General features: G+C 45.3%; 2 protein-coding genes across 2 annotated transcripts; one reads left to right on the top strand and one right to left on the bottom strand.

The window, feature by feature from the left end:
- The first annotated feature begins 39,733 nt into the window (after nt 1-39,733).
- LOC123059492 (ecotropic viral integration site 5 protein homolog) lies at nt 39,734-47,277 on the top strand. Its single transcript, XM_044482055.1, has 18 exons — nt 39,734-40,053; nt 40,754-40,823; nt 40,892-41,392; nt 41,480-41,668; nt 41,765-41,878; nt 42,159-42,217; nt 42,331-42,397; nt 42,506-42,557; nt 42,666-42,758; nt 43,258-43,341; nt 43,463-43,878; nt 44,030-44,091; nt 44,417-44,486; nt 44,822-44,902; nt 44,985-45,086; nt 45,784-45,917; nt 46,395-46,488; nt 46,829-47,277. Exons 1-18 carry the CDS (start codon nt 40,010-40,012, stop codon nt 47,072-47,074), a joined length of 2,478 nt encoding a protein of 825 aa, XP_044337990.1. The 5' UTR covers nt 39,734-40,009; the 3' UTR covers nt 47,075-47,277.
- Nucleotides 47,278-47,786: 509 nt separating this feature from the next.
- On the bottom strand, nt 47,787-48,511 carry LOC123059504 (mavicyanin). Its single transcript, XM_044482061.1, has one exon. The coding sequence runs from the start codon at nt 48,412-48,414 to the stop codon at nt 47,908-47,910; it is 507 nt and encodes a 168-aa protein (XP_044337996.1). The 5' UTR covers nt 48,415-48,511; the 3' UTR covers nt 47,787-47,907.
- Nucleotides 48,512-72,089: the final 23,578 nt, after the last annotated feature.

Below are 72,089 nucleotides of genomic sequence, written 5' to 3'. Positions count from 1 at the left end.
CAATGAGGAAAAAATCATAAGAAAGCTTTCGGGACGAGACTCCGCCGCCACGAGGCGGAACCTTGGCGGAACCAATCTAGGGCTCTGGCGGAGCTATTCTGCAGGGGAAACTTCCCTCCGGGAGGGGGAAATCATCGCCATCGTCATCACCAACGATCCTCTCATCGGGAGGGGGGCAATTTCCATCAACATGTTCACCAGCCCCATCTCCTCTCAAACCCTAGTTCATCTCTTGTATCCAATTCTTGTCTCCAAGTATGGGATTGGTACATGTGGGTTGCTAGTAGTGTTAATTACTCCTTGTAGTTGATGCTAGTTGGTTTATTTGGTGGAAGGTCATATGTTCAGATCATATATGCATATTAATACTCCTCTGATTATGAACATGAATATGCTTTGTGAGTAGTTACGTTTGTTCCTGAGGACATGGGAGAAGTCTTGCTATTAGTAGTCATGTGAATTTGGTATTCGTTCGATATTTTGATGAGATGTATGTTGTCTCTCCTCTAGTGGTGTTATGTGAACGTCGACTACATGACACTTCACCATTATTTGGGCCTATAGGAAGGCATTGGGAAGTAATAAGTAGATGAAGGGTTGCTAGAGTGACAGAAGCTTAAACCCTATTTTATGCGTTGCTTCGTAAGGGGCTGATTTGGATCCATACGTTTCATGCTATGGTTAGATTTACCTTAATACTTTTGTTGTAGTTGTGGATGCTTGCAATAGAGGTTAATCATAAGTGGGATGCTTGTCCAAGTAAGGACAATGCCCAAGCACCGGTCCACCCACATACCAAATTATCAAAGTACCGAACGCGAATCATATGAATGTGATGAAAACTAGCTTGACGATAATTCCCATGTGTCCTCAGGAGCGCTTTTCTCTATATAAGAATTTGTCCAGGCTTGTCCTTTGCTACAAAAAGGATTGGGCCACCTTGCTGCACTTTATTTACTTTTGTTACTTGTTGCTCGTTACCAATTATCTTATCACAAAACTATCTGTTACCTATAATTTCAGTGCTTGCAGAGAATACCTTGCTGAAAACCGCTTATCATTTCCTTCTGCTCCTTGTAGGGTTTGACACTCTTACTTATCGAAAGGACTATGATAGATCCCCTATACTTGTGGGTCATCAAGACTCTTTTCTGGCACCTTTGCCGGGGAGTGAAGCGCCTTTGGTAGGTGGAATTTGGTAAGGAAAAAATTTATATAGTGTGCTGAAATTTACTGTCACTTGTTACTATGGAAAGTAATCTTCTGAGGGGCTTGTTCAGGGTATCTTCACCCCGACCAGTAGAGCAAAGAGTTGCTCCTCAACCTATTGAACCTACTGAAAATGAAAATGTCTACTTTGAGATTCCTTCGGGTATGATAGAAAAACTGCTAGCTAATCCTTTTGCAGGAGACGGAATAATGCATCCTGATGAGCACCTAATATATGTGGATGAAGTTTGTGGATTATTTAAGCTTGAAGGTGTTCCCGATGATGTTATTAAGAAGAAGGTCTTCCCTTTATCTTTGAAGGGGGATGCATTGACATGGTATAGGCTATGTGATGATATGGGATCATGGAACTACAAACGATTGAAATTGGAATTTCATCAGAAGTTTTATCCTATGCATCTTCTTCATCGTGATCGCAATTATATATATAATTTTTGGCCTCGCGAAGGAGAAAGCATCGCTTAAGCTTGGGTGAGGCTTAAGTCAATGTTATATTCATGCCCCAATCATGAGCTCTCAAGAGAAATGATTATTCAAAATTTTTATGCTCGTCTTTCTGATAACAATCGCACCATGCTCGATACTTCTTGTGCTGGCTCTTTTATGATGAAGACTATTGAATTCAAATAGGATTTATTGGAAAGAATTAAACGCAACTCTGAAGATTGGGACCTCGACGAAGGTAAGGAGTCAGGTATGACACCTAAGTTTGATTGTGTAAAATCTTTTATGGATACTGATGTTTTCCGTAAATTTAGCACTAAATATGGACTTGACTCTGAAATAGTAGCTTCTTTCTGTGAATCTTTTGCTACTCATGTTGATCTCCCTAGGGAGAAGTGGTTTAAATATCATCCTCCCATAGAAGTAAAAGTAGCTGCACCTATTAAAGTTGAAGAAAAGGCTGTCACTTATAATGATCCTATTGTTCCTACTACTTATGTTGAGAAACCACCTTTTCCCGTTAGGATAAAAGATCATGCTAAATCTTCAAGTGTGGTTCATAAAAGCAATATTAGAACCTATACACCTCCTAAGCAAGTTAAAGTTGAACCTAATATTGCTATTGTTAAAGATCTCTTGTCTAATAATATTGATGGGCATGTTATTCATTTCTGTGATGAGACTGCTAGAATTGCTAAACATTGTGCTAAAGATAAACATAGACCCGTGGTAGGCATGCCTGTTATTTCTGTTAAAATAGGAGATCATTGTTATCATGGCTTATGTGATATGGGTGTCAGTGCTAGTGCTATACCTCATGACTTATACAAAGAAATTATGCATGATATTGCACCTGCTGAGATAGAAGATATTGTTGTCACAATGAAACTTGCCAATAGAGATACTATTTCACCAACTGGAATTGTTAGAGATGCTGAAGTCTTGTGTGGGAAAACTAAATATCCTGCTGATTTTCTTGTTCTTGGTTCCCCACAAGATAGCTTTTGTCCCATTATATTTGGTAGACCCTTCTTGAACAGAGTTAATGCTAGGATAGATTGCGAAAAGGATGTTGTTACTATTGGTTTAGGTGATATGTCTCATGAGTTTAATTTCTCTAAATTTCATAGACAACACCGTGAAGAGGAATTGCCTAGTAAAAATGAAATTATTGGTCTGGCTTCTATTGTCGTGCCTCCTAGTGATCCTTTAGAACAATATTTGCTAGACCATGAAAATGATATGTTTATGAATGAAAGAAGGGAAATAGATGAAGTATTCTTTAAACAGGAACCCATCCTGAAACACAATTTGCCTGTCGAAATCCTAGGGGATCCTCCTCCACCCAAGGGTGATCCCGTGTTTGAGCTCAAACCGTTGCCTGATACTCTTAAATATGCTTATCTTGATGAGAAAAATATATATCCTATTATTATCAATGCTAACCTTTCAGAGCATGAAGAAGAGAGATTATTGAAAACTCTGAAGAAGCACCGTGCTGCTATTGGATATACTCTCGATGATCTTAAGGGCATTAGTCCCACACTATGTCAACACAAAATAAATTTGGAGAAAGATGCCAAACCAGTTCGTGATCACCAACGACGGCTGAATCCTAAGATGAAAGAAGTGGTAAGAAAGGAAATACTAAAGCTCCTTGAGGCAGGTATAATTTATACCATTGCTGATAGTCAGTGGGTAAGTCTTGTCCATTGTGTCCCTAAAAAGGGAGGTATTACTATCGTTCCTAATGATAAAGATGAATTGATTCCGCAAAGAATTATTACATGTTATAGGATGGTAATTGATTTCCGCAAATTAAATAAGGCTACTAAAAAAGATCATTATCCCTTACCTTTTATTGATCAAATGCTAGAAAGATTATCCAAACATACACATTTTTGCTTTCTAGATGGTTATTCTGGTTTCTCTCAAATACCTGTGTCAGCTGATGATCAATCTAAGACCACTTTTACTTGCCTGTTTGGTACTTTTGCTTATAGATGTATGCCTTTTGGTTTATGTAATGCACCTGCTACCTTCAAAAGATGCATGATGGCTATTTCTCTGACTTTTGTGAAAAGATTTATGAGGTTTTCATGGATGATTTCTCCGTCTATGGATCCTCTTTTGATGATTGCTTAAGCAACCTTGATCGAGTTTTGTAGAGATGTGAAGAAACTAACCTTGTCTTGAATTGGGAGAAGTGCCACTTTATGGTTAATGAAGGTATTGTCTTGGGGCATAAAGTTTTTGAAAGATGTATTGAAGTTGATAAAGCTAAGGTTGATGCTATTGAAAATATGCCATGTCCCAAGGACATCAAAGGTATAAGAAGTTTCCTTGGTCAAGCTGGTTTTTATAGGAGGTTCATTAAGGACTTCTCAAAAATTTCTCGGCCTCTGACTAATTTATTACAAAAAGATATACCATTTGTTTCTGATGATGATTGCGTAGAAGCATTTGAGATACTTAAGAAAGCATTGATCTCTGCACCTATTGTTCAGCCACCTGATTGGAATTTATCCTTTGAAATTATGTGTGATGCTAGTGATTATGTTGTAGGTGATGTTCTAGGGCAAAGAGTTGATAACAAATTAAATGTTATTCAATATGCTAGTAAAACTCTAGACAATGCTCAGATAAATTATGCTACTACTGAAAAAGAATTTTTGGCAGTTGTATTCGCTTGCGATATGTTCAGACCTTATATTGTTGATTCTAAAGTAACTATTCACATGGATCATGCTGCTATTAAATACCTTATGGAAAATAAAGGTGCTAAACCTAGACTTATTAGATGGGTTCTCTTGCTACAAGAATTTGATTTGCATATTATTGATAGAAAGGGAGCTGAGAACCCCGTTGCAGACAACTTGTCTAGGCTAGAGAATGTTCTTGATGACCCACTACCTATTGATGATAGCTTTCCTGATAAAAAATTAAATGTCATAAATGCTTCTCGTACTGCTCCATGGTATGCTGATTATGCTAATTACATTGTTGCTAAATTTATACCACCTAGTTTCACATACCAGCAAAAGAAAAAGTTTTTCTATGATTTAAGACATTACTTCTAGGATGATCCACATCTTTATAAAGAAGGAGTAGATGGTGTTATTAGACGTTGTGTACCTGAGCATGAATAGGAACAGATCCTACGCAAGTGTCACTCCGAAGCTTATGGAGGACACCACGCTGGAGGTAGAACTGCACACAAGGTATTGCAATCCGGTTTTTATTGGCCTACTCTCTTCAAGGATGCCCGTAAGTTTGTTGTATCTTGTGATGAATGTCAAAGAATTGGTAATATTAGTAGACGTCAAGAAATGCCTATGAATTATTCACTTGTTATCGAACCTTTTGATGTTTGGGGCTTTGATTATATGGGACCTTTTCCTACCTCCAATGGATACACACATATTTTAGTTGTTGTTGATTACGTTACTAAGTGGGTAGAAGCTTTTCCAACTAGTAGTGTGATATGTCCATTTTGCATCATGCTTTTATATCGATATTTACTGCATTATGGATTGTTATTTCACTTTATGTCACAATACTTATGGCTATTCTCTCTTATTTTACAAGGTTTACATAAGGAGAGAGAATGCCGGCAGCTGGAATTCTGGGCTGGAAAAGGAGCAAATATTAGAGACCTATTCTGCGCAACTCCAAAAGTCCTGAAATTCCACAGAACATCTTAAAATAAATAAAGAAAAATCCTCGCCAAAGATGAAGGCCAGGGGGCCCACACCCTGCTCACGAGGGTGGGGGGCGCCCCCCCTAGGGCGCGCCCCCTACATCGTGGGCCCCCTGGTGGCTCTCCGACGTCCATCTTCTCCTATATGAAGTCTTTCATGAGAAAAAAAATAGAAGGAACTTTTCGGGATGAGACTCCGCCGCCACGAGGCGGAACCTTGGCGGAACCAATCTAGAGCTCCGGCAGAGCTGTTCTGCCGGGGATACTTCCCTCCGGGAGGGGGAAATCATCACCATCATCATCACCAACGCTCCTCTCATTGGGAGAGGGCAATCTCCATCAACATCTTCACCAGCAGCATCTCATATCCAAACCCTAGTTCCTCTCTTGTATCCAATTCTTGTCTCAAAGTCCAGGATTGGTGCTAGTAGGTTGCTAGTAGTGTTGATTACTCCTTGTAGTTGATGCTAGTTGGTTTATTTGGTGGAAGGTCATATGTTCAGATCCTATATGCATATTATTACCCCTCCGATTATGAACATGAATATGCTTTATGAGTAATTATGTTTGTTCCTGAGGACAAGGGAGAAGTCTTGCTATTAGTAGTCATGTGAATTTGGTATTCGTTTGATATTTTGATAAGATGTATGTTGTCTAGCCTCTAGTGGTGTTATGTGAACGTCGACTACATAACACTTCACCATTATTTGGGCCTAGAGGAAGGCATTGGGAAGTAATAAGTAGATGATGGGTTGCTAGAGTGACAGAAGCTTAAACCCTAGTTTATGCAATGCTTCGTAAGGCGCTGATTTGGATCCACATGTTTCATGCTATGGTTAGGTTTACCTTAATACTTTTGTTGTAGTTGCGGATGCTTGCAATAGAGGTTAATCATAAGTGGGATGCTTGTTCAACTAAGAATAGCACCCAAGCACCGGTCCACCCACATATCAAATTATCAAAGTACCGAACGCGGATCATATGAACGTGATGAAAACTAGCTTGACGATATTCCCATGTGTCCTCGGGAGCGCTTTTCCTATTATAAGAGTTTGTTTCGGCTTGTCCTTTGCTACAAAAGGATTGGGCCACCTTGCTGCACTTTATTTACTTTTGTTATTTGTTGCTCGTTACAATTTATCTTATCACAAAACTATCTGTTACCACTTATTTCAGTACTTGCAGAGAATACCTTGCTGAAAACCGCTTATCATTTCCTTCTGCTCCTCGTTGGGTTCGACACTCTTACTTATAGAAAGGACTACGATAGATCCCCTATACTTGTGGGTCATCATAGTGCTGATCATAACACCTCTATTAAGATGCTTAAAGAAGTTATTTTTCCGAGGTTTGGAGTCCCTAGATATCTAATGACTGATGGTGGTTCACATTTTATTCATGGTGTTTTCCGTAAAATGCTTGCTAAATATGATGGTAATCATAGAATTGCATCTCCTTATCACCCACAGTCTACTGGTCAAGTAGAAATGATCAATAGAGAACTGAAATTAATTTTGCAAAAAACTATTAATAGATCTAGAAAGAATTGGTCCAAGAAACTTGATGATGCATTATGGGCCTATAGAACTGCATATAAAAATCCTATGGGTATGTCTCCGTATAAAATGGTTTATGGAAAAGCATGTCACTTACCTCTCGAACTAGAACATAAGGCATATTGGGCCATTAAAGATCTCAATTATGATTTCAAACTTGCCGGTGAGAAAAGGTTATTTGACATTAGCTCACTTGATGAATGGAGAACCCAAGCCTATGAGAATGCCAAATTATTTAAAGAAAAGGTTAAAATATGGCATGACAAAAGGATACAAAAGTGTGAGTTTAATGTAGGTGATTATGTATTGCTATACAACTCTCGTTTAAGATTTTTTGTAGGAAAACTTCTCTCTAAATGGGAAGGTCCTTACGTTATCGAGGAGGTCTATCATTCCGGTGCCATAAAAATCAACAACTTCGAAGGCACAAATCCGAAGGTGGTGAACGGTCAAAGAATTAAACATTATATCTCAAGTAATCCTATAAATGTTGAAACCAATGTTATTAAAACCGTAACCCCGGAGGAATACATAAGGGACACTTTCCGGAATGTTTCAGACTCCGAAAAGGAATAGGTATGTGGTACGGTAAGTAAACCGACTCCAAAATAGTTCTAATGGCAATTTTCCTCCGTTTTGGAATATTTAGAAAAATAGAAAAATAAGAAGCAGTCCGGGAAGGACACGGGGGCTCCACGAGGGTGGAGGGCGCGCCCTACCCCCTGGGTGTGCCCCCTACCTCGTGGGCACCTCGTGTGCTCTCCGGACTCTGTTTTCTTGCATGTTACATATTTTGGTCAGTAAAAATTCATTATATAATCTCCCGAAGGTTTTGACCACCGTATCACACAAATATCTCTTTTCTTTGTTTCGAGTTGTTTTCTGTCAGGGTTGTCAAGGCCAGGCATTATGTCGTCTCCCTCCTCCAACAATGGTGACAACGATGCTTGGCTAATGAAGATAGAGCTGAAGAGGGAAGAACCTATGGAGATCAACAAGGATGAAGGGATCAAGAAGACCACGGAGGACCAAGTTCCGGCAACAGAAGACATCCTTCAACTTGATCACAATCTTCTTACCCCAACTGAGATCGAGGCTTTCAAGATGATTGAGTTAGCCCATATACAAAACAAGTATCTCACACATGAAAATATTTTGTTGAAGGAGCACATCATCGCACTCAAGGGAATTATACGCAAGTTGGAGGACCTCCTACGCTCGATGTGCGACTATCCATCATCGACAACTCCACCTTCTTCACCGGCAAAAGAGATATAATCACATGGGTATGGGCACTCCCCTTGGCAGCTGCCAAGCTTGGGGGAGTGCCCCGGTATCGTATCACCATCACTTTTATCTTTACTGTTTTTCTTAGTTCGATCCTTTTGATAATATTTTGATCTAGTAGCATAAAAGTTTTAGTATGATCTGGTTGTGAGTTTTGCTTTATGATCCTTCTATGTAATTGAGTCTGTGAGCTATATATAATAAAGATTAGTGTTGAGTCAAGGGCTTGATTATTTTGCCATGATCTTGAATGAATAAAAGGAAAGAGAAAGAAATAAAAAGAAATAAAGAGATCATATGGATCTTATGGAGAGTAATGAGCTCACATATAAAGAGTATGATGATTAAAAATTGTTGAGAGTTGACAAACATAGTTTTGGTCATCGTTGCAATTAATATGAAGTAATAAAGAAAGAGAGGTCTTCACATATAAATACACTATCTTGGACATCTTTTATGATTGTGAGCACTCATTAAAATATGACATGCTAAAGAGTTGAAGTTGGACAAGGAAGACAACGTAACGGGTTATGTTTTCTTACATCTGCGATAAATTATATTGTCATGGATCATCCAACATGATTGAGCTTGCCTTTCCCCCTCATGCTAGCCAAATTCTTTGCACCAAGTAGAGATACTACTTGTGCTTCCAAACACCCTTAAACCAGTTTTGCCATGAGAGTCCACCATACCTACCTATGGATTGAGTAAGATCCCTCAAGTAAGTTGTCACCGGTGCAAGCAATAAAAAAATTGCCCTCTAAATATGTATGACTTATTAGTGTGGGAGAAAATAAGCTTTATATGATCGTGTGATATGGAAGAAATAAAAGCGACAGACTGCATAATAAAGGTCCATATCACAAGTGGCAATATAAAGTGACGTTCTTTCGCATTAAGATTTTGTGCATTCAACCATAAAAGCGCATGACAACCTCTGCTTCCCTCTGCGAAGGGCCTATCTTTTACTTTTATTTCCTACCTTGCATAAGAGTCATGGTGATTGAGGGAGTCCTGGATTAGGGGGTATCCGGACAGCCGGACTATTGGACTATGAAGATACAAGATTGAAGACTTCGTCCCGTGTCCGGATGGGACTCTCCTTGGCATGGAAGGCAAGCTTGGCAGTACGGATATGTAGATCTCCTTCCTTGCAACCGACTCTGTGTAACCCTAGCCCCCTCCGGTGTCTATATAAACCGGAGGGTTTAGTCCGTAAGACCAACAACAACAATCATACCATAGGCTAGCTTCTAGGGTTTAGCCTCTTCGATCTCGTGGTAGATCAACTCTTGTACTACTCATATTATCAAGAACAATCAAGCAGGACGTAGGGTATTACCTCCATCAAGAGGCCCCGAACCTGGGTAAACATCGTGTCCCCCGCCTCCTGTTACCATCTGCCTAGACGCACAGTTCGGGACCCCCTACCTGAGATCCGCCGGTTTTGACACCGACATTGGTGCTTTCATTGAGAGTTCCTATGTTGTCATCGTTAGGCTGGATGGATCCTTCAATCATCGATAGCGATGCAGTCTGGGGTGAGACTTTTCTTCTCGGACGGATCTTTGTATCCGGCGGCTCCGCACTGCGGGCCAACTCGCTTGGCCATCTGAAGCAGATCGAGAGTTACGCCCCTGGCCACCAGGTCAGGTTTGGAAGCTTAAACTACACGGCCGACATCCGCGGAGACTTGATCTTCGACGGATTCAAGCCCTTGCCGAGTGCGCCGCACGGTCACGATGAGCATGATTTAGCTCTACCATCGGACAGTGTTCAGGAGACCGCACCGGCAACCGCTCCGACCATCAATTCGGAGCCAATTGCGCCATCCATGGACGGGTGGATAGACCCCGCCACGGAGGCCACATTCTCAGCGGCTATCGAGCCGAGTATCGACCTTACCCTTCACGGGAGCCGTAATGCTGAACTGCCGGATTCTTCCCCGGCCACGGACTCCGAACCGCTTGCGCCCGTGCCTATCGAATCCGACTGGGCGCCGATCAGGGAGTTCACCTCCGCGGGTATCTTTTAGCACTCGCCCTTCGGCGACATACTGAATTCATTAAAGTCTCTCTCCTTGTCAGGAGAGTCCTGGCCGAACTATGTCCAGCAGGATTGGGATGCGGATGACGAAGAAATTCGCCGCCCACCCACCACCCACTTAGTAGCCACTGTCGACGATTTGACCGACATGCTTGACTTCGACTCCGAAGACATCGACGATATGGACGATGGTGCAGGAGATGAATAGGAGCCACTGCCCATAGGGCACTGGACGCCCACTTTATCATATGATGTATACATGGTGGACACACCCAAAGAAAACGACGACGAGGAACGGAAGGATGCAGCGAAGGATCGTTCCCTCGAGAAGCAGTCAAAGTGGTGGCGTAAGCGCCGCTCCAAATCCCGCCTCGGCAGAAACAACGATCATATACACCCAGCGATAGAGCAGGGTGAGCCAGCGGACGACAAACATGGCATTGAACCACCGTCCGACCACGGCAACACGAAGAATCAAACCGAACAACCCAACTCGGGCGAAGATAACAGTCCGGATGACATCACGCCGGATAGGCACCCGGAGCAACAGAATACCCATCAAAGGCTTGCTGCCACTGCGAGGAGTATGAAAAAGCAGAAGCAAAGGCTCAGGGCTGCACAAGACACACTCAAAATTAGATGGAGTGAAGTACTCAACACTGCAACAAAGTACGGCGGTAGTCGCCACACAAAGAGCTACCCGAAGCGAAAGCTGCTACCCGAATTCGATGAGGAGGCCTTAGATCCCCCGCAATCAAAAAACAAAACAGCCATCCGGTCAGATAGACGACCTCGTGGCCAACATAGAGCGGCAAACGATGCCGCACACAAGCCAGTACACGATCCACGTGAGGGCTCGCATCAAAAGGACGGCGCAACCAGATCCATCTATGGGCCAAGCAAGCGCGCTCCAGCAAGCAATGCAACACAACAAAAATCCGAACACCACGGTACACCCAAATACAGGGGTGCCGCACACCCCCTATGTTTCACCGATGAGGTGCCGGACCATGAATTTTCAGAGGGATTCAAACCCGTAAACATAGAGGCGTACGACGGAACGACAGAACCTGGGGTCTGGATTGAGGACTACATCCTCCATATCCACATGGCTCGAGGAGACGATCTCCACGCCATCAAGTACTTACCCCTCAAGCTCAAAGGGCCAGCTCGGCACTGGCTTAAAAGCCTCCCCAAAAACTCCATTGGAAGCTGGGAAGATCTCGAAGATGCTTTTCGGACAAATTTTCAAGGGACCTATGTCCGACCACCAGATGCAGACGATTTAAGTCATGTAACTCAACAGCCCGGAGAGTCAGCCCGAAAGCTTTGGAACATGTTTCTCACTAAAAAGAACCAAATAGTCGATTGTCCGGACGCCGAAGCCTTAGCAGCTTTCAAGCACAGTGTTCGAGACGAATGGCTTGCCAGATACCTCGGCCAAGAAAAGCCGAGAACAATGGCAGCATTAACAAGCCTCATGACCCGCTTTTGCGCGGGCGAGGACAGCTAGTTAGCCCGATGCAGCACCAGCGACCCAAGTACATCCGAAGTCAGGGACGGAAATGGGAAGCCACGACGCAGCAAAAACAAGCGCCGGAATAAAGAAGACAGCCCGAAGAGCACAGTGGTAAACGCCGGATTCAGAAGCTCTCGGCCAGGTCAGCAAAAGCTGCCCCCAGGGCCTATCACCGCGGAGTTCTGCCACTGGTCGTCCAAACCGATCACCTTTGACCATCGGGATTACTCGGCAAGTATCCGGCATGCAAGATGGGTTGCCTTGGTGTTAGACCCGATAATTGACGGATACCACTTCACACGAGTCCTGATGGACGGCGGCAGTAGTTTAAACCTGATATATCAGGACACAGTCCACAAAATGGGGATAGACCCAACAAAAATCAGCCATAGCAATACTACCTTTAAAGGAGTAACCCAGGCCCAAAAGCCCATTGTACGGGCTCCCTGCTACTAGAGGTTATATTCGGCTTTCCCGATAACTTCCGCAGCGAAAAGTTAACCTTCCACATTGCTCAGTTCCAAAGTGGCTATCAAGCACTACTCGGACGCGAAGCTTTCGCTCGCTTTAACGCAATACTGCATTACGCTTCTCTCATGCTTAAGATCCCCGGTCCATGTGGCATCATTACAGTAAATGGAAATATTGAGCGCGCCTTGCGCGCGGAAGACCGTGCGACAGCCTTGGCAGCCGCACACTAGACGGCCTCACCAACTAGAGCATCTGACAGGTCGTTAAGACCACGGACACGGTTAGACGAGTCCGATGTAGCTATATATAATTGATACAGGTTTGATGGCTATACCCCTACAACAATACAAGGGTCTCAACGTGTGCGAACAAGTGACAATTAGGCTCAACTTTACTCATCTGGAACTACACATGGTTTATTTAGTATAACCTACCTTTTGCACGACAACTTTTCAACTAAGTTCCTCTCTTTTTCAGATGACCATCGTGCTACACCCGTCCAGGATACGGCACAATGGAGACACAGGTGTAGACGTGCAGCAGGGACCCGTTCCCAGGATTCTTTTTAGATTAAGACCCTGCGTAAACTTTTTTTACTGTCTCTTGTTGATACACATCCCCCGGATTCTCAGTACAATTGAGAAGGATGCTGACGTATTGGCATGTGGCCACATCAGAATATTGCACGTACCTGGACACCTGGGGCTTATTACAAAGGGCACTGTTTAGCCCGGTTTACATCATAAAGACCGAATACCTTAGGGAGTGTTCGGCGTCGCGAGTTTGGCCTTATATGCATCAGCTCCGAATCATGTCTTTGGTCAAATGTTGGGTTTGCCCGGCTCCTGTGTTTTGCCGCCTTACATTCCGCTCTATTGGCTAAGGCAGCACCAGGAGAACTACTGCGATTGTGCCCTGGTTCATCCGGACGAGCACCTCAGTAGAGAAAGCCGAAAACTGACTGTCATGATATAGCGTGAGACTGGTCAACCACTCGATGACCTAGCGGAATCTTCGGGATTCCTCCACATTAACGAAGGGCTGTTTCCCGGCCAGGCATGTACGCGCCCCGAATTCAGATGAGCGCGGAGCCACCAGGGGCTATATAGTAGCTCCACTGTCAAACTCCTCTGGCTAAGTGAAAGTGTTAAAGCATTATAGTCCGATTGCCTAGTTCGATGTGCTATCACCTCCTTAACGGACCAAGACATTGGATCAAGTGTGAACATGCGTCTTCTGCGAGCACCCCCGCATTATATGCGTGGGGGCTGAAGCCGACGACTGCCATCTTTCAGGTTATATACATATACATAAACGGCCGCACACGAGGCATCATAGTACTTTCGGGCAAAAGTATAAATTCAGCCTTGATAAACTCAATAAAACATTGTTTTTACAATCGGAATACATGTCACTCAAACATAATATTCTTCGAGCACTGAGCCTCTATCGAACGAGCGCCTTCAAGAACTTCTTCAAAGTAGTGATCGGCAGCCACTCGGCCTATGGCCAAACCCTGTGCCGCAACAGTGGTGGCATCTATCTCCGCCCAGTATGTTTTGACACGGGCAAGGGCCATCCGCGAGCCTTCTATGCACGCCGACCTCTTTACAGCATCGATGTGTGGCACAACACCAAGGAATTGTTGCACTAAGCTAAAGTAGTTATTCGGCCTTGGCCCTCTCGGCCACATATGACCCACAACGGACCTCATGGCAAGTCCGGATAATCTATGGAGCTTGGCCCACTCGGCCATTTGCTCATTCAACAGCAGCGGACGGGCTGGAGCATGAAAATGTGACCAAAATAGTTTTTCCACTTCGTGATCTTTCCGATCCTTGAAGTACTCGGCCGCATCAGCAGCACTTGCAGCCAAATCCACATAGGCATCCGCAGAACTCCATAGCCGGTCCAGAGGTGTATGCTTTGGATCCCCGAACTTAGTCCGCAACAAGAAGGGCTTCCCAGATACAATATCCGCAGCTTGATGCAGCTCCTCCTTCGTCGCTCTAATTTTGGAGCGGGCTTGCTTGGCAGCCACCCGGGCCTTTTCCAGGTCTGTCGCCTTCACCCGGTTTTCTTCTTCAAGAAGCTGATAAAGGTCAGCAGCATCTTTTAACTCTACAGCCATCTTGGCTATTTTTTCTTTGCTCTCGCAATGCGCGGCCTGTTCGGTCCTTAACTCTTCGGCCACCTTTAAAGCGGTCGCATTGCTACTCCTTGCTTGCTCCTTGGCTCGGGCAAGCTCCGCCCGAAGGGTCTCCACGATGGCAGCTCCATCTGCAGTCACAACATATTAAAGATACTGGCATCATGCTGCTCTTATTATGTGACAATCACCAAAAAAATCACCGACCCTGTGCCTCATCAAGCCGCTTGTTAACAAGCACGATGTCGGCATCTGCCGCATCTAGTTGCCGCCTTAGTTCGGCAAACCCATCAGTCCGGCTAGCCACCGGAGCTTCAACCACCTGCACATAAAGGCGGTCTGGTTATTACCTGGGACTATGATCCACTGTTTGCCACCGTTTTCGACGACAACCAGAGTCTCAGCGGCTACTATCTACACAGGGCACATCTAAAAATGTGCGGTACTGTCAAAAATGTACATCATTTCGCGTACCTCAAAACCCATCAGTAGACTCATAAAGGCTTCATGCAACCTGCTTTCGGTGGACGAAATCCTTTCAATCACCGTACCCATCAACGTGCGGTGCTCTTCTGAGATAGCCGCTCGCTCTAGCAGATCCCTCAGTATGTCCGACCGCACACCAGACGGTGTCGGACTCTTTTGATTGCTCTCTTCAAGAGTCGGATACTGGGGACTTCGGGTGGCCATAGGATTGCCTTCTGGCCTTGTTGGATCAGGAGAAACCCTTTGTGACGACACCTCGGGGTCGCCCGCCTCATGAGGCGGTATGGCAGGGGAGGCGTTTCGCTCTCCATCATCTCTAGAAGAAGATCCCCGGAAGACGAGCTCTGCTGAGAAGGGATAAAATCCGAACTGCAACATAAATGCTTCGGTTATTTTCCTCAGAAGTAAAGCGAGGTATTTTCATTATTAAGTACCCTTTTACTTATAGCTCGGTGGAGGGCTGATCCCCTTGAGGGCATAGTGCGGCCGGGGTAGCCCCCGGGGAGGACCCTCCGACGAAGATTTCTTCCCCCGTTTGGAGACCATTGTCTCCAGGTCCTCGGAGGCGGTCCTCTTCCTTCCCTGGGGAGAGGAAGTTTCAGTCCCTCCTCCCCGGCTAACCTCCTTCGCGGAGGCACTAGCCTCCTTGTTCCCCCCTTTATCTTCTCCTAAGGGCGCTTGATAAGGCGCGATCTCCAGCATCCTGGTTAGCACGGGATTTGGTGAGGTCTCAGGGAGGGGGGCCGGACACCTGATCAACTTTGCCTTCGCTATCCAATCCTGGTCAAAGAGCGGCTTTTTAGGGCAACATTGTGATAAATAAACGGACAGTGTGTTCGGATGCGGGGCTACTTACTTGAGTATACGGGCGATTGTAGCTCAGACCTGCATCCTCAGTGATGTCCGGACACATTATTTGTGGTTCGAAGAACAATTTGTACATCTCCTCGGGCGTCATGCCGAGGAAGTGTTGGATAGCTCGCGGTCCCTCCGGGTTGAACTCCCACATGCGGAGGGGACGGCGTTTGCAAGGCTGGACTCGACGAACTAGTATAACTTGCACTACCATAACCAGACTGAAATCTCTCTCAAAGAGATCTCGGATATGGCTTTGCAGTATTGGCACGTCCTTGGCTGGACCCCAGCTTAGCCCCCTGCTGATCCATGACATCAGTTGTGGTGGGGGGCTGAACGAAAGGTGGGGGCAGCTACCCACTTGGCACTTCGGGGAGCTGTGATGTAGAACCACTCCCACTGCCACAATCCGGACACCTCTGGGAAGCAACCCTCAGGCCATGGAGCGTCAGCGATTTTGCTTATTAAAGCGCCTCCGCACGCTGCGTGCTGCCCCTTGATCATCTTCGACTTCACATCGAAGGTCTTGAGCCACATGCCGAAGTGAGGGGTAATGCGGAGGAAGGCCTCACATACGACAATAAATGTCGAGATGTGAAGAAGGGAATCCGGGGCCAAATCGTGAAAATCTAGCCCATAATAGAACATAAGACCCCTAACAAAGGGATCAAGAGCGAGGCCTAGTCCCCGAAGGAAGTGGGAGACGAACACGATGCTCTCGTTGGGTTCGGGAGTAGGGACGACCTGCCCTTGGGTGGGCAGCCGATGCAAAATTTCGGCGGTCAGATATCTGGCCTCTCTCAACCTCTTGATGTCCTCCTCCGTGATGAAGGAAGGCATCCACCAACCTTGAAAGTTGGATCTGGACATAGTTGAAGGCCCGAGGCACCTGACCTGAGTTTTGGGTGTTAGAACTCAAGGCGGGGGAAGGATTTGATTGAGCACGAGAGGGAAAAAAGAAAAAGCCTTGTCCCCTTTATAAAGAGGGTGAATATCAAGCGTCCTCCTTGTGGCTGTTTGGGACTTGCCTAAGATCTAGGAGTCCTACCAATAGGCACAGTTGGGTTACCAACGTCCCTATTGATGAGAATCCCATAATAAAGGGGACACGATCTCTGCTTCGACAAGACGTGTCAAGGAAACCGCCTCGCGAAACACGCTGAGATTGGTTATGAAAAACGATTCGAATAAAGACCTGGCTGTGGTGTGATGTCACACTACGGGGTACGTCAACAGATTAGATTTATGGAAATATTATTCTCTCTACTGTGGCATGTGGAACCTGTTTTGCAAAGCCGGACACGATCCTCATGTTCAAAATCTTCTATGAAGTATTCGGAGGAGGAACCCGCCTTACAATGCCGAAGACAATCTGCACGCCAAACTCATCGTGATTGAAGCCTGGTTCAGGGACTACTGAGGGAGTCCTGGATTAGGGGGTATCCGGACAGCCGGACTATATCCTTTGGCCGGACTGTTGGACTATGAAGATACAAGATTGAAGACTTCGTCCCGTGTCCGGATGGGACTCTCCTTGGCGTGGAAGGCAAGCTTGGAAGTACGGATATGTAGATCTCCTTCCTTGCAACCGACTCTGTGTAACCCTAGCCCCCTCCGTGTCTATATAAACCGGAGGGTTTAGTCCGTAGGACCAACAACAACAATCATACCATAGGCTAGCTTCTAGGGTTTAGCCTCTTCGATGTCGTGGTAGATCAACTCTTGTACTACTCATATTATCAAGAACAATCAAGCAGGATGTAGGGTATTACCTCCATCAAGAGGGCCCAAACCTGGGTAAACATCGTGTCCCCCGCCTCCTGTTACCATCCGCCTAGACGCACAGTTCGGGACCCCCTACCCGAATCCGCCGTTTTTGACACCGACAGTGATCTTCACCCTTCCTTTTTAAATTTTATCTTTTGGCAAGCACAACATGTTGGAAAGATCCTGGTATATATGGCTAATTGGATGTGAGTTTTCATGAACTATTATGGTTGACATTACCCTTGAGGTAAAACGTTGGGAGGCAAAACTATAAGCCCCTATCTTTCTCTGTGTCCGATTAAAACTCCATACCCATAAGTATTGCGTGAGTGTTAGCAATTGTGAAAGACTATATGATAGTTGAGTATGTGGACTTGCTGAAAAGCTCTTATATTGACTCTTTCCTATGTTATGATAAATTTCAACTGCCCCAATGACTGAGATTATAGCTTGTTAGTTTTCAATGAAGTTTATGATTCATAATTGAAATTGTGATTTAATTGTTACTCTAGCATAAGAGATCATAGGACAAGAATTATATAAGTTGTTGTTCTAAGAATGATCATGATGCCCTCATGTCCCTATTTTATTTTTATCGACACCTCTATCTCTAAACATGTGGACATATTTTTCGATTTCGGCTTTCACTTGAGGACAAGCGAGGTCTAAGCTTGGGGGAGTTGATACGTTCATTTTGCATCATGCTTTTATATCGATATTTATTGCATTATGGTCTGTTATTACACATTATGTCATAATACTTATGCCTATTCTCTCTTATTTTACAAGGTTTACATAAAGAGGGAGAATGCGGGCAGCTGGGATTTTGGGCTGGAAAAGGAGCAAATATTAGAGACCTATTCTGCACAGCTCCAAAAGTCCTGAAACTTCACGGAAGTCATTTTCAGAATATATAAAAATTACTGAGCGCAAGAAGTTCTGGAGGGGGGCCACACCCTGCCCATGAGGGTGGGGCGCGCCCTACCCCCTGGGCGCGCCCCTGCCTCGTGGGCCCCCTAGTGGCCCTCCGATGCCCATCTTTTGCTATATGGAGTCTTTCGATGAGGAAAAAATCATAAGAAAGCTTTCGGGACGAGACTCCGCCGCCATGAGGCGGAACTAATCTAGGGCTCTGGCGGAGCTGTTCTGCCGGGGAAACTTCCCTCCGGGAGGGGGAAATCATCGCCATCATCATCACCAACGATCCTCTCATCGGGGGGGGGGGAATCTCCATCAACATCTTCACCAGCACCATCTCCTCTCAAACCCTAGTTCATCTCTTGTATCCAATTCTTGTCTCCAACACTGGGATTGGTACCTGTGGGTTGCTAGTAGTGTTAATTACTCCTTGTAGTTGATGCTAGTTGGTTTATTTGGTGGAAGATCATATGTTCAGATCCTATATGCATATTAATACTCCTCTGATCATGAACATGAATATGCTTTGTGAGTAGTTACGTTTGTTCCTGAGGACATGGGAGAAGTCTTGCTATTAGTAGTAATGTGAATTTGGTATTCGTTCGATATTTTGATGAGATGTATGTTGTCTCTCCTCTAGTGGTGTTATGTGAACATCGACTACATGACACTTCACCATTATTTGGGCCTATAGGAAGACATTAGGAAGTAATAAGTAGATGATGGGTTGCTAGAGTGACAGAAGCTTAAACCCTAGTTTGTGCGTTGCTTCGTAAGTGGCTGATTTGGATCCATATGTTTCAGGCTATGGTTAGGTTTACCTTAATACTTTTGTTGTAGTTGCGGATGCTTGCAATAGAGGTTAATAATGAGTGGGATGCTTTTCCAAGTAAGGACAGTATCCAAGCACCGTTCCACCCACATACCAAATTATCAAAGTACCGAACGCGAATCATATGAACGTGATGAAAACTAGCTTGACGATAATTCCCATGTGTCCTCGGGAGCGCTTTTCTCTATATAAGAATTTGTCCAGGCTTGTCCTTTGCTACAAAAAGGATTGGTCCACCTTGCTGCACTTTATTTACTTTTGTTACTTGTTGCTCGTTACCAATTATCTTATCACAAAACTATATGTTACCTATAATTTCAGTGCTTGCAAAGAATACCTTGCTAAAAACCGCTTATCATTTCCTTCTGCTCCTCGTTTGGTTTGACACTCTTATTTATCGAAAGGACTACGATAGATCACCTATACTTGTGGGTCATCAGTGACCACGGCCCGCAAGCTGCCTAGAGCCAGCTGAGCGTCGGGTCGCCGGCCAGCTCCCACGCCGACCCTAACGCCGCCACCGAGCCCGAGTGATGATGACGCCATGACACCTAGCCCGACCATAGATGCCACACCGACACCGACCAGCCCGAGTACAGATGCCATGCCGGCACCGAGCATGCCTACGCCCGCCAGTCCGACACCGGAGGAGCCCGCCGTCGTTTGATGTGTTGCCTATGCGTCCTTCTTTTTGAACGCCAAACTTTCAAGTATGCTCGATCGCCGAACTGTGGCATCGTGATCGCCAAACTTTGTTGTTGCCGTTGATCGCCGAACTTGTGATGTTTTTTGGGTAGCGGGAAATGGAAAGTTTGAATTTATGCGCGTCTTCTGGCCAAAACCTGAGGGCATGGCTGGGAACTGGATTGTCCCCAGGGCCCAAAAAGCATCGGCGCTTGGGCCAAACCATAATCGCCGAGTGCGCTGGGTGGCCGAACAAGTGGAGATGCTCTCACACAAATCCTTGGAACAAAAAGACGAGCAGAGGTCACGAAGAGAGCGAGCAATGAACACGGGCAATGGGTAAAGGGTAAAGTGGATATTGCCCCATGAGGCCATGAACTTGCCACGAAGATCATATTGCAACCCCAAACTTTGAAAAAGGACAAATTACCTCCTCTAAACTCCTGAAACCCCCCAAATAACCCTCCCCTTGAACTCCTAAAACCGTTTGATTTTCAAACCTTGGCAATCCAAACCCGGTTTTGATGGGGCCTTCTTCCAAAATCCTAGCAATCTATATAAATGATCTGACAACTCAAAAAAATGATCCGGCAACTAATGCATGGAGTCCACCTGGGCATGGATGGGTCAAGTTAAACACTAACGTCTCATTTGGAACAAACGGAGCACCCAGTGCAGTTATGATCTTGCGTAATGAAGTTGGTGCTATTATTGTATCTGCCTACATGCAATTGTTCGTGTGCCGGGATGCATTGGAAGCAGCACTCTGTGCATGTATGGAAGGGTTGTCCCTTGCTATCCAAATAAGTGATCTTCCAATTACCATTGAGATGAGGCCCACCTGTGAGCATGTGCTGGAGCAACTAGGCTAGCATCCATCATTCCTGTAACCTGAAACCACATATAATGAGGCTGAGCACCCTCCCTCCCTGCTCACGTTGCACTCTTCGGGTCGCCTTCGGCGAACACCCCCTAGAGTCGCATCCTGTACTCTCCCCCTATCAATGAAATGATACGCAACAATGCGTATTCACCAAAATTACCATTGAGATGGATTCGCTTATGGCTGCCGCCATAATTCAGAATCGTGAGGTAGATAGATCAGTCTATGCCCCGTTGGTGAAGGAAATTAAGCATTTGAGAAGTTTTCGAGAAACTTGTATTACTCATATTATTTGTAGTCAAAATAAGGCTAGTGATAGTCTTGCTACTTTTGTTAGATTAGAAGAGAGAACTATGTCTTGGATTGGTTCGGGTCCTCCGAAGGTCCTTGAGTTGGTGTCTGATGGTCGTAAGAACATCGTGATTGAGTAATACAATCTTCTATCCGCAAAAATGGGAAGGGATTTATATAGGACAATTGTGTGTTTATTGCTTATATATTATAAAAACATGGAGTGCAACATCAAGAATGGAATTCTGATACCAAATCCACATATACATAATAATGAAAACTTTAAAGGAAAATATCTCTAAATTTTGATAGCCTGTGGGAAAAAATATTGAGCGAAAGATGAGGAAGAAAAAAACATGTGCGTAAGATTTCATAATAAATAAATAAATTGCGAGAGAACGGTTCGTCCGCATTTCTCCCACGAGAGACAGGGCAAACCCTAGGGCCGCTGCCCCTCTCCCCCTCCCCTCTCCTCGTTCCCCTCGCCACCGCCAGGGCGAGCCGCCTGGCGAAGCCCGGCTGGTGTGGCCAGCGGCGGGATCTCCCTTCCTCCTCGCCTAGAGCGTCGCGGCGTGGGCACGTGATCTCGACTGGGACGCTCGCTTTGGCGCAGGGTGTGGTGGCAAGAAGGCGTGTGGTCGTGTCAGTGGCACTGGTGGCTGCGTGGCGGTGGTACTAGAGCGCGACGACGAAGGTGACTGTGCATCCTGGCTTGGTGTGCGGTTTACCTTTCTTTTGCGCATGGATCTTGGAGCCCCTGGTCTTATCCCTTGTTTTGTGGGCTCGCCGTCGGCTGGATGGTGTCCCTGCATCTCCGGACTGCACGGTGCTTCGTCGCGCAGTGGAGTTGCCGGTTTGTGGCGGCCATCCCATCCCAGCCAAGGTGGGATGGACTGGACCTTCAGATCTGGCCTTGCAGGAGGCAATGCCGATATAAGGCCTAGGGGCATTGATATGAGTCATGGTCGATGGGAGCGGCGTGAGGAACAGTCATCGTCCAGATCCAAGGGGGGTTGGATTGGGAGTGGCATCTTCCATGCCCTGATCTGCTCTTTGTCTTGGGTTTGGGGTGCCTCTCAGTTCTCCGGTGGGTGATGTCCAACGACGTGGCGGGTGTTGAGGCCTGCCAGATCTTAGATGCCAGGGTGGCGACCCTAGAAGGTGGACTGCGTGGTCGGCTCTACGGCGAGCGATGTTGCGGTGGTGATGGCATTTCTCCATGGTCGTGTCAATTGTCTGGAGCGAGGCCGCGGGGATCCTAGCGCTGGTGGGGCTTCGGCGGTGGCGCCTCCCAGATCATGATGTGGAGGCTTGTTTTGGTGGTGACAGATTTGGTGATCATGGTACCTCGGTGTGGCGCGGGTGAGGCTCCGGGTGAAAACTTCGCATTTTGGCGCCGGCACTGGCGATGCCTGTGGGTGTCATATCTCTCTTGAGGGCGTCGTTGGGATCCCTCTTCTCGTGTTAGGGCTCCAGGTGAGAACCCTTCACCGATGCTTTGGTGGCGGCAACACGTTGTGTTGTCACCCCCTTGGGGCATCGTCGTGGAGCTCGGGTACCCGCCAGTCACATCTCTTTGGCATCGGTTGGCGTGCTTGGCTCCTTTCTCAAAGCTCCTTTGGCTCTGGCTTGGTGCGGTCTCGGCGGCATCCTATCAGTTACACGTGACGTCGACGTCTTCGCTATGTGTATGTGTGTGTGCGTGTGTGCGTGTGTGTGTGCGTGTGGGTGTGCGTGTGCGTGCCTGCGTGCGTGTGTGTGTGTTTACATTGACATCCGAATTTACTATGGTTAGAGAAATAAAGTTACACACGGCTGGCGGTAAGTATAACTTATAGATTTTCACACCAAGTTATGTAACATGCACTCCAACTAACTAGTGATTTTTCTCCAAGTTACCCAATTTCACATCTATGATTAGAAAAGGGCCCGTTTGATTTTCCCGGCAAAAAAGGGCCTCTTCGATTAGCAGGATATAAAAAGAAACACTGATAGGAGTAATATATGATTGCAATATTGTTTCCACTCAAATTTTGTAGGTTGAATATAATACGACCAAAAATATTGCATGTATGTATATTTGTAAGGTGATTTCTAATGCAAACAATGCAATATTTTATTTATGTCATTCAGGACAAAAATACTTCACAGACTTTTGTGTCATGTCTAATTGTAGGTGTATGGGACATTTGTACAATCCACAGACGAAGATAAGGGAAAAGGAGAAGTTTATGTGTTGTTCAAAAAGTCCCCTCACGTCACTTTTGGGCCAAAAGAAGATAGAGTCAAGTCTCTCACGTTCTAAATTCAAATCCGGACTGCACATACATACCTGAATCAAAACGCTAATAACTCTTTCATACAGACTCCGAATTGGGTGATTCTTATTTATGTTGGAAAGTAGATTTCGTGCGTTTTCCAACACAATTGGATTCATCTTCAAATTCGTCTACAGCGTTGAGTTATGGATGAAACAATCTAACGTTGCAGCAGAATCCGAATCAAACTACAAGTCCAAAGTTATTGCATCACTGTACCAAATTTCTTTGATTTTCATAGAAAAAGAAGGATTATTTTCAAGAGTTTTGAATCCAGCAAATTCAGCCTGAAATATCTAGCAACGGAAAGTAATGGTGTATGATTTAATAATCCTACAAATATTTGTGCTTGATTTAATCCTTCACATAAAAAAGCTCGACAAAGCAACAATTTTGCTTCGATACACCGCTAGAAAAGTTTACATATATCGATGTAGATTAAAGTTGGAGATTAGAAAATATCGCTTCAATAAAAAATACCCTCTTCGATCTTTTTTACTCTGCATATATGATTTGTCTAAAGTCAAACTTCATAAAGTTTGAACTACTTTATAGAAAAAACTACAACATGAAATCAATATCATTAGATGCGTCATGAATTTAGTTTCGCACTGTATAGCTTTAGTATTGTAGATGTGGTACTTTTTCATATAATATGGTCAAACTTTACTAAGTTTGACTTAAAAAATCGTATATGCGGAGTATTAGATTGGTCTGATCTCTCTCAAAACAAGGTTTTATCCCGCTTAATATATAAAGCAACACCAAACCAAATACACAGGCTGAACGATACAGATGATGAGATAGCCCTCATACAAATGCCTGTTCCCAGAATAATTGGATCATGCAGAACACCCACGCCTACGCATGGGAATAATATAGATTAAAATTAATTGTATGTGAACGTACAAAAATATCTTTTTAAGTACTTTTAGGATTGGCGTAAAGTTTCTTTAATACGGTACAATCACCTATGCTTATATACACAAGCATACATTCAAGACGGAAACGTCTCATTTCACTTAAACGACATCGCCGAAAAAGCTGAACATAAACTCATGAAAATACAAACACGCGAAGTCTAGGACTTGAACACTGCAGAAAAGTCTGAAAATGAATTCAGGGAGGTGCAAGCATCCCGCCAAGTTTAGGACTCATTCCGTCACAAGGAACATAATCATTCGAGCTCAGTACGTAGATTCGTGTAAACATCTAAGGGATGTACCCAACCCAAGCAAAACTCTTCTAGCTCTTCTCTAAAAGATGCCTCTTCTAGCTTAATCGACGCGTGCGCAGCATGGTTTGATGATTTCGCCCACCACTTAGACCAGCAGGCCAGCGCTAGTTGCGGCGCGGATGTCTCGTCTGGCCCGGATCGACGCCGCCTGGGCCACGCCCCGCCGCTCCTACCCGCAGGTCCCACTGGTAGAAGAACCACGGAACATCAATCATCACGTCTCACTCTCTCAGTGATAAACCAAGCCAGAGGCCCCGACCCCGTGTGGACTCATCCCTGCTACTCCCTCTGTCTGAAAAAGCTTGTTTCAAGCTTATTCCTCAAATAGATGTATTTAGCACTAATTTGATGCTAGATACATTCATTTGAGGGACAAGCTTTTTTGAACAAAGAAAGTATTTTTTTGTTAATAAAAGTGTTGGTTGATAACTGTTACGGAACAGCGACCTAGCATATGAAACTTTTCTATTTTGGCGAGTGACCCAGCATATGAATCAAACAGGTTTATCTTGTCCTTCATAGTAAGGGCATTTCTAAAAGATACCCTATAACCTAAAAAATCTATTTTACTTCTCTAACGGGCATCTGGCCATCCCTAATCGGTGTTAGTGAAGGATAAATTATCCGCATTCCATCTCCTTATTTATCTTCCACCGCTCGGCTTTGGAGAAAAAAAAATCTTCTCTCCTTCGTTGCCTCTCCCGCCCCATTCTCGTGTCGCATCTGCGTCGGCGTCGTCCCTACCATCCCCCGCCGGCCATCGCCCGCCACCGCAGACACTCCGTAGGCTTCGCCCGCGGTCCTTGACCACCCGGATTTGTGTCTCTCTCGCCCCGCCGCCGGCGCACAAATGGCAGTTTTGTGGCTGCCGCCGCTGGATTTGGCGCATCCGGTCGCCGGCGACTGCCGCCTTGCCATGGATTTGCCATGTACCGGACCGCACAACCCCGTCAATGCTGCATGCAGGTGTTGACTCCACCTCTAGCCGCTCGGATCCGTCCCGTCGCCGGTTCGCCGGTAAAGACACGCCCAACCGTTACCTAGGCTCGGCGCTGGCCCAGCGACTCGTCGGCTCCTCAATGATAAAGTGTGAGACTGTCCGCGACAGGTGGTGCGTCGAGTTTCTACCACGCCGGAACATTCCGGATTGGTGTTCTTCAAGTGCAAAAAAAAGATTGGGTATGTGCTTCTTTTGATTCAGTTGTTCACTAGATTCGGCGCAATTTCGGTAGCTCATCGTTTGCTCAAATATGTGTGTAGGATGGATGCAAGTTTTGGTATTGGGAAGAAGATCACATGGTTCTACTGATAGCAGGAAATTTGATAGATGCACGTGCATTTGTTGCTAGAATAGAGGTTAAAGATGAGACTAGATGCGAAGCAACGTCGAATTTGTCATTATCGAAGAAGAAATAAGTGTGCAAGCTCGAGAAGCCAATGGAGAGAATCAACAATGAAAACATAGAGAAGATATTAATCATATTAGTGGGAGCAGTTATGGAAGTTCGCTATCTTTTAAAGTGTCTAATTATGATTCTTGTTTTCTTTGGTTTTGCTCTGGTAGCAAAGAATTGGTGAATTATGTACTTCAATGTATGAAAATGTCGTTGAATGAAAAAAAAGTAAATAAATATGTTTCGGTGGCTGCAAATGAAATGCAAATAAAAATATTACTTTGTTATATATAAGGGACGGTTAGGTTCGGTCAAAATTTAGTGAAGTAAAAATATGTCACTAAGGATTTACTCCGCCGGATCCTCCGCTATTTTTAGGGGACCAGTTAGAAATGCCCTAAAGTTTCGGCTGTCATTTGCAACTAGATGATATTTTGCCCGTTATTGCAGAGATTGTTTGCTATATATTTTAATGGAAACCTTATTTGGTGAACATCAGCTGGGGATGATACCATCAAACTCCCTCTTTCCCCGGGGATTTGTTTGTACGAATCTTGGTGCAGGATCCCAGCCACGTTAACATTTCAAACCAGTTCGCTATAGGAAAATAGCGAAACTATTATCAAAACACCACAACCACACCACACTGGGTTTGAATCCCAATCTACCCTTTCTCTTTTTTTACCAGATGGCAATTTTTCTAGAAAAAATCACCATGGCAGTTTCTAATTTTTTTAACTACATCACATGGTAATTTGAACGTTTTTCCTTTTTTTGGTAAGAGATGACATTTTCTCTACTCCTAATGTCGGGGTACGTACGTGGTTCGTTCGTTCGTTCGTTCGACCTCCCCTCCCTCTCGTAAACTGCCCCTTCGATCCACCGAGTTTTCTGCTTTAACCGATGCCCCACCCCGCACGCGAATATAACAAAAAAGCCAGGGAGGAAAAAACGCTCATGGTCATGGAACACACGGGCCGCGCCCGTCCCCTCCTACCGCAAACCCTAGCCACCGCACGTCTCTCCTCTAGCCTCACGTTTGAGCCCCGATCTAGATGGCGCACGATCGAGGGAGGAGGAGAGGAGGGACAGGAGGATGCACACCGCCGGCCTCTCTGCACTCCAAGTCTCTAACGCCGGCCTCACCAGTCACCACATGCCCGCCGGCCGCGTCCTTGGTGGCATACATCCAGGAAGTCCTAGCGCGGTGAAGGCCCACTCTCCAAAGTCTTGATCCGCTCCAAGCCGCCTAGCCCACCATGGCCGCATCAGAGGAGGCATAGGACTTTCGCCCACTCGAGAAGGTGTCCCTGGTAGGCTACATCCATGCCATCTCCGCCCCGCATCGACGCACTCACCGTCAGGGAGGTCGGTGACGGCAATGACCTCCGTCGTTGGGGCCGTCGTCGTCAAGATAGTTCATGCGCCAGTCCACCCATCGCTCTCACCACACGGAAGAAGAAATGCAAGCACATCTCCCGCCTACTCCCATCCTGACCTGGAACTAACGCGCTATAGTTAGTGTCATCTCCAACCCCACCCTGCCCCTCGCTACATGGCCACCTTCACCCTCGCCCATGTCATTCGTCGATCTCTCCGATCCCGTGGGTACGCTCGCCCCGCCCTAGCCAGCATGGTGGCAACCTACCTGTGAACCCCATCTCCGCCGCCAGTGGCGCTCAGCAAGTTTATGCCGGCTAACACTGCCTTGTAGAGATCCTATGTCACTGACGCAGAAAGAAGCATGGGAAATCGAGCTAATAAGCCAAGCCCATTAGTTAATTTGCAGCGCTACATTCTACCAAGCTGTTACTTTGTTAACGTTTTCCTGCTGTTATTTGCATCCAGGTTTGTTCTATTATGTTCAATCGAATGTGTTTTCTCTGTACATCAATATAGGTTTCATAGATTGAAATTTTTCTCCTTTTCCTGCTATGTTATCTTGCTATGAGACGGACTTTGCCTTTCTTAATACTACAGCCACCAAATTTTGTTTCGAATGCCCTTGATGTCGTGGTGCATGAATTGATTGCTACCGCAATGCATAGACAAGGCATGAGCCGTTCCAACCTTTGAGAGTAATCACTGAAGCTGCATGTTCTAAAACATGATTTGGTTTCCATGCATTCAGTGACAGAGAATGAACTGACATGTGTGAAGAATCTTGAATCAAGGGTAATTCAAGCCCACGAACAAATATTGTTTCCTGTCAGTTATCACATATAGAACCCCATGTAAACTTTGCACTATAGGTAATTGTTGCAGAAGATATAGGGAAACATCTTTTGACTTACGGCTGCAGGTTACCCAATATCTTCAGTTCGAACCATATTTCACAAACCCGTCTTATACTAATTGATCCCCTCTCTTTATTGTTGGAATTACAACACCTATCTATTATTTCTTCTCTGTGTATGGATGAGTTGGCCCTAGATGATATTACAACATTTGCTAAGAAGTTGTTGTCTTCCCAACCCACAATGGTTAGCTGGGGAGATTGCATGCTCCTTGATTTCCCTTTAGGTTTCAACTGCTCTTGACGATATAATGTTCACTATTTCACCATTTTTCTTTGTATGGTGTATGGTTCAGATCTGCTAAGTCCTTGGTTTTACTATGTTAGGTTGAGATCTTGACGCAGACGAGTCCAGTCGCCGCACAGGACGTTCGTCCTCATAGCGAACTTGACGAGTCCAGTCAAAGTAAGGAGCACCATGACAGGTTTCTCATGCCTGCCACTGCTTGTGTGAGCTAGAGCGCTTCCAGCCGGTGAGAAAATTCACCACTTCCATATCTAGCCAGCGAAGGAACAATCACGACAGGTAAGCCTTTAACTTAACATGCACGTCTTGCCGGATTATAACACTTAATTTGATTTGGTAACCCTTGCCGCTGTGATGGTCGGCGTGAGGTCCCTCTCCTTTTTTACCGACTGAGGAAGAAGAGAAGAGAAACATAGGAGGAGGAATTCAGAACTGTATTTCATCAATTCAGATTTGCCTTTGTTCACTTACAGGTTTCAGACCAAGTACCTCACCTAGCCGGCACACATGCCCCACTCACACATAATTAACTCACACACACACCCTTGATGCACCACCGAACACCACATATGGAGGAGGTGGCACCAGCGTACAACTAAGGCACGGCGTCAGGCGTGACATGGTTTTGTATTCTGATCGTTTTTTGGATGCAACATTTCTTGGGTAAGTCTATACAATGTGATACAAATAATTTAAACATGCTCTGAGTGTTGGAACGATTTATTTATTTTTGCGTTTTTGTTTGTCCTCTATTTATTTTATTTTTATGCTGATATTGCAGGGTTTAAGGACTGCTTCAATATTGTAGGAAAAAGTGTGGAATTGGAAGCATCGGAAGAAACGGTAATGAAGGCAAGAACGACTTAGAAAAGCTTTTGGTTGTTGTTTACTGTGGTCTTCTTACATAATTTAAGTTTTAGATCCAATGTATAAGCAAAAAATGCTACTTCTTAACACCTGTGAGATGATATGCAGGAGAGTATAATTATTTATTTACTGAGGGAAGGAGAGGGTATAATTTAGGTATAAGATACATGTTCATTTTACTTTTACTTCGGCATATGGTTATGCTCCTTTTTTGTAGCCAGATCAAACTCGGCACAGATGCACATGCACCGTGCACCTCACTGATGTGAGGATCCATTCCCCTCAATCTCCTCTTAATCTCCAACATCCCCCCCTTCTGATGTTCGTGTACTTGACCAAAAGTGAGTGCTCCGCGGAGCAAAGCTCAACCTAGGCCTTCATCAACGCAAGACGGGGTGGGAGGGAGCGGGGAGTTTTTCAGCCGCATGAATGTGGAAGGCGCTAGACAAATCAGAGATGTATTATGCTTCTGTCGAGGTAATTGATGGGAGAGGCTCTCATGTTTTGTTCTTGATCCTCAATCAAAGCAATTAGTCAGTGTGTTTCTGTACGATGCCCAAATGCCCTTACATGTTTCAACTTTCATTTTTTTAGTCTTAATAGGTGGGTCTCATCTATTTTTGGTTGCAGGTGTTTGAGAGGGGCATCATACACATAAGAGGGGTTCAATATCTTTAACTCACAGACCAGGTTAGCACACATAGCATGCAGATTCTACTACCTGATGTAGCCTTTCTTATAGATGGCATGAATTGAACTGCGCAATGTCCTATTATTACTCTGTTACTCAAAGAGTTGGTATTCCCAAATAGTAAGAACATAGAAGATCTTTAGTGAGTTATTGCACATATTTTATTCTGAGCTCCTAGAAAATCTTTTGCGGTTTAAGCGCAATCCATATTATAGTTCTTTTATACCAATTAAGTTCACTATTCAACGGAATTCCTTTTCACTGAAATAAGAACCACATAATGCTTACAATTGATCTGGTCAGCTGGATAACTAAATGAGTTAATACTATGCATAGTATATTTTGACATATGTAATGTGGGGTAGAAGACCAGTGTCTCTTGCTAGGGATTTCTGGAGGCAACATGCCTCTGATTGCATGCACTTAACTATTTTGCGTTTGGCTTCCTGCTATTGTGTTTTATGCTGTCTACTACTACTTTTAAGGCTTTCTCACACTGAATTTCAAATGCTAATACTTTTACAACAAGCTGTCTCGGATAATACAACAACCCAGACATCAATGAAGCAAATAACTTGATTAAAAGGTACATTCCTGATTACCAATATCTAGCTATTTTTCGATCTTGACTAACAAAAAGGGTGCAATATGTAGGTTCAAGGAGCTCCGACGCTTTCTATGGCCAAAGAAGTCATTCAAGCCAGATTTTCCTTCAAGATAACAATATTGCCTGTCCATTGAACAATACGAGAGAGATAGAGCGTTACTGTCTTACATTTTTCAATATCCCTAGCTTTATTTTCATTGTTATGATAATTGTGGTATTTAAAAAATTAGAATGCCTTGTGCCATGATGTGTGGATTTTGCAACCCATATTATCTCCTATTAGACTGGATGTGATCATAATAAAAAAAATTATCATTGGTTGTCATGAAGTAGAACTTATTTTGTGGATGGATGCATTTTTTAATGTTTCCAGGCTTTTAGTTTTCCCTTATAGTATTGAGTTGATTCCTGTGAAGGGCGGGGACCCATGTTGGACGTGTAAATGAGGGGAGTGTCATTGACGCGGTACCGGAGACGTCTCATGGAGAGAGGGGAGGGTGTAAAAGTGGTGGATTGCAAATGTTTGGATGTGCTTGATCTAGCGATTGGTATGCACGGTGGCGGAGCTTAGTGAGGGCCATCCTGGGCCATCGTCCCCCAGCCCATGAGATTTTCTTTGACTACCCAATAATAGATGGCCCATATATTAGTGAAAATCGGCCCAAAATGTTGCTCTGGTCGCCCCCCCTAGCCCATTGCCCCTCCTAGAATATGGCCCAAGCTCCGCCACTGGGCATGCATGCTTGAACAATAGTACTTATGTTACATGAAGACTAATGTAAGATGCAGTGAAACATGGCAGACTTGGCTTCGTGACGGAGCTGGCCGAGAGATATCCGGGGTGATGTTGAGATCGGCGGCGGAAGAAATGGTCAAATGGGGTTCCTAAGTACGAGTGAGAAGGCCGATCGGTTCCCATGGAGCAATGCAATGTTGCAGCAAAAACTGGATTGGGTTCCATTTTCAGGTGGAGAAGAAGTGATTAAGGCATGTGCACGGTTCATTTGTTCATTCATTTGATCCTTCCTTATTTCTCTTAACTTAGATTCATTTACTTTCATACTTATCCATGGTTGATGGATCGGGAAATTTAGTGACACTAATTGCAATGAGGAATATCATATTACCATAAAACTTAGATATTTTTTCAATAGAACATGATAATGATGAGCCAGTAAGATTGTTTATTTTTTAAATGCCCGTGGCAACGCACAGGCATTCTACTAGTTATTATTAGGAGATGGCATTTTTTATTAGATACCAATTTTTATTAAGATATGGCATATTTATTATTAAGAGATGGCATTTTTATTGTTAAGAGATGACATTTATTATTATTAAAAGATGGCATTTTATTTTTAGATGAAATTTTTTGTTTATTAAGAGATGACATTTTTATCATGGCATTTTTTACTTCCTTTTGTTCACATGACAACTCAAATTATAGGACCACGACAAGTTTAAATATATTTTTTAACATCCATGGTTAATTTCTAATATTAGAGGATGACATTTTCATAAATTTAGAGCATGTCATTTCCAAAATTTAGTTTTTCTATGTATTTTCTTAAGTCTTCGTATGTGTTTTTATAAGAATATATTTGGGGGGGGGGGGTATAACGCCCTCGATGCGGCTATATCTCCCACGTGTCGAAGCATGACTTAGAGGCCTAACCGCATTGAAAGCAATGTCGCAAGTGAGGTAATCTTCACACAACCCATGTAATACATAAGAGAAAGAGATACATAGTTGGCTTACAATCGCCACTACACACAATTACATGAATAAAGCATTACATCAACCAGTTACAAACAAGGCCCGACTACGGAGCCAAAATAAAAGAAGACTACCCCAAAAGCTACAAGGTCCCCGATCGACCCCAACTGGGCTCCACTACTGATCAACTAGAACGAAACAACACAAAGGACAAGATCATCATCAAGCTCCTCCTTGAGCTCGGTTGCGTCATCCGCACGGTTCAACGACACCTGCAAGCTGGTTTTGGAGGTATCTGTGAGTCATGGGGACTCAGCAATCTCACCCCCTCGCGATCAAGACTATTTAAGCTTATAGGTAAGGTAAAAGGTATGAAGTGGAGCTGCAGCAAGCGACTAGCATATATGGTGGCTAACATACGCAAATGAGAGCGAGAAGAGAAGGCAAAAGCACGGTCGAACAATTATGATCAAGAAGTGATCCTAGAACAACCTACGTCAAGCATAACTCCAACACCGTGTTCACTTTCCGGACTCCGCCGAAAAGAGACTATCACGGTTACACACGCGGTTGATGCATTTTAATTAAGGTCAACTTCAGGTTTTCTACAACCGAATATTAACAAATTCCCATCTGCCCATAACCGCGGACACGGTTTTCGAAAGTTCAAATCCCTACAGGGGTGTCCCAACTTAGCCCATAACAAGCTCTCACGGTCAACGAAGGATATTCCTTCTAGCGGGAAGACCCGATCAGACTCGGAATCCCAGTTACAAGACATTTCGACAATGGTAAAACAAATCCAGCAACACCGCCCGAATGTGCCGACAAATCCCGATAGGAGCTGCACATATCTCTTTCTCAGGGCACACTCAGATTGTCCAAGGTACGGGTAGGCCAGCCCAGAGTTGCCCCTGGTGGCCACCGGCAGCTGACAGGTTGGACCAACACTCAGAGGAGCACTGGCCCAGGGGGGTTAAAATAATGATGACCCTTGAGTCTGCAGAACCCAAGGGAAAGAAAAGGCTATGTGGCGAATGATAAAACCAATGTTGGGCATTGCTGGAAGAGTTTTATTCAAGGCGAACTGTCAAGGGGTTCTCATTATTACCCAACCGTGTAAGGAACGCAAAATCCGGGAACATAACACCGATATGACGGAAACTAGGGCGGCAAGAGTGGAACAAAACACCAGGCATAAGGCCGAGCCTTCCACCCTTTACCAAGTATATAGATGCATTAATTAAATAAGAGATATTGTGATATCCCAACAAGTAAACATGTTCCAACAAGGAACAACATCTCCATGTTCCAACAAGGAACAAACTTCAATCTTCACCTGCAACTAACAACGCTATAAGAGGGGCTGAGCAAAGCGGTAACATAGCCAAACAACGGTTTGCTAGGACAAGGTGGGTTAGAGGCTTGGTTCAACAATATGGGAGGCATGATAAGCAAGTGGTAGGTATCGCAGCATAGGCATAGCAAAAGAGCGAGCAACTAGCAAGCAAAGATAGAAGTGATTTCGAGGGTATGATCATCTTGCCTGAAATCCCGCAAGGAAGAAGAACGAGTCCATGAAGAAGACAAACTGACGTAGTCGAACGGTTCCTCACAAACGCGACGTTATCGGAACCAACCCGAAGAAGCCACACCGGAAATAAGCAAACAATCATGGTAAACAACCACCACATAAGCATGGCATGATGCACAAATAATTATGATGCATGTCCGGTTTAATGAAGCATGGCATGGCAAAGTGCACAAACAACACTACAAGTTAAGTGGAGCTCAATATGCAACGGGTTGCATATTGACGGAACACCACATTCAAGTTATTTAGTTTGATCTCGTTTATGTACCCAACAATGTTAAATATTGATTAACATGGCAAGGGGTGAAGCACAACAAAACTACCTATCTAGGCAAGTTTAAATGAGGCCGGAAACAACGAACAACAATTCCGGTAAAACCCCATATCCATATATTAGGTTTGGTACTGTTCTGCCCTAAACCAAATTTTATAGTTGTTAAAGGTGCAAAGCAAGTATACCATGTTAAACTAGGCATTTTTCTACCCCATTTACATATAAAGATTATTTAAAACCGAGCTACGGTTAATTAGTTACGAATTAAATCATTTTAGCAAGCTATATGAGCAAATTTAAACAAACATCATTTTAGACATTTTAAACATGGATGAAAGTGGCATATTATTAAACTAGATGAAATTCTAAGCATTTTTCGTATTAAGTTTGTTTTAATATGATGCGCTGTTTGTGAGTAATAAAATGCATGAAGTTTGAGGGCTTTACTGCAATTCTGTTGTCTCTAGAAAAATACTAAAAACGCAGAGGCAGGAAAAAAAAGGACATGGGCCGAATCTGAGATCTGACCCAACTGCGGAAAAAAAAGAACAGAAAAAAAGGAGGGCACAATGGGGTTGGCCTCACCATGGGCCAAGGCCCATTCGGTGGGAGGAGGGAGGCCTGGCGCTGGCTTGCGGCTGGGCTGGGCTAGCGAAGGGGAGGCAGGCTGGGCCTCTGGTGATCGAGGGAAGGCAGCCCAGCACGGTCTTGAGCGAGGCGCGGTCAACGGGGCGAGCGGCTGCGCTCTGCTCATTGCAGAGGAAGAAGAGCTCGATGCAGGGGCTTGACCGGCAGCGGGACTTGCAGAAGGACGGCGCGATGGGCAGCAACGGTAGACCAAGGCGAATCAAGGTGGTCCAGGACGGCGGGATCCGGGCTTGGGGCGTCCAATCCGGCCGGAGGCGCGTGGAATGAGGGCGGCAGGAGCTCGGAGAAGAACCTGCAGGCTCTGGCGTGGTGCTCCTGACGGGACTCCGGCGAGGCGGCGTCGGAGATGGCCTGCAGACGGCCGGATCCGTGGGCACATCCAGAGTCGAAGAGGGAGGTGGTCGAACGAGACGGCAGTGGTCGACGGAGGTCAAAGCGGCAGTGCCATGGCGCTCCTGTATAGAGAAAGAGAGAAAGAGAGATCATGAGACAAGAAGGAGACAGAAAGGAAAAAGGGAAGGGCAGGGGGCGGCCTGGCGGTGGTGGTTCCGGTAGAGCTCCGCCAAGGTCGGGCACCGGTCGTCCAACACAGGAGGTCGCCGGTCTCCAGCGACAGTGAGATGCTAGGCGAGGAGGCGCTCGAGGCTGCGGGCGATGGGTGGAACTGCGGGGCTGCGGAAGGCTCTCTGGGCCGTCGGATCTGAGATCTGACGGTCCAGATCGAGTGGGGGTTGGCTGGTGGATCTAGCCAAGTGGAAGCAGGGGACTGGGCGCATGCGGATTGCGAGGAGAGAGTGGCGGCGGCTGCGGGGTAGGGGTAGGAGCTAGGCTAGGGTTTGGTTTAGCCATATTTGGTATGTAGGTGGAGTATATATAGAGAGAAGAGGGGAGTTTGGATTATCCGATTAAAATTGGATGATCGAGATAAAATAGGTTAGATGGACCAAACAAATAACCGAAGATATGTTAGAGATGTTTGGTGATGATCCGGACACAGCGGTAACGACTGTCCGGGTCAGGTCCAGGACAGATTTCGGACGCGCGCGGGAGGAGGTCCGCGGGCAGACGAGAGAGGTTAGGTAGGGCCTGGCAGTGAGAGTTAGTGCAGAAGGCAGAGGGCCGAGAAGAGAGAAGAGGAGAGGCCCGATGACTGTTTCCGGAGACCGAAAACGCCCGAGGTTTGACCGACTATACTGCCGCTATATTATCCGTTGGGGCGTCAAACGAACTCCGAATGCGACGAAAATTGACAAGCAGCCTACCTATAACATAAAAACACCGCACGCCAACTTTCATCCCATTCCAAGAACATTATCCGGCCACTTATAAAAATAATATTCGGACGTGCCGCGGGCGTGTGCAAGTGTATTGGGCTCAGAACGGACAACGGAGAGAACGAGGAGGCCGGGACGGATGCAAGTTTCGAAAACATGATGATGCAATGCACATGATGGCATGATGAAAAGCAACACGCAAGCGAATGACATGGCAACGCCGGCGAATAACTGGAGGACACCTGGCACATCGGTTTCGAGGTGTTACAGGGGGTTCATAGCATTTTATAACAACTAACTGGGCCTTTCTGGGTCAATCAAGTCACCCGGGCCTTGTCGGAATCGGGGCTCCGCAGACCCAAACAAGGTTCGAACTCTGGGACGTGTGCGAAGATCTAACCTAACTGCTGCCTTAAGCTCATCACCCTATGGCTTGGCGTCGTCGAGTTCGTGCGAGCGGGGAAAGAGATGAACATAGAGATTTACCCAGGTTCGGGCCGCCTTGCGGTGTAAAACCCTACTTCTACTTTGGTGGTTGGATTGCCTCGTGAGGAGGATGAGGATGAACTACTACAAGTGTGATGCCTTGGGAGGGCTCAAGATCCGATGGGTTCGATCTCTCTCTACGGTGGAGACTAGCCTATATTTATAATAGGCCCCGATTCTCTTCCCTCATAACTTAGGCAGGAAGGAATACCGCATTGGTCAATTTTGAAGGGGGCAATAGTACATTTTATCCTGACGAAAGGTGGTCTTCGCTTGCAAAGCTTCTGGTCGTGACGCAGTGGTGGGCTCGGCGATGACATCCGTTCTGCCGAGCTCGTGGTCTTGGTCTTGTTGCAATGAAATGGAAACTTTTGGGGGATCCCTTGGGAACTTGCCTCCTTAACACAAAAGAGGAAATTGTCCTGGACTACGCCCGCTGGCACCCGCCTGGCCTTGGTCATCACGACTTATGTCACCATGCGCCTCGTGAGGCTGGGGCTTGCATAGAGATCTCCGCCCCTCCGGAGGCAGGCTCGGGAAGCTGCTCCCTCAGGAGGTCTTGGTGTCATTCGCCTCGCGAGGCCAGGGGCCCTCGCGAGGGTCTTGCCCTTGGGGTCTTGCAACAGGGTTGTATCGGGCCGTCGATGAAGCCATGCGCTGGGCCGCAGGCAGGCAGGTCTGGGTACCCACGACCCCAGAACGCTGACAGGCCTGCCACCCACCGAACGATCGAAAATGATCACTAGGAGCCCCCCCTTTGGTGTACAAATCATTCGATGTGGGTCCTCCCTAGCGCCCGAACGACATATATTTGGGTCCATATTTCAATTAAGCTGAAATGAATTGTGGTGTTATATTAGTCGCATTCTCCATGAATAAAAAGATCTCATGCTTTCCTCCTCCCGTCGGTATTGTAGTGTTCGAGCCATTTGTCAGTATTGTAGTGTTTCCTTCCTATTTCACCATCTACAAAATGGGGTATAGATGACATACCCCAACTCATGTAAGATACCGTGAAACCTTGGGCTATGCATGCACAAAACTTAATTTTGAGATATATCTTGGATATCTCTGTGTATCTACAACAACAATAAAATGTAATTTATGGACATGTTTTGAGAAGTCAATATGAAAATGGTTAATTTGACAATTGGATTAAAATAAACTAGAAAAACAAATTTAGTATTGTAATACTGTAGAATCCAACCCTTATACCCCCCCCCCCCCAACAAAAACTTATATCCAATAGAAAAGATGCATTAAGAAGTCAAATCAATGTAGTGCCAAGCTCAATCTATAGAATTCGACCTCTGTCATGAACTCGTTGGGGTGGCTTGGAGATCCAATTTGAGTTTGGTCTCCAACTGACTATACTATAAATAGCCAATGTCATGAGTGTGACCAGATGTACCAGAGGGGGTCGCTCATAGAGGTTTTACCGGACTGATGGTGGAAACGCCTCGTGTGAGTGGGTTACAGATGAAATGTGGTAATGACTATCGTAGTATCGACTATGAATCAAATATCCCTTCACCTCCCCCTAGCCTTGCCTTATAAAGGGGGAGGGGGGGAGAGGTAGGCTTTACAAGAACCGACCTCCCCTCCAAGTCAGTCGAGAGGACCCTGGCTTGCACTCCAAGATGGTGTTTATCCGGAAGTCGAACTTCCTATCGAACAAAGAACCCATGTCTATTACCAGACTTCTTGGCCCCTGAGGTTGGCCTATTGACGGGCCTCTTGGCCAATCGGGCAGCCCAGGTACATTACACCGTCAAGCTTCATGGAGGCGACTAAGCGAGGAGCTCCATTACAGTGGTTGGAGGCTTGGAATGAAATGGGATCGGGGACACGGCGAATATGTGTTGTTCATGTGAAATGAAAGGGACGACAGAGCAATTACTATAATACCCCCATCAAACAAACTTCATAATGTACAATGTTTTTCTCATATTAACGACCAGAAGAATTTCGACGAGAAAGTACCACCCAATCACCGCAGGAGAACTCTCTTTATTAACCCCAAAAAATCATTAAAAATTCATTTAAAAGAAACCCAATAAAGCAGATCAATCACCGCATATACCTATTTTATTAGTTTAGGCAACAACAGAAAACTTTAACGTCACTATAGGTAGGTCTCCGAGGGTTTTGGGCGAAGACGACTTTGATTCACACATGAAAGTGCTTCGAAAGGCATTAAAATATATTTGACTCCGTGGCAACGCACGTGCACATACCTATTTTTTTTTAAACATCAGTACAGACACAAGCGCTCATATACACGCGCATACACTCACTTCTATGAACGCACACACGCACACCCTGCCCCTATGAGCACCTCCGAAAGACACATCTCCTCCCACTGAATGCGCATCGCCGGAAATCCTGAAATAAATCCAGGAATAAATGCGAGCACCAGGATTTGAACTCTGGTGGGTTGGGGATATCACAGTCCCTCTAACCATCCAACCACATGTTGGTTCGCTGCACATATCTAATTAACTATAAAGGTTTGTGATTTTTTTTGTGTGGACCACATCAAAATGTATTTCATCATCGAAATTTTCAGAATCGAAGTATACACCACTATATACATGGTTATTTTTTTTCAAAATTTCCTGAAACTTCAAAAATCGGGGTAATTCAAAACCTCACATCCAAAAATCCACCATCCCCACCAAACAGGCCCATAGTCGGTGGGGCTGTTTACTCGCTGTCGACCACCGTCAATCCCCCTCAGAAAAAGACGCGGTCGCGGCGGTGTCGAATCAGATCAAGAATTCAACCCCGCCACCACACCGCGCACCAGAACCTGATTGGAGAGCCGGCCAACACGACGTGACACTGACACCGCTCCCCCCGTGCACGGAGAGGATCGGGATCTCGGCCCCCGCCCGCGGTCGCGGTCGCGGCGGACACAAGTCTCACGGAACGGAACCAACCAACCTCCGCTTCCCCGTGCCAACCCGGAAAAAAGAAGGCGCGGCGCCACCCACGAGGCCGGTCATTCCCCAGTGCAGTCCAGTCCCGTCGCCCCCGTTTCGCACTCGAGTCCCGTTGCATCTCGTCCCTTTCCGCCCGCTCCGCGCCGCGCAGACACCGGGCCGGGGAGAGGAGGGGGACCAGATCAAAGCCACCGCCACCGCCACCACTGCGTTACTCCCGCCCCACTCCGCTCCGCTCCCCCTCCCCCCGCCGCCGCCGCCGTCTCACGCCGTCGCAGCGCTAGGCGGAGGAGGAGATGAAGCCCAAGAGCCTCCCGTTCATCGCCTTCGAGCACAAGCGGTTCGTGCCCCTCCCGCTCCTCCGCCCGCCCGCCGTCCGCGGAAGCACTCCTCGGGACTTCCGGGGCGCGCTTCCCGCTTGGTTTCGACGCCCGCGCGCGAGTTTGCCTCGCCCGAATTTTGGCGTGTGCGTGGGCGTTAGGTGGCCGAGGATCTCGCCGCGTCTCGCTCCTCCCTTTGTTCCGTCGCGAGATTTCCGCTCCGCGGGCTTCGATTCCACGTGCTTCCTGCGCCGGGGATCTCGGCGCGCCGTTTGCTAAGTTTTGCGGGTAATGCCGTGCGAAATTGGGTAAATGCCTGGACCGACCGTTTCAGTGTTTACCGAGTCGCAGAGCGTTGGGTGTCTCTGGATCCCATACCCATTTCGGAGGCTGGATTTTGGGCTGCGTGTAGATTGGCTGGGGGCATTTGGGTGAATCGCTGAATTCAGTGGTGTTTGCCTTTCGATAAGATCTGGGGTTCAATTGAAGTGTTGCAACGAGTTTAGGATTCGTAAAAACATTTGGAAGTGCAATTGAGTTGCGGCATGGTCATATTTTACCGAGTACGATTATTTTCTAGCAATTTTTGTCTGGGCGCTTTGTATCTGGGAGAGGATACAAGTATAGAACCTTCAAGTTTTAAGTATTATTTATGCGTATTTATTATTTCTTTGTAAATAGTGCCAGTACTTCATTCCTGATGTTGTGTGATTGAATCAGGGATGCCTATGGCTTCGCTGTGCGCCCCCAACACTTGCAGCGTTACAAGGAGTACGCAGGCATCTACAAGGTATAATATGCATGCCTGAATTATTGTATGTATGTATTGCCTGGTACTGATGGGTGTTGTACTTGCAGGAGGAGGAGGAGGAGAGATCCGACAGATGGAAGAACTTCCTTGAGAGGCGATCTGAGTCGTCTGGACATGATGCGAAGGTTGCACTGTCCGCGGACAAAGTCAAACCTGTAGTTGAGGAGAATCCTGAGAATGGAAGTTCTGAGTTGTTGCATGAGAGGAGTGCACAAGGGACACGTAAGGTTGGATCATGGGAGCCAATTCGGTCATCCCTGGGCAACATCGAGCAGGTGATGGGTCTGCGTGTTGAGAAGAAGTATTTATCTGCTGGCAGGCTGCAGTCAAAGGAATCCACCCATCTTGTGACAGTTGAAGAGAGCAAGGTATCAGCGGACTCAGATGACGAGTTCTATGACGCAGATAAGGTTGACCCTAGCCAAGAAGTGCAGTCAGGTGATGTGAATGCTGAAATTGGCAACACCAATCAAGAAGAAACTTATTCTTTGAAGGAAGAGTTGGAGTGTCTTGTCCATGGTGGACTGCCGATGGCTTTGAGAGGAGAGGTGCAGCCTGTTTCCTATAGCTTTTCTATTTATTTTGCTAATCTATTGCACGGCTCATTCAGTAGCCCATTGCTTTTGTGATAACAGCTGTGGCAAGCTTTTGTTGGTGTTGGAGCTCGCAGAGTAGAAGGGTATTATGGTAGTCTGCTTGCTTCTGAAGGTGAATTAGAAGATGGCGGCTGTTCAGATTCTTTGGCCTCAGAAGGAGTTGATGAAAGACCTGAAGTATTGTCAGCATTTTCTGCCGAAGAAAAGTGTAAAGGGCAAATAGAGAAGGTAGATGTTGCCATGGAAAAGTATTGTCCTTTTTGTTAAAAATGTGCATCCGGGAATGCTAATAGAGGCCAATTTGACACATTTGCGCTCTTATAGGACTTGCCCAGAACTTTTCCAGGTCATCCTGCTTTAGATGATGTTGGAAGAAATGCCTTGAGACGCTTGCTTCTGGCTTATGCTAGACACAATCCAACAGTTGGTTATTGTCAGGTAAGCGTATCTCCATTAATGCCACCCACATATTTCCTCTATGTTGCTGGATGTTATTTGTTTCTCTGAACAACATTTGCTGTAAACTTGTTGTACTCAAAGTCAGATACCCTACTACTGGACCCAAAACCTACTACTAAATGGTTCCAATAAATAATACACGTGACTATAGAAGGCTTGATCAATATTCTGCTGTTACTATGATATCGTAGACAATTTTTTATGCCTGGACATTTTTTAACTTTTCTCATAGCAACGATTTTTCTGTTGAATACTGTAGGCAATGAACTTCTTTGCTGGTCTCTTACTTCTATTGATGCCAGAAGAGAACGCATTTTGGTACACCCACCATGACAATTTGTTCTACTGTTATCTGGGTTTGGTGTTGCAAACCCTATGATCTCAAAATAGCTCATTTAAATAGTATATTAAATCTCTTTATGGTATAACAGGACATTGGCAGGAATTATTGATGACTACTTTGATGGGTACTTTTCTGAAGAAATGATGGAGTCCCAGGTACTGTGATGTTGGCAGTTACTATCTTTTTCAATGCTTGCATATGCCAGTGCTTGATTCCAAGTTTGATCACTGCTTATGCAAAATTAATGTTTGGTATCCATTCAGGTGGATCAGCTTGTTTTAGAGGAGCTAGTCCGTGAGAAATTCCCGAAATTAGGTTAGCAACTTATTACAAATATAATGCATTATTGGTGCGATGGGACTCATTTAGTAAATAACTGCAAAAAACCCAAAACTTCATGGCTTGACATGCTTCTCAATGCAGCAAATCACTTGGACTACCTCGGTGTTGAAGTTGCATGGGTTACTGGACCATGGTTCCTATCCATTTTCACCAATGTACTTCCGTGGGAAAGTGGTTAGTGTTCCCCTATGTTTTTCAACAGTTGCTGCTTCTAGAAGTACATTTTCTAGTAGTTTACCTTAGTCCTTAGCTAACAATATGAGGTTGCCTCAACGAAGCACATTGATGTCCCATGAGCAAGCCCAAACCAACATCACTTTTAGTGAACATGTGAACAGCACTAATCTGGTGTAACGATTCTATTGATAACAACATCTATGTGATGGAACGTAGATCCATGTGATCTTCATAAGGAGTAGGTCCGGGAGAAGTTGGTGAAGCGGGCCCTCGCCCTCCCGAGAAAGTGTGAAGATGGCCATAACCATGTTTCTCTGATCTTAATGGCTGTCACATAGGAACAATAATATTTTGGTTTCTAATAATCAGTTATATTTATTCTTTATTGTTGTGTAAGCAACGAGCTTGTCCAGTGTAAAAGTCTCATGCATTTGCTCTGTTTTGATGTTGAAAAAACGATACAAATTTATATTGCTTTTCTGTTTGAACATTTCAGTCCTCCGTGTATGGGATGTGCTTCTGTTTGATGGGAATCGTGTGATGCTATTCCGGACAGCCCTTGCACTCCTGGAGTTTTATGGTACAAAGCACAGTTTTGATTTGTCGTACTAACCCCAAAAGGGATTTGATATTATGTCATAAAAAAGTCCATCTCATGAATTGGATTGAGACTGATGTTTGACTTCTTGCTTTAATTGCAGGCCCTGCACTTGTGACTACAAAAGATGCTGGTGACGCAGTTACCCTTTTGCAGTCTTTAGCTGGGTCTACTTTTGACAGCAGCCAGCTTGTCCTGACAGCTCGCATGGGATATCAGTCTGTAAATGAAACAGGATTGCAAGATCTGAGGAACAAACACCGGCCATCTGTTATATTATCCATGGAAGAAAGGGCAAAAGGTCTAGGTGTCTGCAAGGAGAGCGGACTTGCATCAAAGCTATATAATTTCAAACGTGAGCCTGAGCCGCTGGTGTCAATAAATGATTCTGCAGACCAAATGAGTGATGTTGCAGACGGAGATGTCAACCAAGAGGGTGATTCTGGAGACATCGATGATATGTATGGTGCCTTGACAGTCAATTCTGAGATTGATTCGATGCCGGATCCGAAGGACCAGGTAACCATCTCAATCATAGTCCAATCATTAATACTGTATCCAAGTCGTTGCAACTTGTGATCCCTCTATTTTTATTTCTACCCCTAGTAGTAGCTCAACAACTCAAGTGGTTGCTGTAATACACTAATTTGTGTTAATTGTATTACTGCAGGTCACCTGGCTGAAGTTTGAGTTATGCCGATTGCTAGAGGAGAGAAGATCAGCTGTTCTCAGGTACATTTTCTGCATTTTCATGATTGATTTTTGTCACAGGTTGCTAACAATCGTTCATAGGTATGTCTGATCTAGTTGCCACGTTTCATGGGTGTAGTTTGTTCTAGTGTGCTGGAAGGAACAATTTTGTATGATCACTCCACTTTTAAAATAGTTACAATTGTTCCAAGTAAATATTCCTGGTTTCTTATGCTGTTTGATGGTCCAATTTTCTGCAATGACTTGAAAATCCCAGAAATCTTGCATCATAACTAGTTGAAACTTAACCACACTATGCTTCAGTCTAAGTGTTCCTTTTTAATTATTCTGTTTTTCTGCTATTCAGAGCTGATGAGCTAGAGACAGCATTGATGGAAATGGTAAAGCAAGATAATAGACGCCAATTAAGTGCAAAGGTATAGCTAGATATACCTGCCATTATGTCAATAATCAGATGACACAGTAATATTAAACTTTATAGCTCAGTATTGTTGCCTATGCAGCTATGCCACAGAAATAGCCTTTTCATAGTTTTGTATGTTTAGCTTGTATTTCTATTTTCTGAAGTAAATGCACAGCTAAATAACCATTTCACCCAAATAGAAATTCTGCAAGCTTTCTATTGCATAGGCACTTAATTTTGTAATGACCATTCACCAAATTATAGTCTCTGCCAGTCTATCATAGTTCATTCGATGACTGATGTATGGTTGAAAAAATAATCTTGCAAATAACAACTCTTCTGTTTTAGGCTGAGCAATTGGAACACGAATTATCTGAACTAAAGCAGGCCCTATCAGACAAGCAGGAACAGGAGCAAGCAATGTTTCAGGTACAGTTTGTTATCGCTTCACAAATGTATCTCTATCTAGTCTTTACTATGACATATTCACTAACAAGGAATCGTATTGAAGCTGGTGATGCGTGTGGAACAAGAACTGAAATTTGCAGAAGAAGCACGCATCTCTGCAGAGCAGGATGCTGCTGCTCAGAGATACGCTGCTAATGTGCTGCAGGTTAATTAGCCAACTTCATCTATTGCGTGTGCAGATCATCTCTGGTTTTCTTATGCATCGCTTGTTTTGTTCAGAACTAAGTCAACTAACTGAAATCCCAGGCACGTGTGTAGCATCAGCATCTGGTAAATAATATGGACAATCATGTTATTAGAGATTTTGGCATATGTATCAACAAAAAAAACATACACTTGTTCAAAATAGTTGCAACATTCGCTCAAAAGATGTCTAAGGGCATCTCGAGCAGGCTCCCCTATTCTTCCCAGCTATGATTGTTTCCCCAACAGGCAAAGGTTTTGATCAGTTACAAAAAACTGATCAAAACCTTTGCCTGTTGGGGAAACAATCATAGCTAGTAGATTTGCTACATCCTGAGTCGAATCACTGTATTGCATGATGGCTCAGGCATACATAATTTCTTTGTAATTATGGGAATGATATTGCCCAGGTCACACATTTAACTTGCACATAGTTGAATATCACAACACACCATATCTTGTGTTCTCAGACTATATGCCGTTATTTTATTGTTTTAACTAGCAATGTTTGCATTAAAGAATCAAACTCCAGTCTCTTTCTCATATTATTTTGCTACCAGTCAGAGTAAATATTTGTCAGAATTGATATGCAATGAGGCCAGCTCTATGCTTGCTATACTCCTCATTTAGTACTCATCAGGGTGACAACACGTGTGCAGGAGAAGTATGAGGAAGCTATGGCATCACTTGCCCAAATGGAGAACAGAGCTGTAATGGCAGAAACAATGTTGGAGGCCACACTGCAATACCAATCTAGCCAGCAGAAAGCACTTTCCCCTTTGCCTTCTCCAAGGTATCTCAGCCTTGCATCTTCGAATGTTTGTAGTACCAAGCGGTCTGCTGCTTATACCTGGCAAAACATCGATATTGATTTACATATCTGATTTTTAATACTATCTGAAGTTCTGAACATCTTTCGTGCTACTATTTAAGGCTCCTAATGTGCAATTCTGGCAACTCTGTTGTAGAAGTTTGATTCCCCACTACCATATTAGCAGTGTACTTAAGGATGCACAGATGATGTGTCCGCAACATCCGCTAAGCTGCTCTCACAGTGTAAATTATAGTAGTGACATCAAAAGGCAATTGTACTAAGCCAGCCACTGGAACACATGATGCGAGTTGTTCTGGCCCGCTGCTTGCATCCCTAGGTGTACTACTATGATAATAAATCTGAGTTAATTAACTTCTGTTTTAAAAGAAGACTACTTAAATTTCCTATCATAGTGTTCCAATGTTGATGTTTGATAGGCTTGTTATTCCCCTGTAGAGCATCTGCACAAGATGATTCATTCCAGGAGCCTCAGTCCAGAAGAATAAACTTACTTGGACCATTTTCACTGAGTTGGCGGGATAAGAACAAGGTAACTTATTCTGACCAATAGACTGACATGAGGTTCCTGATATATGGCCGTGCCAGTTTTGACTAGCTTAAACTTTAAATGGCCCAGCTTGCCGGTCCAATAAACTATTTTAGTTTGCAACTCAACAATGGAGATACTCCCTGTATTTGAGATAAAAGCTACACATGTCAGCATACAATTCTATCATCTCAAGTTCTGAACCACAGAACTACCGTGATATTTTCAAATGGAAGCAATGCGAATTAGTTAAAAGGAGGAAATCCTCCATTCCTTGCAACTCAGGTTGTACCGAGACATTTACCAGGTTATGCACTGACCTGCCAAGATCTGTTCTTTTCAGGGAAAACAGAACAATGCTAGTGACTGCACAGATGCCAAGGTTACAGATGCTTATGATCACAGGGAAGAAGAACCGAAAATAGATGATGGGAAACATGGAGAAACACAAAAACCAGATGGTGAATGGACAGTAGAATCACCCAAAGGAAACGACAAGGCGGAGTCGCCGAAGAAAGACAGAGTCCATATAATCACAAAAGATATGAACGGGAGGCATGGACAGTTGCAAGAAATACAATTGGATTGATAGTTACAAGCTCATCCTTTACAGTACATGTTCACCACTGTGGTGTAGGTTGTTGCTGAGGCAACACTGGATGGCTTCAAGTTTTGAACAACCATGTATTCTTTCTCTGCCATTTAGAGGTTTTTTTGTTTCATTACTGCTGTGTAGTTGTATAGGTTCCTAATTCGCTCTATTATTACTTGAGAGAAGAAATTGGCAAGTTATATGGCTGTCCATTAGTTGTCACCTTCTGATGTACTCCCTCCGTCCCAAAATAAGTGACTCAACTTTGTACAAAAATAAGTGACTCAACTTTGTACAAAATTAGTACAAAGTTGAGTAGTACAAAGTTGAGTCACTTATTTTGGGCCGGAGGGAGTAAATGCATTAGAGGAAACGTAGCAAATGGACAATCTGCGCATTTTCATGCTTTATTGCGAATTATCATCTCTAGAGAAGAGGGCATGCTCGTTGTCAAACTATAGTACATACAGTCACTACTACTGGTGCCAAGTTAGACGTATAGCTTTGATTTAAACAATGATCTGCTGTGCTGCTCACCCACAAGCAATGCTTAGCAAGGTAGAAAGCCACAAGCGTCCATTTGGTTCGGTGAGATAGCAGCCAATTTGAAAATGCAACGCAAGTACTAGCTAGAAGTCCCGCTCTAAAAAAATTAATTGTATGTATTCAACAATAATAACCAGTTAACAATATAGTATAAGCTGGTATGTGTCTGCTGCGGCAACTCAACTTTTTTTTTGTTTTTTTAGAAGGGGGGAAACCTACAGGCTACAGTCTTTACATCGGTTGAATGCACCGGGCATCATCAGCTAATGAAGAATACATGCATTTCAAGCCATGAGACCGGCCGCCAGCAGGACGACAAGGCCAGATCCTATTGTAGCCCCGGCAGAGGCCGCGGCGGAGGAGGGCGGCGGCATGGCCGGGGCGGGCGACGACGAGGGGGAACCTGGCACGACGTCGATCTTGAGCTTCATGCCGCCGGTGCCGGTGGTGGTGCAGTGGCCAGGGAAACCGCAGATGAAGTAGCGGGTGCCGACGGCCGGAAGGGCGACGTAGGTGAAAAAGCCGGAGCCCAAGGTGGTGATGGGGCTGGTGGCGTTGCAGGAGTCGTAGTCGACCTCGCTGACCTCGAGCACGTTGTGCGCCCCTGGCTGGTGCCTGAAGATGAGCTCGTCGCCCGGGTGGAACTCCCTGGAGGACGCCCAGCTGCCGTAATCGGTGGTGAGGTCCCACGCGCCGCCCGGCTCGCCCACGCGGTGGGTCGCCGCTGACGCGGTGCCCAAGGCGGCGGCCGAGATCACGGCAAGGAGAACGATGGTTTTCATGCCGGCCATGGGTTGCTGTTGGAGATGGAGGCTGGAATGCAGTGCAAGGCGGCGTAAGGAGAGAAGATGGATGATGCTTCACGGGGGTTGGGTCGGCTGGCTGACGGACCCCCTCCATTTATACACAGGCAAAGCAAGCGCCCAGCCTGGCTGGCACGCGCAAGCGTGATAGGTTGACTGCTGGAATGATAAATTGGAACTCGGGGTTGAATGATCATGTGTGCGTTTGAACTTTGAACGAGTCAATGCTACCTTGTGGCCAGCTGACCATTACACCTCGCTTTCCATCAACTTTCCCGTCCACGTACGCGGTCTCTGCTATGCATGTGCGGACGTGCCTGGCCCACTATAAAATTGTATAGTACTCCGTATATGGCATGAAAGTATGTACGCACATGCTGCCATGGTCGAGCTAAATTGCGAATCCAAGTAAATGCCAAGTTTCGATCCCAATTTATACTGACCCGGGGCTTACGGCAAGGGGATCCACTCTCACCGTACCTATTTGTTATCTGTGCCGAGGGGCTATCAGCACTGCTGCATGCTGCCGAGAGAGAGGGGAGGCTCTCGGGTGTCCGAGTGTGCCAAGAGGCACCAACTATCACCCACCTCTTCTTCGCGGATGACTCTGTCCTAATGATCAAAGCAGACAGGAATGAAGCCAGTGAGCTCAGAAGAATTCTGGACCTATACGAGGAATGCTCTGGACAATGCATTAACACAGAGAAGAGTGCAATAATGTTCAGTGCCAATACCCGGGCAGAGCAGAAGGAAATTGTGAAGCAAGATACGGGTATCTCATGTGAAACATGGAACGAAAGATACCTTGGGCTGTCTGTGTATGTGGGGAAATCGCGCAAACAAGTTTTTGCTTATATCAAAGACGCCATTTGGCGACGTATGCAAGGTTGGAAGGAGAGACTCCTTGACAAGGTTGGGAAGGAAGTGCTTGTTAAAGCAGTAGCGCAAGCCATCCCGACATATGCCATGTCATGCTTCTATCTCACAAAGACTCTTTGCGAGGAGATAAGTTCACTCATTGCAAAATTTTGGTGGACTCAGCAGGATAATGAGTCCAAGATCCACTGGATTGGTTGGGCAAAACCGACACAGTCTAAGGCGCATGGAGGGCTAGGGTTCAGAGATATCCACTCCTTCAACATTGCGATGCCGTCAAGGCAGATATGGCGTCTGATCCAAAGGCCAGAGAGCCTATGCACACAGCTGCTGAAGGCTAAGTACTACCCGAACGACAATATCTTGAACGCAGCACCGAAGGACGACATCTCTTACACGTGGAGGAGCTTACTTCATGGATTGGAGCTGGTCAAACAAGGTTACATATGGCGCATTGGTGATGGGTAACAAGTTAACATATGGGAGGATCCCTGTCTGCCGAGAGCTTGGTCGCGACGAGTACAAACACTGAGGAACGGGGTCCTGCTAGACAAGGTACATGAGCTCATAAACCCGCTAACTGGGCAATGGGATGAAGACCTGGTGAGGGACATCTTCGTCCCTCAAGACGCAAGCTTGATCCTTGGGATCCCGCTGAGGGACGGCATGCAGGACTTCATTGCATGTCACTTCGACGAGAAGGGCGTGCATTCAGTGAAACAGGCGTATAAACTCCATGTCAAAATGCATGAGATCACAAATGAGCTGGAGGCAGGCATGAGCGGAGATGTGCACGGGTCGCTGGACGCTTGCGAGAGCACGTACTGGAGCCGAATTTGGAAGATGCCGTGCCAAAGCAAGATCAAAATGTTCACATGGCGACTAGCACACAACTCACTTGCTCTGCGCACCAACCTTGCGGCGCGGGGGGGGGGGGGGGTGGAGATTGAGGACACTAGCTGTCTGCTATGTACCATGAACGCCGAGGATGGTGGGGACCTGTTTATACGATGCAAAGAAGTGAAGAGGGTTTGGCGTGCAATGGGCATGGTGAAGGAAATATGCCCTAGAGGCAATAATAAAGTTATTATTTATTTCCTTATATCATGATAAATGTTTATTATTCATGCTAGAATTGTATTAACCAAAAACTTAGTACATGTGTGAATACATAGACAAACTAAGTGTTACTAGTATGCCTCTACTTGACTAGCTCGTTGAATCAAAGATGGTTAAGTTTCCTAGCCATAGACATGAGTTGTTATTTGATTAACGGGATCACATCATTAGAGAGTGATGTGATTGACTTGACCCATTCCGTTATCTTAGCACTTGATCGTTTTAGTTTACTGCTATTGCTTTCTTCATGACTTATACATGTTCCTATAACTATGAGATTATGCAACTCCCGATTACCGGAGGAACACTTTGTGTGCTACCAAACGTCATAACGTAACTGGGTGATTATAAAGGTGCTCTACAGGTGTCTCCGATGGTACTTGTTGAGTTGGCATGAATCGAGATTAGGATTTGTCACTCCGATTGTCGGAGAGGTATTCTGGGCCCTCTCGGTAATGCACATCACTACAAGCCTTGCAAGCAATGCAGCTAATGAGTTAGTTGCGGGATAGTGCATTACGGAACGAGTAAAGAGACTTGCCGGTAACGAGATTGAACTAGGTATTGAGATACCGACGATCGAATCTCGGGCAAGTAACATACCGATGACAAAGGGAACAACGTATGTTGTTATGCGGTTTGACCGATAAAGATCTTCGTAGAATATGTAGGAGCCAATATGAATATCTAGGTTCCGCTATTGGTTATTGACTGGAGACGTGTCTCGGTCATGTCTACATAGTTCTCGAATCCGTAGGGTCCGCACGCTTAACGTTCAGTGACGGTCGATATTATGAATTTATGCGATTTGATGTACCAAAGGTAGTTCGGAGTCCCGGATGAGATCAGGGACATGACGAGGAGTCTCGAAATGGTCGAGACGTAAAGATCGATATATTGGACAACTATATTCGGACATCGGAAAGGTTCCGAGTGATTCAGGTATTTTTCGGAGTACCGGGGAGTTATGGGAATACGGGGAAGAAGTATTGGGCCTCATGGGCCAAGTGGTGGAAGAGAGGAGGCAGGGCGCGCGACCCCCCTAGCCCAAACCGAATTGGACTAGGGGGCCGGCCCCCTTTCCTCCTTTCCTCCCTCTCCTTCCTTCTCCCTTTCCCCCTTCCTTTCCTCCTCCTAGTAGGAGTAGGAAAGGGGAGTCCTACTCCTACTAGGAGGAGGACTCCTCCTGGCGCGCCCTAGGAGGGCCGGCCGGCCTCCCCCTTGCTCCTTTATATACGGGGGCAGGGGGCACCCTAGAACACACAAGTTGATCATTGATCCCTTAGCCGTGTGCGGTGCCCCCCTCCACCATAATCCACCTCGATCATATCGTAGCGGTGCTTAGGCGAAGCCCTGAGTGGGTAGCAACATCATCACCGTCATCACGCAGTCGTGCTGACAGAACTCTTCCGTGAAGCTCTGCTGGATTGGAGTTCGTGGGACGTCATCGAGCTGAATGTGTGCTGAACTCGGAGGTGTCGTGCGTTCGGTACTTGGATCAGTCGGATCATGAAGACATTCGACTACATCAACCACGTTCTCATAACGCTTCCGCTTATCGTCTACGAGGGTACGTGGACGATACTCTTCCCTCTCGTTGCTATGCATCACCATGATCTTGCGTGTGCGTAGGATTTTTTTTTGAAATTACTACGTTCCCCAACAGTGGCATCCGAGCCAGGTTTATGCGTAGATGTTATATGCACGTGTAGAACACAAGTGAGTTGTGGGCGATACAAGTCATACTGCTTACCAGCATGTCATACTTTGGTTCGGCGGTATTGTTGGATGAAGCGGCCCGGACTGACATTACGCGTACGCTTACGCGAGACTGGTTCTACCGACGTGCTTCGCACACAGGTGGCTGGCGGGTGTCAGTTTCTCCAACTTTCGTTGAACCGAGTGTGACTACGCCCGGTCCTTGTTGAAGGTTAAAACAACACTAACTTGACAAAATATCGTTGTGGTTTTGATGCGTAGGTAAGAAAGGTTCTTGCTCAGCCCGTAGCAGCCACGTAAGACTTGCAACAACAAAGTAGAGGATGTCTAACTTGTTTTTGCAGGGCATGTTGTGATGTGATATGGTCAAGATGAGATGAGATATAAATTGTTGCATGAGATAATCATGTTTGTTAAAGTTATCGGCAACTGGCTGAAGCCTTATGGTTGTCTCTTTATTGCATAAGATGCAAGCGTCATACAATTGCTTTACTTTATTACTATGCGATAGCAATAGTTGCAAAAGCAATAGTTGGCGGGACGACCATATGACGACATGTTGATAGAGATCAAGATGATGGAGATCATGGTGTCATGCCGGTGATGATAGAGATCATGACAGTACTTTGGAGATGGAGATCAAAGGCGCAAGATGATCATGGCCATATCATGTCACATATATTGATTACATGTGATGTTTATCTTTTATGCATCTTATTCTGCTTTGATTGACGGTAGCATTATAAGATGATCTCTCACTAAAAATTTCAAGGTACAAGTGTTCTCCCTGAGTATGCACCGTTGCAAAAGTTTGTCGTGCCGAGACACCACGTGATGATCGGGTGTGATAAGATTGACGTTCTTATACAACAGGTGCAGGCCAGTTTTGCACATGCAGAATACTCGGGTTAAACTTCATATACAGATATGGCCTTGGAACACTGAGACCGAAAGGTCGAGCGTGAATCATATAGTAGATATGATCAACATAGTGATGTTCACCATTGAAAACTACTCCATTTCACGTGATGATCGGTTATGGTTTAGTTGATTTGGATCACGTGATCATTTAGATGACTAGAGGGATGTCTATCTAAGTGGGAGTTCTTAAGTAATATGATTAATTGAACTTTAATTTATCATGAACTTAGTCCTGATAGTATTTGCATAACTATGTTGTAGATCAATAGCTCAAGATGTAGCTCCCAGTTTATTTTTGATATGTTCCTAGAGAAAAACTAAGTTGAAAGATGTTAGTAGCAATGATGCGGATTGGATACGTGATCTGAGGATTATCCTCATTGCTGCACAGAAGAATTATGTCCTTGATGCACCTCTAGGTGACAGACCCATTGCAGGAGCAGATACAAACGTTATGAACGTTTGGCGAGCTCGATATGATGACTACTTGATAATTTAGTGCACCATGCTTTAGGTCTTAGAATCGGGGATTCAAAGACGTTTTGAATGCCACAGAGCATATGAGATGTTCCAAGAGTTGAAATTAGTATTTCAGACTCATGCCCATGTCGAAAGGTATGAGACCTTTGACAAGTACTTTGCCTACAAAGATGGAGGAGAATAGCTCAACCAGTGAGCATGTGCTCAGATTGTCTGGGTACTGCAATTGCTTGAATCAAGTGGGAGTTAATCTTCTAGATAAGATAGTAATTGACAAAGTTCTCTAGTCACTATCACCAAGTTACTAGAACTTAGTGATGAACTATAATATGCAAGGGATAACAGAAACGATTCCCAAGCTCTTCGTGATGCTGAAATTGATGAAGGTAGAAATCAAGAAAAGCATCAAGTGTTGATGGTTGACAAGACCACTAGTTTCAAGAAAAGGGAAAAGGGAAGAAGGGGAACTTCAAGAAGAACGACAAGCAAGTTGCTGCTGAAGTGAAGAAGCCCAAGTCTAGACCTAAGCCTGAGACTAAGTGCTTCTACTACAAAGGGACTGGTCACTGGAAGCAGAACTGCCCCAAGTATTTGGCGGATAAGAAGGATGGCAAAGTGAACAAAGGTATATTTGATATACATGTTATTGATGTGTACTTTACTAGTGTTTATAGCAACCCCTCAGTATTTGATACTAGTTCATTGCTGAGATTAGTAACTCGAAACGGGAGTTGCAGAATGAACAGAGACTAGTTAAGGGTAAAGTGACGATGTGTGTTGGAAGTGGTCCCAAGATTGATATGATCATTGTAAGTGCATCTAGTGCCACCCCTAGTTGGTTTTGGAGTATTGACGACAAACCTGGTTGAGGGACTAATGTGTTTGTGAGAATTGCAGGATAACATAGGTAGAAGTCCCTCATTGATTCGGTTTTCCTACCAGAGATGACCCCTAAAAATGTATGAAGACATTGAAGTCAAAGGTGGTATGTGAAGACATTCACATTAAAGACTGTGACAAGAGAAGACATTGTGTGAAGACTATGGAGCGCGAAGACTTAGTTGTTTCGTTGTTCTTTTTCTTCTTTGTTGAGTCATAGGAACCACCGTACTGTTAAGTGGGGTCCAAGTGAACCAGTCAGAATGACTGAAGTGATGCTTAACTAAAATCCTATGTCTTCGAGCGAAGACAATGAGAGCAAATCTTATCCAGAGCTGGATAAGTCAGCTTTGCTTGTAGCCCAAGTAAAGTTGCCGTGTGTGTTTGAAATCTGACCGTTGGAACACGTGTCAGTTCCTTAGTGACCCAGGGTCATTTCGGACAAATCAGGTCGGGTTGCCTAGTGGCTATAAATAGCCCACCCCCTACACCATAAATTGGTTGGCTGCTCAGAGTTAGTGTACGGCTTTTGTCGTTTGAGAGCAACCCACCTCGAAGCCTTTGAGAGAGAATTCCTTGCGAGGACAAAGCCCTAAACACCCAGAGCCAAAGAGTGTTAGGCATCACTGAAGTCTTCCTGTCTGTGTGATCTGAAGACTTATTACACTTGAGGACTGTGAATCCTCCAGCCGGTTAGGCGTCGCGTTCTGAGCATCCAAGAGTCATTGTGGATCGCCGGTGAACGAAGTCTGTGAAGGTTTGGAAGTCTACCTTGAAGACTTACCAGAGTGATTGGGCGAGGACTGGGTGTCCTTAGCTCAAGGGGAATAAGGTGAAGACGCGGTCTTCTGAGTTGAATCTCAGCCTTCTAACCAGACGTACAGTTGTCACAACAACTGGAACTGGTCCAACAAATCATTGTCTTCAACGAGCCACTGGTTCTATCCTTCCCATCTCTTTATTTGCAGATTGGTCCTTGTGAAGTCATTGCCTGTTTGCATTATCTATTTGTCTTCACTGTGTGACTGCTTGTTCTGATTGGCTTCATACTATCTTCCGTCCTGATCTATACTGCCTAGCTGCTATTAGTCCTTGTGCTTTCATTTCATTGAATACTTGACTATGGCTTGCTTAGTGCAGTCTACCTTCCGCTTCATGGTAATAGGTTTATTTCTATCGTTTGTCTTCAAAACTTCCATGTTTTGAAGACTTTCATAAAAATCGCCTATTCACCCCCCTCTAGCCGATCACTAGCACTTTCAATTGGTATCAGAGCAAGGTACTCCCTTGTTCTGTGTGATTCGGTTTAACAACCTGGAGTTTTAGCTATGTCGACTGCAGGGATAATCAAAGTCTCCGATGCGTGCCCAGTCTTCGATGGAACTGAATATCCTACTGGATGAATAACATGCGCATGCATCTAGAAGCCATTGATGTCGACCTCTAGTATGTCGTCAAGAATGGCGTTCCCAAGGCTGGTGAAGGTTTCACAGCTGTTGATGTCAAGAAGTTCGTTCAACTGGATTCCACTGCCAAGAACATCATCTGTGGTCATCTGACCAAAGGACAGTATGGCCGTGTGAGTGCTCTGGAAACATTCAAGCTAGTCTGGGACTGCCTCTCCAAGGTCAACGAAGGCGTCTCAACCCAGAGAGGTCAAAGAATCAGTGTCCTTCGCAACCTCTTCAACCGCTTCAAGAGAAAAGACAATGAGAATGTTCAGCTCATGTTTGATCGACTCACTGACATCACAAATGAGCTTCAAGCCCTCAGCGCTATTGAGATCACCAAGCATGAAGTCGTCAAGACACTCCTGAGATCACTTGACAACTCGTTTGACACCCTATCCCTGATGATACAAGAACGCCCTGACTTCAAGACACTCGATCCGTCTGACATACTTGAAAGTCTCAACACACATGAGTTTCAGCTTTCTGAGAAAAGAGACATCTACGGTCCCAACTATGGGCGAACTCGTGCTTTGAAGGCAAAAGTTGTTTCCTCATCTGAAGAAGAATCTGATTGCAGTTCTGATGATCCTGAAGACATTGGAAAGGAGCTTGCTATGCTTGTGAAGAAGTTCCAGAAATTCACCAAGAAGAAAGGCTTCAGAAAGTCCTCATGATCCAGCTCAAGGAATGATGAAGTTTCTGCTCATGACTACAAGAAGAGAACATGCCACAAGTGCAAGAAACCTGGTCACTACATCTCTGAGTGTCCGCAGCGGGACAATGAGAACAACAAGAAGAAGAAGAGCAAGGAATATGATTCTGATGACAAGAAGAAGAAGAAATACTCAAAGTCTTCTTCCAAGTCTTCATCAAAGTCTTCATCACACAAGAAGAGCTCATCTGGCAAGGCTTGTGCGCTTGTTGGCAAGGAAATGGATTCAGAGGAGGAGTCTGCTTCTGAGGAGGCAGAGGTGGAGTCTGAGGAGGAGTCCTATTCTGGCGTTGCAAGTCTGGCTACAGCCTACGTTGCCAAGTCCATCTTCAACACTAAAGACAATGACTTCATCACCGACGCCGATGCTAATTACCAGGACAACTCCGCTCCCACCTACTGCTTCATGGCATGCGGTGCCAAGGTAAACTCACGCATTACTCACTATCAAATATCCAGTGAAGATGACTCTGATTGTGGTTCCAAACCCAGCTACAAAACACTTGCTAAAATTGCAACTGAACAACAAAAAGCTATGGAACATATTCAAAAACTGTTAGACAAAAGCGATGACCTGTTAGACGCTGAAATGACTCGATCTCAGTCCTTAATTGAAGACATAAAAAATCTTCATGTTAAGTATGAGGAACTTGATAGTCGTCATGAAACGCTCTCAACAACTCATGAAAAGCTTTCCTATGATTATCTTCAAAGGAAGCAAGATCTTGAGAAATTGAGAGCGGCTCATGAAGATCTTCAAAAGGAAAACGAGTCACTTCGCGCCAAACAGATCAGTTCCGCTCAGGAAGGATTTGAACCACCATGTCTTAAATGCATTGAGCGTGACAACGCTACTTCTGTTGCTGGATGTTCTACTGCTGCTACTGTTGCAATATCTTCAACTGTTGATGTGGTAACTAACCCCTCTGCTGAGGATGCCACTGCTATTGCTGATGAAAATGCTAGGTTGAAGACATTGCTTGAAACAGGGATGTACAAAAGTCTCAAAGGGCATCAGACACTATGTGATGTCCTCAAAAGGCAGATCCTGAACCGAAACCCTAGGAAAGAGGGTGTTGGGTTCGAAAGGAAAATGAATGCTGATGGCTCTTACTGGAAACCTGAGCAGTACCCCAAAACCACATGGGTTGCTGCAAAGGAACCTTCAGTGGATCCATCCACCCTATCTGGCTTCACTTGTGCTAATCCCATTGTTATTGATGAATCCTTTGATGCAAACTATAAACTGTTTAAGAATCAGAATGGTGAAGTGTTTGCCAGGTATATTGGTACTAACTGCAGGAATGGGCCACCTATGAAGAAAGTCTGGGTGCCGAAAAAGTGTCTGGAGAATCTTCCTGTGATGTCGTCATGACACCACAAGTGAAGAAGACAAACCCCAGACCACAGGCTTCATATGGTCCAAAGGCTTCATACAGACAGAGGACTCACCTGAGTCGCACTAACGCAAATGTTTTGCAGGGAAACCATACTCAGGCCTATGAATATGAGCGCGTTTCATCAAACCGCCATGTTCATAAGACCAAGAACTACTCTGCTTATTCTTATGAGTACTATTGTCCACCTGCAAGACTATTTGCTAGGGCTCCAAAGCCAAAGTTCTCAGATGCTGCACTTAGACTCATTGCTTCGAAGCCACCCTTGAAGATGTGGGTGGCTAAGAAAGCTTAACTCTCTTTTGCAGGGAAGGGTCTCCAGCCGAAAATCAAATGCGTCTGAAGCTATTGCTGGGGACCTTAAACATCTTGTAGGGCGCAAGATCAAATGCCCAAATGGTCTTATTATGTATTTTGTTCCTGAGTCGCTTGCTACTTGCCCTATCAGTCCTAACCTCGATCTAAGCTTTCGTAATCCACTTGATCGTCAAATGTTTATGCTTCACAATTCTCTTCGTGAAGCCTATCCCCCTAACTGCACTGTAGGGTATGACACCAGCTGCTTCAGAATGGATTATTGATAGTGGATGTATAATCACATGACTGGCAAGCGAAGTCTTCTCATGGACTCAACCTTACGTCCATCTGACAAGAGTCACATCACATTTGCTGATACTGGTAAAAGCAAGGTATTGGGTCTAGGTAGAGTTGCAATCTCAAGGGATCAGCACATGGATAAAGTGATGCTTGTTGAATCCCTTTGTCTCAACTTAATGTCTGTCTCAATGCTTTGCGATTTAAACATGATTGTGATGTTTGGAAAATATCGTTGCCTTGTTCTAATGGAATCTGACAAGTCCCTAGTCTTTGAAGGGTATCGGAAAGATGATTTGTACATGGTAGATTTCTCAGCAGGACCACAACTTGCCGTATGTCTTCTTGCAAAAGCTTCAGAATGTTTGCTCTGGCATCGGAGGCTAGGGCATGCTGGCATGAGGAACTTGCACACCCTTGCAAAGAAGAAGCATATCATAGGCATCGAGGGCGTCAAGTTCAAGAAGGATCACTTATGCGGTGCCTGCGAAGCTGGAAAGATGACGAGGGCCAAGCATCCCTCAAAGACAATCATGACAGCGACTCAACCCTTCGAACTGCTACACATGGACCTCTTAGGTCCCACTCACTACTCAAATCTACTACTACTGCTTGTCTCTATGGCTTCGTCATTGTTGATGATTATTCAAGATATACATGGGTGCATATAATCCTCTACAAGACTGAAGTGCAGGATGTCTTCAGACGCTTCGCCAATCGAGCCATGGAAAACTATGGCATCAAGATCAAGCACATCAGAAGTGACAATGGCACTAAATTCAAAAACACCGGCCTCGACACTTATCTTGATACTTTGGGCATCACTCATGAGTTCTCAGCTTCGTACACGCCGCAGCAGAATGGCATCGTGGAACGCAAGAACAGAACACTCATTGAGATGGCCCAGATGATGCTCGATGAATACAAGACTCCAAGAAAGCTCTAGCCTGAAGCCATTGATACTGCATGCCATATCATCAACCGTGTTTATCTTCACAAGCTTCTGAACAAAACAGCCTATGAGCTCCTCACTGGTAAGAAGCCAAATGTTAGTTACTTCAGAGTATTTGGTTCTAGGTGCTGGATCAAGGATCCACATCACACTTCAAAATTTGCACCGAAAGCACATGAAGGTTTTATGCTTGGATACGGAAAGGATTCGCACTCCTACAGAGTCTTCAACCTCTTTCACTATAAAGTGGTTGAAATTGTGGATGTGCGGTTCAATGAGACTAACTTCTCGCAAAGAGAGCACCTGCCAAATGTGCTAGATGAAGTTCCATCCAGTGAATCCATCAAGCTTATGGGAAATGGAGAGATCATACCGTTTGAAGCACAGCCCGAAGAGGAACTCATCATCTCTGCACCTGATCAACCTGAAGACTATACTCAGCCTGAAGACAATCCTTCTAAAGACGACAATGATCAGCAAGAGCAAAATCTTCATCCTGTTCATCCTCGTGTTGCAAATGAAGTACAGATTGAGAGAATAATTGACAGCATCAATGCACCTGGTCCACTCACTCATTCAAGGGCAACACAACTAGCAAATTTATGTGGGCACTTCGCATTTGTCTCAATATCTGAACCCAAGAAAGTTGATGAAGCCTTCATGGAACTTGAATGGATTCAAGCTATGCAAGAAGAGCTTCAATAGTTTGAGCCGAATAATGTATGGGAACTGGTCAAGCGTCCTGATCCTTGTAAGCACAATATCATAGGCACTAAATGGATACATCGCAACAAGCAAGATGAGCATGGTAAAGTTGTCAGAAACAAAGCTCGTCTTGTTGCTCAAGGATACACTCAAGTTGAAGGAATTGACTTCGATGAAACATTTGCTCATGTGGCTAGGCTTGAAGCTATACGCATACTGCTGGCCTATGCAAATTATCATAACATTCTTCTGTATCAAATGGATGTGAAGAGTGCTTTTCTCAATGGCAAGATTGAAGAAGAAGTGTATATTGCACAACCGCCCGGCTTTGAAGATCCAAAACATCCTGACATGGTGTATAAGCTCAACAAGGCACTGTATGGCCTCAAACAAGCCCCTCGTGCTTGGTATGACACACTCAAAGACTTCCTGAAGAGCAAAGGCTTCAAACCTGGTTCCCTTGATCCCACACTCTTCACGAAGACATATGATGGTGAACTGTTTGTGTGCCAAATATATGTGGATGACATTATCTTCGGCTGCACTAATCAGAAATACAGTGATGAGTTTGGATACATGATGCAAGAGCAATATTAGATGTCCATGATGGGAGAGTTGAAGTTATTCCTTGGTCTTCAAATACGACAGCAACGCAACGGCATCTTCATATCTCAAGAGAAATACCTCAAAGATTGCCTGAAGAAGTTTGGAATGCAAGACTGCAAAGGTTACACGACACCAATGCCAGCTAAACACCATCTGGGTCCCGACGACAATGGTAAAGAGTTCGATCAAAAGGTATACCGCTCCATGATTGGTTCTTTGCTTTATTTATGTGCATCTAGGCCAGATATCATGCTTAGTGTTTGCATGTGTGCCCGATTCCAAGCGGCACCAAAGGAATCGCATCACTTAGCTGTGAAGCGAATTCTTTGATATTTGGCTCACACCCCAACACTAGGATTATGGTATCCAAAGGGCTCAGAGTTTGATCTAGTTGGATTCTCGGATGCTGATTATGCTGGTGACAAGGTGGATCGCAAGTCTACATCAGGCACATGTCACTTTCTGGGACGATCACTTGTATGTTGGTCTTCAAAGAAGCAGAACTGTGTATCTCTCTCCACTGCTGAATCTGAATACATTGCCGCTGGATCTTGCTGCGCTCAGCTTCTATGGATGAAGCAAACACTCAAAGACTATGGCATTCATCTAAAGCAAGTGCCACTCTACTACGACAACGAAAGTGTCATCAAGATTGCTAACAACCCAGTTCAGCACTCGAAGACAAAGCACATTGAAATTCGTCATCACTTTCTCAGAGATCATGTCATGAAGGAAGATATTGATATCATACACGTCAACACTGAAAAGCAACTGGCCGATATCTTCACAAAGCCCTTGGATGACAAAATGTTTTGCAAGTTACGGTGTGAGCTAAATATCTTGGAATCCTCAAATGTCTTGTGATCAGGCACACATCCTAACACTTATGCATGTTGATGACTTAGATGTGCAACACACGAAGTAAAGTATATATTCAATCAATGAAGACTTACATTCTGAGTGTGAATACATTAACGTGGAATTTGACTTCAGAGCGCCACGATAATTGTGCGTCGTGTCTGGGTCTAATACTTCCTATACGGTGGGTAACGCCACTACCAAATTCTTCCCTTAGAAGTGTTTTTCTCATGGCGTTACATTTGCAAGTATTCACATTTTGTTTGTCTTCAATGTTAACATGGCCTCATGTTTATCTTCAATGTACTGATTTGGTTTCTGCCCTCTACAGCATTCACTTATAGCTATGTCTTCACGTTGAATCTTTTGAACTAAGTGAATGTGATCGTGTTGGGGATTGTAGCAGAAATTTAAAATTTTCTACGCATCACCAAGATAAATCTATGGAGTCATCTAGCAATGAGGGGAATAGGAGTGCATCTACATACCCTTGTAGATCGCGAGCGGAAGCGTTCAAGAGAACGGGGATGATGGAGTCGTACTCGTCGTGATCCAAATCACCGATGATCCTAGCGCGAAACGGACGACACCTCCACGTTAAACACACGTACGGAGCGAGGACGTCTCCCGCGCCTTGATCCAGCAAGGACGAGGGACAGGTTGAGGAAGAGGGCTCCAACAGCAGCACGATGGCGTGGTGGTGGTGGAGCAGCAATACTCCGGCAGGGCTTCGCTAAGCTCTTGCGGAGGAGGAGAGGTGTTGGGGAGGGGAGGGGCTGCACCTTGGATGTTGTATGCAGCCCTCCCCTTGCCCCTCTATTTATAGGGGAAGGAGGAAGGGGGCCGGCCCCCTCTAGATGAGATCTAGAGGGGGGCGGCGGCCAAGGGGAGGGGGCTTGCCCCCGAAGCAAGGGGGCGCCCCCCTTAGGGTTCCCCCCAACCCTAGGCGCATGGGCCTAAGGGAGGATGCGCCCAGCCCATGTAGGGCTGGTTCCCATTCCTCTACGGCCCATTAGGCCCTCCGAGAGAGGTGGCCCCTCCCGGTGGACCCCCGGAACCCCTCCGGTGGCCCCGGTACAATATCGATATGCCCCTGAACCTTTCCGGTGACCGTATGACAACTTCCTACATATAAATCCTCACCTCCAGACCATTCCGGAACTCCTCGTGACGTCCGGGATCTCATCCGGGACTCCGAACAACATTCGATAATCACATACAAGTCTTCCTAATAACCCTAGCATCATCAAACCTTAAGTGTGTAGACCCTACGGGTTCGGGAACCATGCATACATGACCGAGACAACTCTCCGGCCAATAACCAACAGCGGGATTTGGATACCATGTTGGCTCCCACATGTTCCACGATGATCTCATCGGATGAACCACGATGTCGAGGATTCAAGCAATCCCGTATACAATTCCCTTTGTCAATCGATACGTTACTTGCCCGAGATTGGATCGTCGGTATCCCAATACCTCGTTCAATCTCGTTACCGGCAAGTCACTTTACTCGTTCCGTAATGCATGATCCCGTGACCAACTACTTAGTCACACTGAGCTCATTATGATGATGCATTACCGAGTGGGCCCAGAGATACCTCTCCGTCATACGGAGTGACAAATCCCAGTCTCGATTCATGCCAACCCAACAGACACTTTCGGAGATACCTGTAGTGCACCTTTATAGCCACCTAGTTACGTTGTGACGTTTGGTACACCCAAAGCACTCCTACGGTATCCGGGAGTTGCACAATCTCATGGTCTAAGGAAATGATACTTGACATTTAGAAATGCTCTAGCAGACGAACTACACGATCTTGTGCTATGCTTAGCATTGGGTCTTGTCCATCACATCATTCTCCTAATGATGTGATCCCATTATCAATGACATCCAATGTCCATGGTCAGGAAACCGTAACCATCTATTGATCAGCGAGCTAGTCAACTAGAGGCTCACTAGGGACATGTTGTGGTCTATGTATTCACACATGTATTACAATTTTCGGATAACACAATAGTATGAACAATAGACAATTATCATGAACAAGGAAATATAATAATAACCATTTTATTATTGCCTCTAGGGCATATTTCCAACAGTCTCCCACTTGCACTAGAGTCAATAATCTAGTTACACTGTGATGAATCGAACACTCATAGAGTTCTGGTGTTGATCATGTTTTGCTCGAGGAAGAGGTTTAGTCAACGGATCTGCGACATTCAGGTCCGTATGCACTTTACAAATATCTATGTCTCCATTTTGAACATTTTCACGAATGGAGTTGAAGCGACGCTTGATATGCCTGGTCTTCCTGTGAAACCTGGGCTCCTTGGCAAGGGCAATAGCTCCAGTGTTGTCACAGAAGAGAGTCATCGGGCCCGACGCATTGGGAATAACTCCTAGGTTGGTAATGAACTCCTTCACCCAGATTGCTTCTTGTGCTGCCTCTGAGGCTGCCATGTACTCCGCTTCACATGTAGATCCCGCCACGACGCTTTGCTTGCAACTGCACTAGTTGACTGCCCCACCATTCAAAATATACACGTATCCGGTTTGTGACTTAGAGTCATCCAGATCTGTGTCGAAGCTAGCATCGATGTAACCCTTTACGATGAGCTCTTGGTCACCTCCATAAACGAGAAACATATCCTTAGTCCTTTTCAGGTACTTCAGGATATTCTTGACCGCTGTCCAGTGTTCCATGTTGGGATTACTTTGGTACCTTCCTACCAAACTTATGGCAAGGTTTACATCAGGTCTGGTACACAACATGGCATACATAATAGACCCTATGGCCGAGGCATAGGGGATGACACTCATCTTTTTTCTATCTTTTGCCGTGGTCGGGCATTGAGCCGTGCTCAATCTCGTACCTTGCAACACAGGCAAGAACCCCTTCTTAGACTGATCCATATTGAACTTCTTCAATATTTTGTCAAGGTACGTACTCTGTGAAAGACCAATGAGGCGTCTCGATCTATATCTATAGATCTTGATGCCTAATATATAAGCAGCTTCTCCAAGATCCTTCATTGAAAAACACTTGTTCAAGTAGGCCTTTATGCTTTCCAAGAATTCTATATCATTTCCCATCAATAGTATGTCATCCACATATAATATGAGAAATGCTACATAGCTCCCACTCACTTTCTTGTAAACACAGGCTTCTCCATAAGTCTGTGTAAACCCAAACGCTTTGATCATCTCATCAAATCGAATGTTCCAACTCCGAGATGCTTGCACCAGCCCATAGATTGAGCGTTGGAGCTTGCACACCTTGTCAGCATTCTTAGGATCGACAAAACCTTCCAGCTGCATCATATACAATTCTTCCTTAAGGAAACCATTAAGGAATGCCGTTTTGACGTCCATTTGCCATATTTCATAATCATAGAATGCGGCAGTTGCTAACATGATTTGGACGGACTTCAGCTTCGCTATGGGTAAGAAAGTCTCATCGTAGTCAACCCCTTGAACTTGTCGATAACCCTTAGCGACAAGCCGAGCCTTATAGATGGTCACATTACCATCCGCGTATGTCTTCTTATTAAAGATCCATTTATTTTCTATGGCTCACTAATCAACGGGCAAGTCAGTCAAAGTCCATACTTCGTTTTCATACATGGATCCTATCTCGGATTTCATGGCTTCTAGCTATTTGTCGGAATCTGGGCCCGCCATCGCTTCTTCATAGTTCGAAGGTTCACCATTGTCCAACAACATGATTTCCAGGACAGGGTTGCTGTACCACTGTGGTGCGGAACGTGTCCTTGTGGACCTACGAAGTTCAGTAGCAACTTGATCTGAAGTTTCATGATCATCATCATTAACTTCCTCTCTAGTCGGTGCAGGCACCTCAGGAACATTTTCCTGAGCTGCGCCACTCTCGGGTTCAAGAGGCAATACTTCATCAAGTTCTACTTTCCTCCCACTTACTTCTTTCGAGAGAAACTCTTTCTCTAGAAAGGATCCATTCTTGGCAACAAAGATCTTGCCTTCGGATCTGAGATAGAAGGTATACCCAATAGTTTCTTTAGGGTATCCTATGAAGACACATTTTTCCGATTTCGGTTTGAGCTTTTCAGGTTGAAGTTCCTTCACATAAGCATCGCATCCCCAAACTTTTAGAAACGACAGCTTAGGTTTCTTCCCAAACCATAATTCATATGATGTCGTCTCAACGGATTTCGGCGGAGCCCTATTTAAAGTGAATGCGGCAGTCTCTAAAGTATAGCCCCAAAATGACAGCAGTAGATCGGTAAGAGACATCATAGATCTCACCATATCTAATAGAGTGCGATTATGACGTTCGGACACACCATTACGCTGAGGTGTTCCAGGCGGCGTGAGTTGTGAAACTATTCCACATTTACTTAAGTGCGTGCCAAATTCGTGACTCAAATATTCTCCCCCACGATCTGATCACAAGAACTTGATTTTCCTGTCACGTTGATTCTCAACCTCACTCTGAAATTCCTTGAACTTTTCAAAGGTCTCAGACTTGTGTTTCATTAAGTAGACATACCCATATCTACTCAAGTCATCAGTGAGGGTGAGAACATAACGATAGCCACCGCGAGCCTCAACACTCATTGGACCGCACACATCAGTATGTATGATTTCCAATAGGTTGGTTGCTCGCTCCGTTGTTCTAGAGAATGGAGTCTTGGTCATTTTGCCCATGAGGCATGGTTCGCACGTGTGAAATGATTCATAATCAAGAGACTCCAAAAGTCCATCTGCATGGAGTTTCTTCATGCGTTTGACAACAATGTGACCAAGGCGGCAGTGCCACAAGTATGTGGGACTATCATTATCAACCTTACATCTTTTGGTATTCACACTATGAATATGTGTAACATCACATTTGAGATTAAATAAGAATAACCATTGACCAGCGGGGCATGACCATAAAACATATCTCTCATATAAATAGAACAACCATTATTCTCGGATTTAAATGAGTAGCCATCTCATATTAAACGAGATCCTGATACAATGTTCATGCTCAAAGCTGGCACTAAATAACAATTATTGAGGTTTAAAACTAATCCCGTAGGTAAATGTAGAGGTAGCGTGCCGACGGCGATCAGATCGACCTTGGAACCATTCCCGACGCGCATCGTAACCTCATCCTTCGCCAGTCTCCGCTTATTCCGCAGCTCCTGTTTTGAGTTACAAATATGAGCAACCGCACCGGTATCAAATACCCAGGAGCTACTACGAGTACTGGTAAGGTACACATCAATAACATGTATATCACATATACCGTTGGTGTTGCTGGCCTTCTTATCCGCTAAGTACTTGGGGCAGTTCCACTTCCAGTGACCACTTCCCTTGCAACAAAAACACTCAGTCTCGGGCTTGGGTCCATTCTTTGGCTTCTTCCCGACAGCTTGCTTACCGGGCGCGGCAACTCCCTTGCCGTCCTTCTTGAAGTACTTTTTACCCTTGCCTTTCTTGAACTTAGTGGTTTTATTCACCATCAACACTTGATGTTCCTTTTTGATTTCCACCTCCGCTGATTTCAGCATTGAATATACCTCAGGAATGGTCTTTTCCATCCCCTGCATATTGAAGTTCATCACAAAGCTCTTGTAGCTAGGTGGGAGCGACTGAAGGATTCTGTCAACGACCACATCATCCGGGAGATTAACTCCCAGCTGAGACAAGCGGTTGTGCAACCCAGACATTTTGAGTATGTGCTCGCTGACGGAACTATTTTCCTCCATCTTACAACTGTAGAACTTGTTGGAGACTTCATATCTCTCGACCCGGGCATGAGCTTGGAAAACCATTTTCAGCTCTTGGAACATCTCATATGCTCCGTGTTGCTCAAAACGCTTCTGGAGCCCCGGTTCTAAGCTGTAAAGCATGCCGCACTGAACCAGGGAGTAATCATCAACACGGGACTGCCAAGCGTTCATAACGTTTTGGTTTGCTGGGGGTGGTGCTTCATCTAGCGGTGCTTCAAGGACATATGGTTTCTTGGCAGCTATGAGGATGATCCTCAAGTTCCGGACCCCGTCCGTATAGTTGCTACCATCGTCTTTCAGCTTGGTTTTCTCTAGGAACGCGTTGAAGTTGAGGACACCATTAGCATGGGCCATTTGACCTACAAGACATATTGTAAAGATTTTAGACTAAGTTCATGATAATTAAGTTCATCTAATCAAATTATTTAATGAACTCCCACTCAGATAGACATCCCTCTAGTCATCTAAGTGATACATGATCCGGTTCAACTAGGCCGTGTCCGATCATCACGTGAGACGGACTAGTCATCATCGGTGAACATCTCCATGTTGATCGTATCTTCTATACGACTCATGTTCGACCTTTCGGTCTTCCGTGTTCTGAGGCCATGTCTGTACATGCTAGGGTCATCAAGTCAACCTAAGTGTTTTGCGTGTGTAAATCTGGCTTACACCCGTTGTATGCGAACGTTAGATCCTATCACACCCGATCATCACGTGGTGCTTCGGAACAACGGACCTTAGCAACGGTGCACAGTTAGGGAGAACACTTTCTTGAAATTATTGCGAGGGATCATCTTATTTATGCTACCGTCGTTCTAAGCAAATAAGATGTAAAACATGATAAAAATCACATGCAATCAAATAGTGACATGATATGGCCAATATCATTTTGCTCCTTTTGATCTCCATCTTCGGGGTGCCATGATCATCGTCGTCACCGGCATGACACCATGATCTCCATCATCGTGTCTTCATGAAGTTGTCTCGTCAACTATTACTTCTACTACTATGGCTAACGGTTAGCGATAAAGTAAAGTAATTACATGACGTATAAGTTGACACGCAGGTCATAAATAAATTAAGACAACTCCTATGGCTCCTGCCGGTTGTCATACTCATCGACATGCAAGTCGTGATTCCTATTACAAGAACGTGATCAATCTCATACACCACATATATCATTCATCACATCCTTTTGGTCATATCACATCACACGACATATGCTGCAAAAACAAGTTAGACGTCCTCTAATTGTTGTTGCAAGTTTTTACGTGGCTGCTATATGTTTCTAGCAAGAACGTTTCTTACCTACGCCAAAACCACAATGTGATATACCAATTTCTATTTACCCTTCATAAGGACCCTTTTCATCGAATCCGATCCGACTAAAGTGGGAGAGACAGACACCCGCTAGCCACCTTATGCAACTAGTGCATGTCAGTCGGTGGAACCAGTCTCAGGTAAGCATACGTGTATGGTCGGTCCGGGCCGCTTCATCCCACGATGCCGCCGAATCAAGATAAGACTAGTAACGACAAGTAAATTGACAAAATTGACACCCACAACAATCTGTGTTCTACTCGTGCATAGAAACTACGCATAGACCTAGCTCTGATGCCACTGTTGGGGATCGTAGCCGAAATTTAAAATTCTCTACGCATCACCAAGATCAATCTATGGAGTCATCTAGCAACGAGGGAAGAGGAGTGCATCTACATACCCTTGTAGATCGTGAGCGGAAGCATTCAAGAGAACGGGGATTATGGAGTCGTACTCGTCGTGATCCAAATCACCGATGATCCTAGCGCTGAACGGACGGCACCTCCGCGTTCAACACACGTACGGAGCGAGGACATCTCCCGCGTCTTGATCCAGCAAGGAGGAGGGAGAGATTGAGGAATAGGGCTCCAATAGCAGCACAACGGCGTGGTGGTGGGGGAGCAGTAGTGCTCCGGCAGGGCTTCGCCAAGCTCTTGCGGAGGTGGAGAGGTGTTGGGGAGGGGAGGGGCTGCGCCTTGGATGTTGTATGCAGCCCTTCCCTTGCCCCTCTATTTATAGGGGAAGGAGGAAGGGGGCCGGCCCCCTCTAGATGAGATCTAGAGGGGGGCAGCGGCCAAGGGGAGGGGGCTTGCCCCCCAAGCAAGGGGGGGCGCCCCCCTTAGGGTTTCCCTCCCAACTCTAGGCGCATGGGCCCAAGGTGGAGGATGCGCCCAGCCCATGTAGGGCTGGTTCCCTTTCCTCTACGGCCCATTAGGCCCTCCGAGAGAGGTGGCCCCTCCCGGTGGACCCCCGGAACCCCTCCGGTGGCCCCGGTACAATACCGATATGCCCCCGAACCTTTCCGGTGACCGTATGACAACTTCCTACATATAAATCTTCACCTCCGGGACCATTCCGGAACTCCTTGTGACGTCCGGGATCTCATCCTGGACTCCGAACAACATTCGGTAATCACATACAAGTCTTCGTAATAACCCTAGCGTCATCGAACCTTAAGTGTGTAGACCCTACGGGTTTGGGAACCATGCATACATGACCGAGACAACTCTCCGGCCAATAACAAACAACGGGATATGGATACCCATGTTGGCTCCCACATGTTCCACGATGATCTCATCGGATGAACCACGATGTCGAGGATTCAAGCAATCCCATATACAATTCCCTTTGTTAATAGGTACGTTACTTGCCCGAGATTCGATCGTCGATATCCCAATACCTCGTTCAATCTCGTTACCGGCAAGTCACTTTACTCGTTCCGTAATGCATGATCCTGCGACCAACTACTTAGTCACACTGAGCTCATTATGATGATGCATTACCGAGTGGGTCCAGAGATACCTCTCCATCATACGGAGTGACAAATCCCAGTCTCAATTCATGCCAACCCAACAGACACTTTCGGAGATACCTGTAGTGCACCTTTATAGCCACCCAGTTACGTTGTGACGTTTGGTACACCCAAAGCACTCCTACGGTATCCGGGAGTTGCATAATCTCATGGTCTAAGGAAATGATACTTGACATTTAGAAATGCTCTAGCAGACGAACTACACGATCTTGTGCTATGCTTAGGATTGGGTCTTGCCCATCACATCATTCTCCTAATGATGTGATCCCGTTATCAATGACATCCAATGTCCATGGTCAGGAAACCGTAACCATCTATTGATCAACGAGCTAGTCAACTAGAGGCTCACTAGGGACATGTTGTGGTCTATGTATTCACACATGTATTACGATTTCCGGATAACACAATTATAGCATGAACAATAGACAATTATCATGAACAAGGAAATATAATAATAACCATTTTATTATTGCCTCTAGGGCATATTTCCAATAGATCAGACCCTAACCTTTCTATGCTCCTGTCTCAAGTCTATCTCTCCAAATCATATGCATTCTATTGAAACTGTCGAATGTCTTCGCTGTGTCCTTGTCAGCAGGAGATACAGAGACAAACATTGAATTCGTTTTTAAATGCTCAATCCTTTTGCCTGAAACCCCGAGAAGCGGGAATGACCACCCGACAATCCAGGCGTGCGTGGGAACGTGGAACAACCTCCAATGTGTTGCATGATCGCCACATGTCCTTCAGATGTGAACCGCCAGGGGCACCTGCGTAATAACGCTGTGCCGTCCCTGTCTCTATAAATACACGCCTCACCCCAGCCATTATCTCTTCTTCCACTCTCACACAAACCCTAGCGCCACCGCTAGCCCTCGGCGACGCCGGCGACGAAGCGCTTAGCTGTCGTGACCTCACCGACGCCGTCCTCACGCCGGCCGCAAACATCATCTTCTCCGCTGTCGCCGTAGGTGTCCTCCGTCGCCAAGTTAGGGCACGGAAGATCGAACTGCTCGGCCTCCTCTCCCACTCCGTCTAGCAGTTCCTCGTGTGGTAAATAAAACCTCTTTTTACAGTCTTTTTGATCTGATAGATTCATCCTTTTCAACCACAAGTGGTTTCTGTTCCCACAAGTTGGATCTATCTCATTCTGCATCTCATAGCATGCCTACTATGTTCACTTATGCTTCACAAAGTAGTTAGATTCCTCACTTGCACTATGAGGTCAATGTCTTCTAAACTGATTTATCTTCAAAATCTTCTGAGAATGCATATGACCTCTTCCCCTTCCCTCGCACCTTTAATGCTGTCACAGGTACATGTCCGTGAGAGAATCCCTTGGTTCTCATAGTCTGCATTCATTTGCAGAGTTCTTACAACATCATATAAACTCTCTTGAAGCCAGCTCTTGTCTGACCAGTAGACGGAAGACTTTGACAGTGTTGAAGCCTTTCAGTCTAAACTTCATGGCAACGAAAAAATCAGTCAGGAAGGGCGGGAGACAGCGCCGTGGAAACACTGCTAAGGACCTGCCACCGGATCTCTATGAGCTATACAAGTCAGATCCAGAAGAGACCTATGGAGAACGCAAGAACCGAATACAATGGATTCGAAGACATTAGGCAGAGGAATGGTTCAAGTACAGATTCGTCACCGACGAATATGCTGAGAAGAGTGCCATCAAGGGCCCCTGGGGAGATATCATATACAAAGGTCTTCAGCCCAAGTCGAAGTCCGAAGCTATTGCTCAAGGCTTCTACCCCTGCATGATCCGTGGACC

This window comes from Triticum aestivum, chromosome 1A, assembly GCF_018294505.1.
Source record: "Triticum aestivum cultivar Chinese Spring chromosome 1A, IWGSC CS RefSeq v2.1, whole genome shotgun sequence".
NCBI lineage: Eukaryota > Viridiplantae > Streptophyta > Magnoliopsida > Poales > Poaceae > Triticum > Triticum aestivum.
Note: the sequence above shows the minus strand (reverse complement) of the source record. Positions and strands in the feature narration are given on the sequence as shown.

What these genes read in the sequence shown, in the direction of transcription:
- LOC123059504 (XM_044482061.1), bottom strand. Translation starts at nt 48,414, where the DNA reads ATGGCCGGCATGAAAACCATCGTTCTCCTTGCCGTGATCTCGGCCGCC.
- LOC123059492 (XM_044482055.1), top strand. Translation starts at nt 40,010, where the DNA reads ATGAAGCCCAAGAGCCTCCCGTTCATCGCCTTCGAGCACAAGCG. An exon ending in AGGAGCAAGCAATGTTTCAG is followed by an intron (nt 44,903 to 44,984) that starts GTACAGTTTGTT and finishes ATCGTATTGAAG; the next exon opens with CTGGTGATGCGTGTGGAACA. An exon ending in ACGCTGCTAATGTGCTGCAG is followed by an intron (nt 45,087 to 45,783) that starts GTTAATTAGCCA and finishes ACACGTGTGCAG; the next exon opens with GAGAAGTATGAGGAAGCTAT.